At 28.9% G+C, this 72089-nt stretch overlaps 5 protein-coding genes and 1 long non-coding RNA gene across 10 annotated transcripts in view; 3 read left to right on the forward strand and 3 right to left on the reverse strand.

Moving 5' to 3' along the window:
* Positions 1-23665: 23665 nt before the first annotated feature.
* Positions 23666-49970, forward strand: LOC126896859 (RNA-binding protein 24-like). Of its 3 annotated transcripts, none has more exons than XM_050669991.1 (6): positions 23666-24303; positions 26589-26715; positions 34764-34821; positions 43178-43219; positions 45171-45415; positions 46087-49970. In XM_050669991.1, exons 1-6 carry the CDS (start codon positions 24034-24036, stop codon positions 46251-46253), a joined length of 909 nt encoding a protein of 302 aa, XP_050525948.1. In that variant the 5' UTR covers positions 23666-24033; the 3' UTR covers positions 46254-49970. The 3 variants fall into 3 exon arrangements, with proteins under 3 accessions (XP_050525948.1, XP_050525949.1, XP_050525950.1); XM_050669993.1 differs by lacking the exon at positions 23666-24303 and adding an exon at positions 25734-26486; XM_050669992.1 differs by lacking the exon at positions 43178-43219.
* Positions 49971-53691: 3721 nt separating this feature from the next.
* LOC126902045 (probable glutamine--tRNA ligase) lies at positions 53692-57721 on the reverse strand. The gene is made up of 4 exons (XM_050679071.1): positions 57457-57721; positions 56173-56343; positions 55236-56113; positions 53692-55161 (listed from the first exon to the last, which is right to left on the reverse strand). The coding sequence occupies exons 3-4, from the start codon at positions 56102-56104 to the stop codon at positions 53742-53744; spliced, it is 2289 nt and encodes a 762-aa protein (XP_050535028.1). The 5' UTR covers positions 56105-56113; positions 56173-56343; positions 57457-57721; the 3' UTR covers positions 53692-53741.
* A 112-nt stretch (positions 57722-57833) lies between these two features.
* Positions 57834-60096, forward strand: LOC126902055 (zinc finger protein 626-like). Of its 2 annotated transcripts, none has more exons than XM_050679079.1 (2): positions 57834-58200; positions 59150-60096. In XM_050679079.1, the coding sequence occupies exon 2, from the start codon at positions 59156-59158 to the stop codon at positions 59990-59992; it is 837 nt and encodes a 278-aa protein (XP_050535036.1). In that variant the 5' UTR covers positions 57834-58200; positions 59150-59155; the 3' UTR covers positions 59993-60096. The 2 variants fall into 2 exon arrangements, with proteins under 2 accessions (XP_050535036.1, XP_050535042.1); XM_050679085.1 differs by lacking the exon at positions 57834-58200 and adding an exon at positions 58284-58401.
* Positions 60097-63185: 3089 nt separating this feature from the next.
* On the reverse strand, positions 63186-65175 carry LOC126893612 (uncharacterized). Its single transcript, XR_007701221.1, has 3 exons — positions 64761-65175; positions 63800-63894; positions 63186-63533 (listed from the first exon to the last, which is right to left on the reverse strand). It is a non-coding gene; the product is annotated as an uncharacterized LOC126893612 (long non-coding RNA).
* LOC126893610 (trichohyalin-like) lies at positions 64122-68324 on the forward strand. The gene is made up of 5 exons (XM_050663981.1): positions 64122-64240; positions 64317-64400; positions 65169-65751; positions 67955-67992; positions 68139-68324. Exons 1-5 carry the CDS (start codon positions 64230-64232, stop codon positions 68218-68220), a joined length of 798 nt encoding a protein of 265 aa, XP_050519938.1. The 5' UTR covers positions 64122-64229; the 3' UTR covers positions 68221-68324.
* An 81-nt stretch (positions 68325-68405) lies between these two features.
* The window catches only part of LOC126893611 (uncharacterized), a 10942-nt gene continuing 7258 nt past the window's right edge, over positions 68406-72089 (reverse strand). For both annotated transcript variants that reach the window (XM_050663983.1, XM_050663982.1), the window contains 3 exons: positions 70752-70920; positions 69176-69409; positions 68406-68799 (listed from right to left, as the gene is read on the reverse strand). In XM_050663983.1, coding sequence (XP_050519940.1) covers positions 68777-68799; positions 69176-69409; positions 70752-70920 — 426 coding nt within the window. In that variant the 3' untranslated portion in view covers positions 68406-68776. The remainder of the gene's footprint in view (positions 68800-69175; positions 69410-70751; positions 70921-72089) is intronic.

The raw sequence follows: 72089 nt of genomic DNA on the forward strand, positions 1-72089 counted from the left end.
AAAAAACATTATCATTGAATGTTTTTTTAGGTTTATTTTAACTGATCTAAAATTATACATAAGATCCGTACTATTATCTGAAAATTAATGATAAATTGAAAAGAGAATAGAAATAATTTAAAAATTAGCTGAACATTAATTGACATACTTAATTGATAGAACTTAAGATTGCTCGCAGTTATTTAATCTATCCTTTTTATGTAATTTTTGATTTTAAATTTGACTAACTAATAATATCGTATCAGTTAAAATCGTAATATAATTGAAGATTTATTTATATAGCTTTGAGTTGAAATATTGTCGTGTTCAATAATTGCTTTATTAAATTTTTTTCTTCAATTTTCATTGAGGGATCTAAGTAAAAGTAATTTGGATTTTAATAAATATAGTTAATAAATGATATTTCCAGTTAATTTTAAAATAACCTAAAATTTTTGCGATTAAGTTTAAATATTGTGTAAATATAATGCATCAAATATTGCATTTTTCAATAAATATGCTTTTAGCAATTAGATATTCTTTAAAAAGAGGTAAAATACTTTTAGAATTCATTTTTGTCTATCAAAAATAATAAGGTCTACATATGGTAAAAAACTATCATAACTAAAGGGTGAATTTGTATGAATTTATACATTTTGTTTCAGCTATTTTAAAAGGCTTAAGTTTATGAAAATTTAATATTAGTGTATACAGTAACGTAAAAATATTTTTCGTTTAAGTGAGAATAAACCTGCCATTTTCGCCAACATTTTTACCCCAGTTAGATCACATTATCAAATTTTCAGCTCAGTTATCTACTCAGGTTTATGGTCGTCGCTGTATGTTCAATGCCTAAGCCGCCGTTAAGTGGTTTTTATCAGAAACTAAAAACGCTAGTAGTAAAAAGCCCGACAGTAACACGTAAAACATACATTTTTTAATAATTTCGAAATTATACATAAAAATTGATGAAAATTAGTTAGAATATAATTTAAATTGAAAATATGTAAAAAATATGTACATAAGTATAAAAGTCTTGTATTTAAGATGATATCATTTATTTATTTCTACCAATAAAATATTAAGAATTAATATTTGAAATCGTATATATTATTTTAAACTGTTTGTAATAGATTTTAAAACAATTTTTTTTTAAATTGTTGTTTTATAAATGATATATTTTTATTTGGTTGTTATATAATCATAAAAGTCCTATTTTTTTTTTTATAAAATACATATTATAAACATGCTATACATGTATTATACCTCTTAAAAGTAAAATATAGCATTTTTACATTACTAAATATAATAAGTAGAAAAATTCATTTATTGTTCCATAATAGGTAATATGAAATAACACGGTTTTAACTCTATTAACTTTATAAATTTACCGTAACATTAACTAAATTATAACAAAAATGATTAACTATAATAGATGATAATTTTTTGTATGTATATTTGGTTAACTTAGTAAACGATAAACTTAGTTATATAATACAAATTAAATTAACATTCATTCAATCCTTTTTTTAATGTTAACATTGTATAGCATTTTTTTTTATTTACCAATAGGCGAAAATTTAGTATAATTTTTAGAGGTATAGAAAATTTAAGTTTATTTAGCAGAAAGTCTTATACAGGGTGTTCACTAAGTCAGGAAACGGGTTTCTATTGTTCTCATTGTTTGTAACAATGAGAACAATAGAAACCCGTTTCCTGATTTACTGAACACCCTGTATATCATTATAATAAAAATAAATATGAGCATTATAATGTTCATATAGGTGTTCAGTAAGTAAGGAAACGGGTTTCTATTGTTCTCATTGTTTGTAACAATTTACCTGTTTCCTTACTTACTGAACACTTTGTAGAGCCTCAAAGCAAGTTACAATTAAATTGATCCTTTTTGAGTATGTATTTTATGAAATGTAAATAATGATTGACATATAATCATTCTAAATTTTATTAATATTCAAAAAAAAAATATATTTTCATACAAGAAATAATATAATAATATTAACTTACTGAGATAGTTGCTCAAATTTTTTTTTTAATTTATCCATTAACTTCTTAAAATCCTCTTCGTCGACCTACCGATAATAATTAAAATTTATTATAATTATGTATATTATCTGTTTAAATATAATTTAATTTATAAAACAAATATTTTTCGAAAAAAATAATGTAAGCCCATGAAAATAATTTGTTATGTTTGTACAGTTTTACCTGACGTGGTACTTCCGTTTTATCCTTTTCCTCGGCAATTGTTTGTTTTTTAATATCATTTAGCTTGTTCGTAGATATACCCTCTTCACGTATCTTAATTTTAACAGTAAATACAATAAAATTATAAAACAAAACAAAAAATATCACCTTTGCAATTCAAATGAAAGCCGTTAACTTACTAAAATTATAATCAAAATTGCTATTAACAAAATGCAATAACAAAACCAAGTTATTAAAAAAACTATCATACTGACAAGTGCGTAAAAAATCTATTTATATGATTATTATTCGTTTTAATTTTTATGTGAATACCGTTCTTTTTAAATTTTCAGCTGGTAATCTTTTTTAATAGTTTTCTAAAACATGAAACTATTATCTGTTAATTTTTGTTTCAGTTTTTTTAATGAATATTTTTGTTTGTATATTACCATAGATACATATTTATTTTCCTTGTAATGAATTTTATACAGTTTAATCATCACCTGTTTCTCATTTTTAACTTATATTATTTTGATAAAATATAAAATCTTAAAACTAGACATACCAATGTAAGCATTTGACTTTTTTAATATCAATGTTGATATATCTAGCATTAATGACAAAATCAGTACGAATTTTGTATTTAGATGCATTTCTGATGACCTTTATTATAACAATGACTTATTAGAGTAAAATTTAAAATTCTTCTTTATTATGTACATTTTAACTAGGTTGTTATTCGCAAATTTTCTCACATTAGGAAATATTATAAAATTTATATACTACAATAATGTAACTAGATTATTGTAATGATGTGGTCTAACCCCTTCAACTATACTCTTAGGTATACCCCTGGAAATAATGTAAAAAGAAAACACTAAGAATCTTAAAATTGTAAAAAATATATATTTTGTACTGTCACAATATGTTCCTTACGAGTATTGCCAATAAACATGTATTCATTTTTGTCTCATTTGTGTGCAGTGAAAAATAATTAAATACGTGTCTGAAGCAAATTTGTTATTCCTCGTTGTATATTTTAAGTATAAAACCCATTAAGTCAAAGTTTTGAGGAACTCATAGTTTTAGTATTATCCATTGGTATTTATAAATGTAACTAGTTGTGATGATATTTATTTTGTTTTCTAGTATCATTAGTTACAACTTGAACATCATTAAATCATACCATCAGTGACAATCAACATCGTTTAAATGGAAACTTAAGTGTAACAAATTTGTATTCAAAATGATCGTTGAAGACGTCTGTTTAATTACGATACCGGTCGTATCATTTAGGCATTTAAAAAGTCACATGATTTACTAGTTAAAAGTACAAAAGTAAGATTCAGTGAATAAACTTTGGGCGTAATTAGTGTCACAGTCTTATATATTGGTTGTACAAGAAAATCTCACGTCATTTGGAAATTTCCATTTCATATTAGAAACACATTAGATATAAACTCTATAGATTAGACTTCTCAAAAACGGATCGATGAGCTCTATTTAATACGTATCTGAAGTGGCTTAAATTCTTTACAATTTAAATACAGAAAGTGTTGCCCATCTTATTTCTGTTGTGTGTTTTTCCTGTACAGTTTGTGACTGTAAACCTAACATACTCTTAAGCTTTGATATAAAAACAGTACTCGTTTTACTATAATGGTTTTTTGAAAAATAATATATATATTTTTGAATAGCAAAGAAGAAACATTAAATTATACTTTTTTGTTTACTATGATTTTATTAATTCAAAAAGTTAATTGTGTAAAAAATAAACAATTTTTTAGTTAATAATTGTGTAATACGGGTGAATTTTTTTTTTTCACACGGTCGATATAATGTTGGACGTCCTGGAACTACTTGTAGGTATTGCTTCAGGGTGACCAACGTCGCGAGAAAACTCACACTACCATGTTGTGACGCAGCCCGAAATTAATCAAGAGCTGAGACACTACATGACGTGGCCTCCTCGGTTAACCGGATCCCAAAGTGGGATCCATTGCCCAGGCCGCACCATGTGGAGATGGGGATAGGACTGCTATGGGTTAGTTTAAAAAAACATACAAACAAACAGACACAAAACTCTGAAAAACGAAAGGATCTGGTTCTCAGGCTTTTACTGTTTTGCTAGGTCAGTCCTTTGCCAGGTGTCCCGTTCCTTTGTACGCGAAGCATTCCCCAGATCGGTCTGGCACCTTACAGGCACCCTGAACATGCCGTCGCTCCAGACATTTAAAGCAACGCGGCCCCTGCATTTGTCGTGTATTCGCTTGATAACGACACCTGGTGGGTTACTCGCCACCAACCGCTGGCACTGGGGCATCCGAATCCCCTGATGCAGTAACCTTTACTATATTACAATCCATTATTATAGGTAGACGTATTTTGAGTGGGCTGCTCTCGTAGCCTATCCCTCTGGCTAGTGAGCGACTAATTTCACTGGTTACCATCAGTCTCCGTTCACACCCAAACGCTACCGCTTATTCGTCCATAAAGGCTTATTTCGTGGCTAACCTGCATATCTGCAGACCGTTCCTCTATACGCAACCTGAGGACGTGCCCGATTCCCCAAGCTAAGGAAACTACGACGTTTCGTAGCCCCGTAGAGCCCGATCACACCGACACTGTAGCGCAGCGTAACGGGGGACAATCCTTGGCCTTTTTTTTTTTTCACAAGCGGCATATTGTGGGCCGCCCTGGAATTGCTGTTAGGCATTACTTCAAGGTGGCCCACGCCGTCTTAATAATTCATACCACCACGTTGTAAATCAGGCCGAAATTAATCAAGAGCTGATTCGCAACCTGGTGTGACCCCATCCCATTAGTCGGACCCCAGAGTGGGAACCGTTAGGGAAGGTTAGCAAAATAACTCACAAAACATAAAACACAAAAATAAGAACCTAAGGTACCGGCCTAAACCAGCGTCTTAGGTACTCCTGTGCCGAGCGGTGTGGCTGCTTCAGTCTCAGGCGTTCCGCTTCCTCCATTTTTTTTAAGAAGGATTCAACGAACGCCTGGACGAGCAACCACGTTTCCCGGCTAATCAACATCTGGTACACCATGGACCCGATTCGGAACGTGGACCCTAGTCAGGACTCCAAAGAGTCCCGCTCTTGGGCCCACGTCTCGCACCGGAAGAGGGTATGCAGAGCGCTGTCAACCTCTCCCGGGTGATCCGTACAGTGCTCGCACGTCGGTGCGGCTACTTTGCGAATACGGTGCAAGTACTCGTTAAAGCAGCTGTGACCGGACATCACTTAGGTGAGACGATAAGTCATCTCACTGTGAGTCCGGTCCATCCACAAGACCACATCGGTCTTGTCCAGGGCAAGGCTCATTCCACTCCCCCCTGCTGGATCCAGGCGGTGACTGCGCCGATCGCGCAGTTCGCACGAGATCCAGCCTCCTCGGACGAAGCACTGAACCTACCCGCCCATTATACAATTTCCCTCGAAGTCTACCACTTATTCGTCCACTTTAAAAGTGGCTTATATCACGGCTACTCTACATATCTGCAGGGTTAACAGCGAATGAGGGGCTCATTGTCTGCGACCGCTCATTCGTCAGTCCAAATGGACTGCTTATTTCGCGGCTAACCAACATATCTGCAGGCCGTTCCTTTATCCGCAACCTGAGGACGCGCCCGATTCCCCGAGCTAGGGAAACTACGACATTTCGTAGCCCCGTAGAGTCCGACCAACCGACTAGCGCAACGAAACAGGGTAATACGGGTAACTGTATCCATCAAACCTTGTGTATATTTTAACATTTTTTTATATGAAAGTTGATAAGCAGAAATAAACGTATAAGAAAAGCTTGACTTTAAGTAATATATTTTTTCTATTTTATTGATTATTGTAGTTAATTTATTTCTAATAAATTTATGAACAATCCTAAAAAAAAAAAATTCCAGTAGAGAGTTATTTAATTGAAAAACAATTATAATCAATCTTAATTTTATAACTGCGAACATAATTTCTATTATACTAATTAAACAACATATAGTATACATATTATTTACAAGTGATATATTATTTAATAACTTCGTAATTATTTCGCATTATGGGACACAAACGTATGTGTTTCATTAGTAGCAAAATGTATTTTCTTAATTAAATCTTCCCTTACCAAAAATAGCAACAATTATATATTCGTATCTCAAAATATTTCAATAAAATATCTGTCACTACGTTGGAATACATTTATGCCACTAATTGTTTAATGTGGAAAATAGTATTTCTTACTAAATTTAGTTACCATTTTAGTTTGAATAAAATTATATAAAAAATTTAGTCCAGTTAATATTTATTATTATTATTTACACCTTAATAGCTAAAATATTATTTTCTTATATAGTAATATTTGAAAAAATTAAATTTCATCCATGTCAGTTTTAAAATCATTGTTAAATGATAAATATATATAAGTTTTATTATATTTATATACTCAAATCAATAATCTTTACTTTTATTTTTCTGATTAGTAATGGTCGCATTACTCAGTGTACAGAAGAGATATCGTGAACATAGTTTTTTACTGAATCCTTTTACAGTCTTCTATTTCTTCTAAATCATGATTAAACTTTAACTTTGAAATTTGTATACTGAAAAATTCCTTTATTTCGAAACATTACCATTGTACAATGTCTGTTTAAACAATATTCAAACTGACATTATACATCGTATTAGAATGTTACAACAACATTATATTACTCCAAAGTAAATCAAACATCCCAGTGGAAATTATCTGACATTCTAAAGTTTATAGTACTGTCATTTAATATCAAAATGGAAACACAATACGCTCGATGCACAAAAGTAAAACCTCATTATACATTTTATTAAAAGGAAATGATGTTTATGAATGAAATTGAAGTGAGATTAACGATGGAATAACATAAACATGAACATTTCCATTTCATTTGTCTATTTCCTATGATTTTTCATTCGACTAGTAAACTAAGTTACATTATAAATTACGTTATATTGATTGACGCCAGACAGTAAGCTAATAAGCATCAAGAAATTCTGATGTTTAGATTTAAAAATTCTGTTTTATAAATAATACGAATGGTCATTTAGTATGGTTTTATGACATATCATTAGAAAAACAAGTGATAATTAATAATTATTATCAATAGCGTTCACATGATTTTTCATTGGACGTAGTGGAATAATACAAAAAAATAAAATAATAATAATCCTATTGTAGTATTATAATTCTATGGTTCTTACTTAGCATTTCTTTATTCATTCTTCAATTATATTATAAGCTTTTAACTACTACAGCACATTTCAACTGTATTGATTAATTCACATAAATACAAGTTATTTCAGGTTTAAATAACATTTAAATTGCATTTGTCATTTTCTAAAAGGTTTTGGGAATGAAAGTTTAATTTTCAGTGAAAGTTAGAAGCGCTTCAGATAGTAATCTAGAGATGGCAAGATTAAATCGCGGAGGTGATCCAGTGACGCATGACACAGCAGAAAAGTTTCGTTAACACTTAAGTCAAATGCCATTACTAAATTAAAAGTTGAACTAATTATATCAAAAGAAAATAACGAAATTGCTAGTTATTAGTTCGGAGACGCTCTTCAAAAAAGTAGCAATTTAAATGATATAATAAAATAAAATATCAAATGAGTTATTATTATAATGTTTGTTACTATAATTTTGCACGTTGGAAACAACCAGAATTTATGTTAGAGATGTAAATAGTGTACTCCTGATAGGCCGTGAAAAGTTACTGGACTTTTACTCTAATAAGTCACGGCAAACCTTTCCTGTTTTGGAGAAGTTTCCCAAACAAACAGTAGCGGCTTATTGAACTTTTCGGCATACATCTGAGAAAACTTTTAAGAATATGTTTTACTGCGTAAGAACAAGAAGCTCAATACGCCTAACACACTACTGAGGTATTGAATTTCGAAGTAGTAACCAATACCTGTACTAATTTTATGTTAAAAAAAAAAGAAATGTTTCATCAAACAGTAATTTTGACGATTACGACAGAAGCACAACGAATGCAGTACATTAATAATACTATACGTCGGTACACGTCTGAGCAAGAAGGTAATTACTGAAATATTTGTAAATTGCTTTTTTGGACTTCTTCGGACGATTCAGATACGCTGTCATGAAAATGATAGTATACGAATAAAATTCAAAGATGAAAGGGAATTTAAATGGTTATTGAATGAGTGAGAACACCCGTCAAGAAACCTTGAAGTGAATTTGTACTCGAGACACTTTTTACAGAGCAAGAGGTACTTGAGCGTAAACTTAAATAATATCAAGTGAACTGACCTGAAAACTTTTTGATTGAAAATTTGATTTTAATTCCAGTAGACTGTGTTAGTGTTTTTCGATTTCGAAAGTACACAAATTCATATTAAACGGAAATAAAAGTTTACAAAGTTTTTACAATTGATATGATTAGTTCTGACACGGAAAACGATATTAAGCGTACGTATGAATTTGTCAGCCCGAATACTTAGTTTGCTAAAGTACACTAATCCATATTTTACTGTGGTCGTTTTGGAAGGAATGGCTTTGTGTCGCGTATGTAACGATAATGAATTAAAGCCGTACGCATTATTACACAACGTTAATGCGAACAATACAGTAAGATATATTTGTGCCGCACGAGGTCTGTATCCTATTGTACGTCACAACACAGTCTATGCTCGACAATGCTTATTTTACGGATGACAATAAACAAATACAGCCGCGTGATCATTTATTCGTATTTGGTAGTATTGATTAAACGTGATGACTGCCAAAGGATTGAAGGGAAATTGAGAAGCCGTATTTGGTGAATGTACTAATAACTCGGCTGGTTTATAATATAAAGCCGCGATATCGATAACGGACATCCATCAAAGCAGACTCTCGTACGCCTTCCATTTCGCGGTAATTCGAGAAAGAGCAACCGCTATATAAAACTCTATGAATATGTTTATACAAACTCGCGGATTTATATACCTATACATTGACAAAGATTGATTGCACTTAACTAAGTAACTAACAGTTGAATTACATTTTTCGTACATTATTATCGAACAGTAGTTATTTGCGAATGTGTTTGTATTGGCAGTATGAAGCAACTGATGAATTGTGATTAAGTGTTATGGCTTTTATTTTTAATAAAAAATACACAACAAAAGTAAAGAAAAATTTAGTTTAGTTCTATAATAGTCGACCGATTCAATTCGTTGTATTATTGTTGGATGATTCGAGTATAAATCTCAAAAAACAGTTGTCACCTGTTTAAAAATAACAAGAATTACACATATGGCATTGCTTTAAAAATGAATTTTATTAAGAGAACCGTTTTTATAACTTTTTTAATGCAACCCAGTGTCTTCTTAAATATTGAGTTTTCATTTCCCAAAATTTTACCGTATGTAATTTACACGAAAACGAATACAATTAGATTATATTACAACTAAATTATATTCACGAAAAATGCCTTTTACTCATTTTTGCAATATTCAATCAATTTAAATATTATACAATACTCGCATCATAAAAAATGATTTCCTTATGTCATTTTAAGGGAAAATTAAAATTTTTAATGTAATAAAGGAATAATATATGAATAATAATTTAAAAAATATTATATTTGGATATTTCAAAGACAATTTTTACGATATATTTTCGTTATCTTATGAAACATTTAATTATTAGCTTAATTATTATTACGTTATATTTTATAACAGTTAAAATTTATAATATTAAAAATAATCAAAGGGTCTTTTAAAACGTAATCAATGAAAACGACAAAGTAAATACTTTTTATTAATTATAACTTGATACTATTTTTCATGAAATATTTCCATTTCCATTGAAAGGTAGATTTAAATGGCCCACAGAAATATCAACTTTGATGAATTCTTTCTGAAGCAATAACGATGTTATAGATATTTGAACTGCATTAATATCGGTGTACATCAAATGAAATTCAATTATTTATCTTTACAGTATTTTTTCCATTTTAATAACAAAAATATAATATAATCATGATTTTTAAAGCATTTGACAAAATGTTCTGCCAATTCAATAAAAAATTAATTTAAGAGTTGTGTTGGACATTGAGTATCATTGAAACAGAAATCAGAGCAATTATTAACTATTGATCAATGATTAATAGAAATGTCAGTATTCAATACTGTTCATTATAGAAATAGCTATTTTAATAATAATAAAAATTTGAATGACTTAAAATTATCAAACAAAAATAATACACATTTAAAATGTCGACAAAAGGTATTTTTTCTTATATTTTTATCCATTAAAAACGCTTACATTATTTATGATTCAACAATTAACATAAACTTTATAATGTATTACTATTTGTACTGTCAACCATTTTCTAATTTGAGTTGAAATGGTAATTGACATAATGCATTTCAATCGATTATCTATTATGGAAAATTTGTAAAACTCAATTAATTAGATAATATAATAAAAACTTTTAAGTTCAAAATAAAGCTGTAAACTCAAGTAATGTTTACTAATGATAAAAAGGTTGTTGTCCAATAATTTATACTATGATTTCAAAGAATTATTATGTTACTATGGCAAATTTATATCAACAATCATTTTAGCATTTATCATATTTATTTTTCATCGCAACACTTACAATGACACATTAGTTGTCATCATTATTATAAACAATTTAAAAGTAAATGTTTTATTTTATAATAGAAACGAATAATTAACTATATTTATAAAATATCTAATGTGTGCGAAAATATCAAATTATGACACGAAAGTAAAAACTATTATAATAACTCAATAAATGTCTTATTCGACCATCGATAAAACCAAGCAAAAGTTTCATTATCTTAACCATTTTAAATATTTTATTTCGATATTTATTGTAATTACGGTTAATTAAACCATTATTTGTTTCATTTATCTAACTCAACGATACGATTTTATTCAAAGCTCTTACACACGAACTGTTCATGAATAATGATTTTATTGTGTATGTGTTTACATTGATATAAAAATACTTAGTTTTTTAGAAGTTGGCTAGAATTTGTCTTTTGTAAAAATCTCACTGACTTTGAATTACGAATATAAAGCAACTTTGTATATTTTTTCACTATACAATTCCTTAGGAATTATTTGAAAAAAATACTACGGTATCTTATTTATACCATTCAAACTATCGAATTTTTGGCGCGAATCGATGAGTAAAAATTGTTTTTGCTATCCGAATCGTGTTAAGCTTTTATCAAATATTAAAGATCTAAAGTTATTAATCATGAACCGTAAAAGTCTTACGTAGCTCGTTTCTCAACGGTCAGACGTCAAAAGGCCCGTAGATACAAATGGCAGCAATTGTGCGGTTGAAAATTTGAATACGATGTCAGTTTTGTCACCAGTGGAATTCATTATTCTACGTACACATTATCATATTTATTCGGTAAACCCCTTAAGAAATGTCCCACATTGATGTTACGTAACGATAGACCGTTACGACATTATTTGTTATTAAATTGCTTTGCATGAATATTATAGTATCCTAAAGTTCAATTCAAACACAATTTCAAGTGTTTTTCCATCGGAAATATTTATACATGTTAAAATGTACCATAGGATGGGTTAATACTAATACTAATGCTAGTAGTTACTTCATACTGAAGTTGCGAAACTAAAAAATCAACCTCAACAACGTAATAGTTTCATAGATGTAAAAATTCAAATTACAAATACGGATCGTCTACTACACACGACTCTTTAATTACATTCAAATTCAAAATGTAATAATTTGTACAATATTTAATAAAAATATTTATTATACCACAGAATAATGTACATCTGTTAAAAATAAAATATTAAAATATAAATACCTAATAAATTTAAATGTAACGGAATATCAAAGTTTTTGCATTTACATGACTTCTCAATTTTTATGGTATAATTTTAAGCATTTTTATGGCTTCTCAAAGTTTTTACATTTTTATGGCTTCTTAATTTTAAGCATTTATAAGGTATCTCAATATTTTTACATTTTTATGGCTTCTCAATGTTTTTGCATTTACATGGCTTCTCAATTATTATGGCTTCATAATCTTAAGCACTTTTATGGCTTCTCAATGTTTTTGCATTTACATGGCTTCTCAATTTTTATGGCTTCATAATCTTAAGCACTTTTATGGCTTCTCAATTTTTATGGCTTCATAATCTTAAGCACTTTTATGGCTTCTCAATGTTTTTGCATTTACATGGCTTCTCAATTTTTATGGCTTCTCAATATTTTGATTTTTTTTTTCTGTAAATTGGTCTACAATAAATATTCTCTCCATGATTCTCTGTCTTGTGCTTTATCTTTGAGTTGTTTGTACGAATCGATCTTGCATCTTTGAATACTTGACTTATATAACTCGTTCTTGGCCTACCTTTCCGCGTTTCCTTTCTATCATACCTTCCAGTTAGAGTTCTTCTTGAGTTCTTCGTTGTGTCCTATCATATGCCAAAGGGTTGATCTTAAATTACTTGGCAATATTATTTTTTCATCGACTAAATCTTAAACTTCTTCGTTTGTCTTCATTTCCGTCTATTTTATTTTCCTCACCATCGCTAACACCACATTTCCAAAGCTTCTAGAGCGGTTTCCTGTTTTCTGTTTAATGTCCATGTTTCACTGCCGTATAATGCTATACTCCATATATACGTTTTAATTAAACGTTTTCTTGTTCTTAGATCTACATTCTTTGATGTTGGTAATTTACTCTTAAGCAGAAAAGCCTTTTTTGCTTGTCATATTCTACTTTTTATTTCCTTTTCTGATCTTCCATCATTGCTTATTATACTTCCCAAATATTTAAATTGATTTACTAGTTCTACTCTGTTTCCTTTAAGATATATATTGATGTGTGGTTCATTTAGTCTACTACATACCATAACTTTTGTTTTTTATGTATTCATATTTAATTTAAATGTTAAAAATGTCTTATCCATTTCGATGAGTACTTCCTATTATTATTATTATTATTAATTTTGCATTTTAAGAACTTATTTATACTAAACATTACCATAATTTCTTAAATTTTATTCTATTATATTTCTAATATCTTTATTTTCAATTTATGTAGCTACTTAAAAATTTATTTTATTTATTTAAATGCTTTCTTAAATTTTCTAATTTCAATCAAATGATCAAAGATTTTCAAACCTGCTATATAAGCTATAATATTTATTATTATATAGCTATATATATATATTTGCAAGCTATTTATTTTAAAAATACTAATAATTTGTTTTAAATAAGTAACTAATAAATTTGATTCTTTACAACTAAATTGATAATTGAAAACTTTTTATTAAATTATATGATGATGTATGAACATTTGTTCATATTTTATAATTATTAAACATCACAATTGTGAAGAACTGAAGTTCTATTAATTTAACAAAAGTTAAACATAAAAGTAAGACAACTTATAGCTAATTATAACTCTATCAACTAGCTAGAAGAAACCAGTAGTAAGATAAGTATTATCTTCATTAATGTCCTCTATATTTTCATTTAAGGTTTATGAGGATATGTGAAATGGTTAAATATGTTTACACTTTTATTTGCTACTATAGACTTTTCTTATCTATGGTAAGCTATTTATGTTTCCCAGTGAACAGACGTACTAAAAAATAATTTATTAGTGACAATTTGCGTCTTTGTAATATATGATTTACATTAAAGATGAACCAAAATACCTGCCAGTCTGTTGTAAAAAAGTAAAGACAATATTCAAATGCTATTTACTTAGAATTACTAAAAATTTTACAACTATTGTATATCTAATAAAAATGTCTGGACTTCAATAGTAAATTTTCTTTTAACTATAACTATCTTTTTGTAAAATTTAATTATTCACTAAAATACTTATAATTTCTGAAGATATCAACGATATCAAATTTATCATAAAAAAATTTAAATATAAAACTATTTTACTATGAAATTCGTATATTATTTCGAGAAATTTTAATATTATTTTTTATTATTTAATCAATAATTTTGATTAACCTCAAGAAATAGAACCGTGAAATATTCGATTCGATCGCATAAACTACAATAAAATAACCAATAATATTCTTACGACATAATAAATTCACCAAAGGCAAATCTATTTGATGTCGTCTAAGAAAATTATGATAAACTAATAAAAGTCTCGCTCTCTAAGAACAGCAATGTACAAAAACTTGCTATGAATATCAAAGCTATAATAAATGAGGCGCTGCATTTGACAGTAAAACTTTCACTGTATATGATGAATATATTTGGTTTTATATATTTTATGCACAATTGCCGGATTAGCTGTAGAAAATAAAGCAGTTTATGTTTAACAGCACTTCATCGGTATACACAGAAACACGACTAGGGAAACAAACGGCATGCGATCACCCAAAAACTTTTTTTCTGTGTAGTTTTTCAGTCAGTGACAGAAAGTGTGATATTCAGTTACAAACAAAACACATATCTCAATCTTAATTTGTATTTAATCGAAACAAACCTTGCGTTATTATAAAATAGAAACATATTATTCATTAAGTTTTCGTTAAATAAATATCATTTTTTTTAAATAAATTAAAATGATATTTTAAATATTTTATATGTATATTGATACAAATTTTGTTTTTTGTATTACAATTTGTGCTTAAATTTTTTATAAGTCAGTTTTAATTTTCATCGAAAACTTTGGTTTAAAGTGATTTTTATGGATCTAAATTTAGATAGTTTATGTTATAGTTATTAAACAACGACTTTGTCAAACCACCTGTTTAATTGCACAAGTGCTCGTAATCGTTTTTCTACTTGAATTTAGTATCTGAAAAATGCCAACGATTTACATAATACAAAAATATGAGAGATCATTAATTTCAAAAAAATAATTTATTTTGTAAAAAAATTAAGGAAATTTAAATAACATGTGACGGCATATTTTTAACTCAAACAAAATTCAATATTTAGTGGCGTTTCAGAAAAGTACTTTTTCGGTTTTGATAACTTTTAAATTCGCTTTTTACCATAAGACGATTAGACCACAGTTGATATTATTTTTCTGATCACGTATGTAGTTTTTATAACTTTCGAAACTTAAAGTACATTATTACCGGTATTTCGTTGAGTTTTTAAACTAAAAAACATGTTTAACCTTCAACTGTTGGTATTTTAATAATTCTAATTGTCAGGATTTATAAATAAAATTGTTATTTTTCTATTTTGATAGTATATAACATTTTTTTTATATAACTACAATTAATTTAACTTGACAAATATATATGCTTAATATTATTTGTAAAAAGAAAAAATTATTTATATATATAAGCGTAGAAGAAAAATGATTTATATAAACTTCTCATATGTGTGTTGTACTATTTACGCCCCCGACCGTCTGAGAATTTTCATTAAATTTGACGGTCACAGACATTTTTAAGCACATAACTAAAAGCATTAGTTTTATATTTACACCTTGGATTTTTTTTTTGAAATCAATCTATTTATACACGCACTGTTATTGAACAGTATTATTTATAAACCATTTCATCATACTTAGAGTTTTGTGGCACTCGATTTTACGAAGATAAAATCATTTTTTACACGAAATAAAACTGAATTGTTTACTTTAAACGTTTGGATTTGTTCAAACAATATGTTTTCACATGATTCAAATGTATAAATGAACAATGACAAGACTTCAGAACATCATGCACACCAATGGTTTCGTTTGGTAAACAATGCGAATTCGTCCGAATAAAATTATATAAAAAAAAAAACTAATTTTTTTATCTACATTTTACTTTGGCAGAAATCTTTTAATATTCTCCTCATTATTTATGCACTTGGCGTATACAGCACCGCCATGGAAGAGTACCTTCGATATTGTTGTTCGATATAGTTCATTTGGGTAGTTCGATGCTTTACGAGCTTGGTTAATACTCTTTAGGTAGATATTCTGAAAGTTTAGATGAACGTATTACCTAAAAGCTATATTGCGTGCGTTTATTCAAATTTGAAATTTCCGTCCTGTCTGTTTGAACAATAACAACAACGGCGTATTCGTATAACTCTGTGTTGACCCACAAAGTGGTGGTGGAAAAACCTCTTGGGATCAATTTTACACAGAACGGACGCCTGCCGTCGACTTAAAACTGCGTCTCGTGTCCTTATGCATTTTTTAATAATAATAATGCATGCTGACCGACGTAGTGGTTAAACATAGTGCATTGAATTTACGACCAGGCGGCGAACAAAGTACGGCAATATGACCAATTCTCTGTTCGTCTCCCTTACTTAGTACGCCGTTGTTCTACAAATAATAATATGTCACCGAGAATATCAAATAATAGTAATAAAACGCTGTTGAGTTTATGTGAGGACATTTACGTGGATGGTAGTCTGGACTCGTCTTTCTAACTATGACCTTTTTTGTTGCGCTCTAAATAGGTAGTAGATCATAAAATTATGTCTGTCTAATAGTAATAAAATACAATTTCATATATATATATATAGCACTTAATGTTTTATCATCGGTACACTGTAGAACTTATAATTTTTTACTAACATTTTCGACATTTTATGCATTTTTTAATTACTCATCAAAATTTTCATTCACATAACATCAACAAAAAAAAAACCCAGCACAGGGGGGTCGCGGCACAGTGGTGACGTGGCATAGTTGGATCAAGTATAATGATATCTGACAGTGATAAAAATCACTATCAAAAATAAACGCTTCGATGCAAATCTTTAGATAGTGTTTAATTTTAAAAAAATTGGGTGTTTTATTCCAAAAGCTACTTGATCTGCTGGTTCCTTATTAATATCTCGATTAAGATAAAGTATGTCGAATGAAAAAGGGTTTATTAAAAAATATTATTTCTCATAAAAAAATTGTGTGGATCCATAAACTTTTCAATAAGTTATAGCATTATAAAGTTAAATATAATATAAATAATAAAATCGAAAATTTTCACACAAAAATAGCATTCGGTAGCCGTTTTCACCATGAAGACAAGTCCAGAGGTCAAATTTTTTTTTTTCAAATTAAAGTATATTACATTAGCTTTAATTTAAGATATATATAAAAGTGTCAGACCTTCCGGAACATTTTCAAAAGTTATGTTGAAAAAGTAAATTTTTTGTGAAAAAGTAGTCATTTTAAATCACCCCCTGTGGGCAGGTTAAGTGTCAGATTTACAAAAAAAGTATACTAAATGATAAGTAAAGACATCAAGCATCTATATAAAAAAAATTTATATTGATATGTTCATTTTTGAAAAAGTTACGGCAGTTTTTAGTAAAAAAAATTGAAAAAATTTCGAAAATTAGCGATTTTTAAATTTGTAATTTTTTTGGAGGTTTCCCCCATTTACGGGGAACGAGGGAAATTTTTTCAATTTTGAAGGGTAATGTCTTCGACTAGATACGATTTGTGATCTTTTGACGTATCGTTGAAAGAAATCCGTTCGGTGAGAGCTGAGAAAAAGTGGTAACAGACACAAAAAAAAAAAAAAAAACACATCATAGTAAAGCTTTGCATCGAAGCTAAAATATTAAAACATTATTATTAAAGTTTTCAAATATTTTTAACTCGATTTTTAAAATATCTAAATAAGCCTAAATATTTGTTGCTAATTAATTTTAAGTAAAACTTGAAAATCTTAAGTAAAGTTATTTTCATATTACAATCCAAATGTTGCATCGATTTAACAAATTTTGTAATAAGAGACTCAAGATTTTGTTTATTCTTAATAATTTAAGTCTTTTTTAGAAGTAATTCAGTTAATACTTTTTATCTATACTTAAGAACAACGGCTTCAGACATAATGATCTTTTTAAAGATTGAAAATTACATAAATGTGCTCGTATTAATAAATTTATTAGACATTTTAAAACCTGCTACTTCTTCATGGTTGATTAAATATTTTTAAATGCTCAAGATTGACCACAAACCATTTCAGTTTTATCTCATGATGTACTAAAATTTCCAAAAATGTATGTTTACAAGTGTTGCTATTTGACGATGTACACCAATCTCAAAAACTTTTTGCTGTTCTCTATAATGTTAAAAATTTCAAGAGCCTAATAAAAACATTAATATAAATGTAAGCTATGAACTCTAAATAAAAAGTTTTCTTCAATTTACCAATGAACTGAAATGATTCTGTTAAACAAACGACAATATTAAACAATATTAACTGAATTATATATTTTATTTGTATTATACAAAAAAGTTCAACATAAAACGCATTACTTCTGATATGGTATTATTTTTTAATAATACCATAAGTAATTATAATTTTTTTTTCATAATAACTTCGCAAAATATATAAAAAATATGCTTGTATTTATTGATACAGTCAGTAAAGGCACCAATATAAACATCCAATCATACCAATATAAAAAATACTTAAAATAACAACAAAGCACAATAACAAAATTTTATACGAAATAATACTAAATATTAGTAATATGTTTCATAGTTTGTAAATCTAAAACAGAAATGTAACTCATAGAACGCAAACACAATTTTTAAATAAAAATTATTTATACTTTTACAAAAAAAATTATCAATTCAAAAATATTTTATTAAATAGTATTCACTTAGGTCCCATGTTACAATTTTTATATTAAGAATATCCACTAAATATTTTCTTTAGTCACATTGATCATATTATTCTGTAAAGAATATATTTTTGCGATAGAGAATTGTTTAATTTTATTAAATCTTAAAATTTAATTTAATTTATTGACCTATTGAATATTGATTTTATTTTTATAATAAATTACTGAATATACTAACTTCTTAATAAAAAAACCTAAAAGTATTCATTATTATTTCTTATCCGTCTGTCCTTTTATACGTCTATGCTAATTTGTTCATTTCTACAAAGAATTTCGGTATGATTTAAGGATACACACAAAAAATATTTTTTAAAAATATTAAAGACCTAAAATAAATAAAAAGTGCACATTATCCTCCAAAATCAATTTTTTAGAGAAAAATCTTTTAAAATTACACAAAACAATATTTCATTTAAACAATTAAAACCATCAAATAATAATTAAACATTTATTTCCAATTTGGTGATTAGTTTTCAATTTCAATAGATCTAAAAATAATTTTAATGTTTTGGTTGTATAGATGAAAGTTACTAAACGCCATACAAATATTTGAAGATAGAAAAAATATTATGAATTTGTTTACTATTTAATTTAATAAAAGTTAAGAACTTATCTAAAGCATTTTAATATTGTCATAAATAAAACTTATTGCCTTTATTATATACTTAAATAACATGATATTTTTCAATTAGACGTAAAAATAATTTGCGTTAATCAAAAAAATGATAAATTAATGAAATTATAACGAACTTTATATTGAACGTCATAAACAAAATATTTTTGTTAACTTCCAAAGCAATTTTGTGGATTTTTCATTATAAATTTTCATATCTATATAGATTCGTGTCATCTAATTTCAATGGTACCATAGCACTTATTAATAAATTTAAAAAAATTAATGTACTTTAATAAATATTCTTTGAAATTTGAATCGTCAAAAAATATTCAATTTTCACTATCATAAGTAATATTTACTTGATATTAAACGTTTTTAAATTACGGAAAACATAATACAACTTTTAATAATTATATTTGATTAAAAAATATACTTTTGACATAATTTTATTTGAAAAAGACATTTACAAATTATATTATATTTTATAAATTGTTTTTTTGTGTATCGGAATCATACGGAACTTTTAATATGTCTACAGTATAACTATTTCATTCAAATTCAATTCCAAATATTTCCTTCCACTCAAAATATTTCTTAATTGAAATATCGAGATAATTTTTATTTAATGATACTATATGACCGGAGTTCTTTATTCGAAATATACATTTATCTATTTTTTTAAAGCGATATATTGTTTGACAAATACCAAATTGCTTCGAATTTATTGCTTTACAAAAGCTCTACTATAATTTAATTAACTCTGTTGAAAGTTTTTAACACAGTAAGCATGCAGTTTCTCATTAGTTATATTTTTAAAAGTTCTACTACTTCGTACAATTTGTCGTTTAATTGATCATTAGATAATGTTATTTTTGTATTTGAAGGATGTAAGTACATTGAGAAGTAAAACAATGAACTATCTTCTTCAATACAAATATCATATACAGACTCTAAAATATCCTTTAATTAATGTGCGTAGTATAAACACGAACATAAATATAATTTACGAACTCTTATTAAAACATTTTCTCTGTGATAACAGCAAAAACATCAGAGATCAAGTCATTGACTTTAACTGGTCGTTTAACAACAGAAGTCTGTGTTATAAAAACATGTGTAACTTATATCCAATTATGCTAGCAATTTAAATTCATTTTTTCTATAAATTTGTTAAATTAATCGATTTAGTTCTATTAAATGAACTGTAACACAGAAAAGTATGATAAATTAAAATGTTAAATATAAAATCTATCACTTTTAATATAATGTTTAATTACTTAAGCTTTATTATAATTTTTCATTAAAAATTCACAACTCAGGACAAACATGATGTTTTTGGTATTTTTTATCATATTATTATTATTTGCATACGACATTAATCTAAGCATGTTGTTCAAAAACATGCATATTTGAAGTATCAATCAAAATTGTGCTTTTAAGGATACACATTTTTTTTCAAACACAAATATAATAAAGCTTTTAACTTAAATAATGTTTATGTGATGCAAAATTTAATGGTTAATAAATTTGTTATTTATCTTATTCTTCTAAAACATCATACGATTTTATTAATATAAATTTAAATAAATAATTCCTGTGCTTTTTCTGATTTGGCGATGTAAATGAACATTTGATTATACACTAAATTATTTTTTAATGTTTCAGTTCTTTAACATCTAATATGAAAAACTAAAATAATATTATAAAACTTAATGAATATAATATATTCATCCGATTACATAGTTTAAAATTTAAGATTTGTTCTGATAAAATAATTAATGATTCTCGAGTTAAAGTGATCGACAGAAATTATAAAACAAATTATAAATTATAAAAAACTATTCATTTTTGATTCTTTAGAATTAGCATATATTTCGAAGGGAATTTCACATAATCCTTAATATACTATATATATGTTTATGTAAATTTCATAAAACCTTTTTGGTAGCGTTTTCGTTTGACTAGTACCTTACAATGGATTATTTATAAAACAAAAGGTATTTATGAATCTCATAATTGAAAGTCTCATAGAGCTCAATAAATATATTTTTAATTAAAAAAAAATATTTAGTTCGGACGAGAAAGTTGTTAGACTATCGAATTTTTTTAATTTGCTGGACATTTTTTATTGAATTATATTTGTTTGTGAAACGTTGTTCGAAATTTATTTCACATTGAACATTATTAAAAATTAAAAACGAGTAAATTATTTGGAATGTTAAATATTTCATTCCGTGTACTTTTATACAAAACAAATAAACATTTTTCTTATTTTTTCGATTATATTTACAAGGTGAAAATGTCAACATATATTTTTTACAAAGAACTCACAATTTAATATTTTTTATAACGATAGTAAAGAATTTTCACAATGTTTTTTTATTGTTTCCATTACATCCTTTATTTTACATTATTGAAAATAAATTATTTAGCCATCTTCATGAACAATGTTTTGTTAATGATGCGTAATTCAATCATTGAATGACAATAAGATGTAAATTTTCCTTCGTATAGCTAAAAAATCTTTAGAATCTTTCTATGTGACAAACAGTTACACTACGTTTTGGTCTGTCTCGTTATAAATTATAATTATAAACAAAACGCGATTAATGAGATACATAGATTAAATTTAAAATCAGTTGTCACTTTTTTCTTTTTTTAATAAACCCGACTTTTAATTTTAAAAAATAAATAAAGCGACAAAAAAAAAAAAGGACGTCTAGTCAACAAAACATCTCGACTGTACACCATTGAAAAAATGTCAGACGTGAATAATATGATCGGTATATAACTGATATAAAATGATTTATTGAAAGGCTTTTTTTTTTTACAAACGCGATATTTGAAATGTGTTCTACTGGATCGGGTTATCCTGTGGCATACACATCACGTTTTTTAGTAGATTATCCGAACTAAGCAGAGTTATTAAAAACGAAATAAATTGTTGTCGTTTTAGTTGAATAAATGAACTGCCGTCTCTTCGCAATTATTATTATTTGGAGTGTCTGCGGTTTGCTTAGTAATATATTATTGTAATTGTTTTATTTTACTGTCAAAACCGCGCGTTGCCAGTAATTATTGTTGTTTGTTATAATGAAGACCCCTTGTGGTGCCGATGCACAGTGCTGGTAATAACAATAATTATTAATTAACACGCGCACCGGTGCCGCCGGCTGCTGTGCCGAGGACAGACCGAAAAACCGATATCGTACCAATTCGTTACTGCGCTTTTAATTGTTTAATCGGCAGTAACGGAACAAGATTACCATCACCATTCACCGGCGAAAACATCACGTCATCATTAACGAAAGCCCAGTAGCCAAGCAAACGGTTCATTGACGTGTCATAAAATATCCGGTTAAAACAACACCGGCTGCCGGCAACAACAGTCACCACCAGCAGAGAACGATCGCCTCCGGGAGTACTGCTCCGCTCGCCCATCGTCGATGTCACTGCTGTCAGCGTCTCTATATCAATTAACGTGCGTCGCGCACCGGCTTGGCGGTTGTTATTGTGTCAACCCGAGAAACCTGTAAACCGTAGAGGGTCGATTTCTAATTATTTATGTATTTCGACTAGTCTGGTTGCAGACCGTTTTACTAGCAGTCTGTCATCTCGTTGCCGGCAGGGAGATGATGTTGTTTGGTCAGTAGGCGAAATGGTACGCGAGCAATTGCTGACGACGCGATGACCGGTAGTTCGAATGAAGGGATGAGTTGTCAGGAGAGGGATTTTGCACTCGTGTGCCTGAACCGTTTCAAAGCGTCCATAACATTAATTTAAACCACCGTGGAGCTGTAGGTCGACGGAAAGGTTACACCCCGGCAGGCGACGGAAACTGCGGTAACGGTGCCGGCAGGGTTGATGGCGACGGAAGCCGCGGCGGTGGGGCATCGAGGTGGAGGGCTGATAACGTCGGTAAACGACGTGGTGTCGTTCGCCACCCCCGCGCCGCCAACGTTGTCGCGACGTACGGGTCGCCGTGACGCGCGCGCGCGCGCAAATCGCACACGTCGCAGCCCGCCGTCAGACACGCGCACGCAGTCGCTCCCCGGGGGCCCCCGGGTTGCTGGCGGTGGCAGCGTCCCGGTGTGGCGAGCGATAGTGGGGGTGACGGTTCAGGGGCCGAGAGGGAAGAGGAGGAGGAGCCGACACACCACGCCGCTTGCAACGCCACCGCCGCCGGAACAGCTGCACACGCCGAGGGGAACCGAACGAGCCTCGTACGCGAACTAAATTTAGACGACGGCCCCGCCGAGTTTCGTGGACGACCGACACCGACAACGACGGCATCGATGGCTACGCGCAGTCAGTGACGTTGCGGGGATCCCTTCTGTTCAGCGTCGGTTTTTAGTGTGCCGGCGGACTTCATTCGAAAACAAACAAAAGCGAAACACAAATCTGAACGGAACACACAATGTTCGGGTGCTAGTCGTATTATTTATCATTAGATAGCTTCGCGTGTTTTTAGAATTTGTTTTAGCCGACATATAGTTATTTTTTTATCGTATATTTAACGTTGTTGGAATAGTTTAATAAATCTGTCTCCGTCAAAATCATTTTTCCGTTCCGAAAAGTATAATATTTTACTATGTTGATGTCCGGCGCCATGACTAGTCCGGACACTAGCTTGTTGGGTACGGCCGAGGGTCTTGTAGGCAGTTTAGCGAGCTTGACGGCGGTGCCGGGCACCGGCGGCGGTCAACAAAAAGACACCACGTGGACAAAGCTGTTCGTAGGCGGACTGCCTTACCACACCACGGACAAGTCGCTAAGGGACCACTTTGCCGTTTACGGTGACATCGAAGAGGCCGTAGTCATCACGGACAGGCAGTCTGGCAAGAGTCGGGGATACGGATTCGTAAGTATCGACTGTTATTCCGACAGTAATTTTTTTATTGTTCGATCGCATCTAAACGGTTCGGGGCGGCAAACAGATGTTCTCCTCCTCCGACAATATTAAAAAACATATTGCGCTTACTGAAGGTTTCTCTTCGTTGTGTCTCCCGACTACGTTTAAGGAAAATTGTTATTTTTTTAAAATCGACGTTCTTAATTAGCCACCGCGAATCGTGTGCCACGACTTGATCGTTTAACTATAGAAATTCGTTACTCGGCTTACGCCGTTCGGACCTCAGTAACCCGCCAATTGTATTAGGCGCGTTATGGCTGTTTTACGTGGGGTTTGTACAAGCGGCACGAAAATTTTTATAAAACACAAGGGACATACAAACATGCGGCTGACGTTAGTGTAAATTCCGTTGAAACATGTGCACTATCGCCCGTATAACGTACACGTACATATCATGTGAACGAGTGTGTATATGTTATACTAATAATAATTATACACGCGGCGGTGGTCTCTTCAGGACAAGTCGACGGAACATTATGTGTACCGAACGGTATGACGTCAGTTCCTCGAGAACACAAAAACTGTACCTTTGTGTATATATCTATCATTTACAATCATAATTCCCTCGTGGGTTCGTCTCGGTGTCGTTTTTTTTTTTTTTAACCTCATTGCATAATCGCGCACAGAACGACCAATGACTAACTGAGAACGCACAGAATAATTATCAGTGCTCCATATCGTCAAAAAATAATAATGAGTGTAGACTTATTTTTTCCTCTCGGCCCGATGAATACGTACGCGGTATTATAAAATTTCCACTGAAAATGCGGTCGTTTTTTTATTTCTCCACGCCGTCGCCTTTTCTTATGTCGGTTAACGTTGTCGTCGAGACACCGTTTGCCCGAGTGCGTTACTGATAAGTTCCAACTTATAACAATGAATAACAAAACCCGGTCACGTCTGAAGAATTTATTTTTACCCTCACCGGAGATCAGCTGTTTGGCGCGCGCGGCAATTCATTTTCGCCACGACCGTCCGAAAACTTTAAGCTTTCCCGAAGTTTACGGACGTGTATTTATTTATGACTGTACGCACGCGGTGCCCAAACTGGCACATGTCGACGTGTGGGTTAACAACTTCATGTTTATTCGTAGCAAAAGCTCGCANCAACTTCATGTTTAATCGTAGCAAAAGCTCGCAAAACCATTAACGGAATTCGCGGTAATATTCATATTCCTAATGTCGTCTCGACACGAGTGCCACCGGCTGTTGTGTGAAGTAGTAATGCCGTGCGAAAGCAAAAAAGCGCAAACGCCACCAGGACTGGGGTGCAAAACGTATTTCGCTGGCAGTCGCAGTAAAAGGCTAAAACTACAACGACAAAAAGGCCTTGTTGTTGTTACGATTAATCGTTTTTTGCCGGTATAATTGCACACCGTGTTCTCGGCGCACAGTGTTTATCTTCACGATGTTTTACTTACGCCAAAACGATTATCAAAAAATATTAAATGTTATTACCGTACAGTTCCTACAACTTAAACATCTCATTTGTTCGAAACAATAATTACGGCACACGGTAACAGTCGCAATAATTATACTCGTGCAGCGGACGCACGGGAAACAACGCAGTCTATTATTCAATTTGTACAGGACCTCATACATTTCGAAACGTGTCTTTAAATTAGTCGCCATCGACACTGTTTTTCCGGCTCGAAATTGCATCTGGGCCCACCCTTTTGGCGCGTCATTTGTTTCCATTATACCTTTTTCATTTGGCCGGCCACCGCAACGAACACGCGGCAATGTTTGTTGGTAGGAAAACCCGTAAAACATCCAGTGGAAATATTCAACGCCGCCGCCGCCATTCAGCCTTCCAGACGCGTTTCAGACCTATATACACGTCCTGACAAACCGTAAGTCCCTCAGGACTCCGGTTGCTCCACACCGTGAGATGTTATATTGTCTCGAATCCATCTCGTGACTTCTTATTCTGCCGGGTATTCGGCGGCTCGTATGGGAATTGAGAATTCTATTCCAAGTTTATACGCTTTTGTTTGTTTGAATAATTTATTATTGTTTTGACACGCCGTTGTGTTGACCCTTCAGCCCGTACACGCATTAACGTTGCCATCATTCTTCTTTTTTTATGAAAACAACGTGTAGGGTTGATGAACATTGTTTTTAAAAACCGCGTACGTCGGTAAGCCGCTTACCGGATATTTTCGTCATCCGGAAAGCATGACCGGCTATTCAGAAACGTTATACTATAACGAGTTAAACGTTTTTGGTTCCAGGTGATTATGGGCGACCGTCCAGCTGCCGAGAGGGCGTGCAAAGAACCGAACCCGATCATCGACGGGCGGAAAGCCAACGTGAACTTGGCAATTTTGGGAGCAAAACCTCGTGGTAATTTACAGCCAGGTAAGTGATCGTATAAGACGAGTATTTTAACACCACAACGTCATCGCTATAAATACAACAAAAAATGTGTTCGTTTTATATGGTTGAAATGCGTAGGAAATAATTTGTTTGGAAAATCTACTTTAGCTCTTTTATCATGTTAATTATCGTCATTGTTCGAGAAACGATTAAATGGGTTTTTTTTTTGTAATAAAATAATACTGTCGTTACAATATCTATGGACACGGGCAGATAAAGAGCATTATAATTCAATATTAATTATGCCCGTACTGATAAAGACAAATCATTGGCGTGCACGCAAACTGACTATTTCTCAAAAGCATTATTCTAAAACGTCATTTATTTTCATTAAAATGTTACTTAAAACTATTAGTACATCCGCCGCTATTCCCTTAGTTGTTCTCGATGCACAATACAGTACTTTATAAAAAGACGAAAAGAAAATTATGCTTAAAAATAAGTTTGTTTTAGCGAAAAATGGGTTTTGGTCTCTAAGAGCTCTACAAAAACTTTTATGATACCGTGCCGCGTGTAAATTTATTATACATATATATATATACATGCACACACAATTTATTATACAGTTTGCTGTAAATATACAGGATTAATATACGATCTCCATGTAATCTAGTGAAATACAGCATAAAAATGTTAAAAATATATTTCATTATTTTACAAACGAATTCCAAACTGAAAGAAAAAAATATTAAAGAGCGATCCAGTCTCACGCAAATAATTCATTTAAACTTCAGTAAAATATCAAATTCGTAGATTTTTTTAAGCGTTTTTAAAACAATATTCTTGGTAAACACTAAACACGACGAAGTGTAAAATGTAGAAGGTTATTTCACCTATTCAAAAAAAAAAAAAAAAAACGGNGAAGGTTATTTCACCTATTCAAAAAAAAAAAAAAAAACGGCTGGAGGGACCCACCGTAACATATGGTTATCCTGTTGGTCTTGTATGCGAGTGTGTGCAGCAGTGGCACACCGGGTCGGTGGGGTATATCTATTAGTGTGCATGTGTGTGTGTATATAATGCACGGATACGAGGTCAATGACATGAAACCAACTGCCCCTGCTGCTCACGGGCCATGCCAAATTAAAACGGGGAACACTAACCCCGAGTTTTATTTTTGTACTCAATAATCATTCACAGTTGCACGTTCCTTACCGTGTATTTATACAATACATAAAATATATATATATATACATAAATACGTCATACGCTTTCCCCTCGGCCACTGCTGATACGGCACACACCCCAAACCGGATTTAACCGTACTGCAGTTTTTAATATATTTTTTTCACCCGTTTCATTCATCTAAAACTTGTTTCGTCCTACATAACATTGTCATAAACACATACGCGTCTATCTGCACATTTTCTAATACAATAATATATTATTATGTGCATAATAATATTACATCGCAGGGTTGAACGACTGGCACGTGTCCGTTCCGAAGCCGCCTAACGCCTGTGGTCGCGATACCTATTTTTCATGTATTGTATATGATACAAAACTATTCATACGACTCGTATCTGTTCCATTGTATTTGTTAACGCCAACTACACGTTACGATCCCTTTGCACGATATCTCCTACAACTTTTGGTCGTCGCCATTGGGTTTGCTCGACTTGGTCCTTTTTAGCTGTATACAATAACGTCCGTTTGTAATTAAGTAAGGTAATTCGCAGTTCAGTACCTTTTGCCGCGGCTAAAGCTTTATCTGCAGACTTTTGACCATTGCGTTATACTATGGGACGACGTGAGTTATAATGTGTACTTGGTCGAATTTGTTCTTAGAGCAATGCGTGTTGAGACTGTGTGTGTGTAATTACGTACTTTGTGGCCTATGTGTGTTGTTTTGATATCTGCTCGCGGTTCAAACTCAATTTTATTGCCTTCGTTTGTCTATTTGCACAACGGTAAGACCTGAATAAATATTGTTCAGTGAAGCACCTAGAAAAATAGTCTGAGTTTCGCTATAAAACTTCAGCTGGCTTTTGAAGAATGACGATTTAATTGTAAACTAAATTCATTGTGAACTTCCATACAATTACTGTTTGATTTCCACTCATCCAATTTACCAACACCTTTTTGCCCGCTGAGAGTGAAATTATTTCTAAATTCAAAACAAACAATCGATTTATAATTAATTATCAGTCGACGGCATAAAAGTAAAAATAATTAATTCAAGTTAAATTCCAAAATAATGCAACACGATCGGGTGCTTTTTGAATTACTTACCCGGGAAACGTTAATAAAAACTTTTGCTCAAAAGAAATTACCATTGGGGTTAGGTGGAAATCATTGAGGTACTTTTTATGATGCTCGTCTTAAAAAGAAAATCGTATGCTCATTGATAAACCAGTATTTGTATTATTTTTACTGTGTACATTTTTGCAATATTTTGAACACTTCGTCGTCATAAAGGAGCAATTTTATGTTTCATATAAATACTTCTTAGAGTATTTCGCAAACGTGTGCTGTGTTTTTTACAGGATAAAATTGTTGTCAGTAGTGTTATTTGCGTGCGAGAAACGAAACGGTAATAATGCTATTACTGTGTCGATAGATGGAAATTGTTTGTGAAAAATACTAAACATATATTTATGCACGTTGGTGTACGTGTACATATCACACAAATTGAAACCTCTAGAGGTAAAATGGAATTTAATATAAAAATACGGTTCGCCAAAAATCGATTCGTTCAAATTTAATTTAATAAAAGAAAATATGCCAATACCATTTGTGAATGCTTATGTGTCGCTTCAGTTGTAAATGACGTTTCTTTAGAAACTAATTAGTTTGTTAAGACAATTTAAAAAGATGCACTTTGCAGCATCAAAGTCATGAATTCTTTTTGATGTTCAAATAGTTTCTACGAATTCGTACGCTGTTTTATACATTTACTTAGAACAATCTAAGGGTTGAAAGTGTACCAATGGTTGTTAGAATGAGGTTTCCGTTTGATAATCGCCGGGGGGGCTTTAAAAATGCAGTCTCGTTTTGATCGTAAACACCCAAGCGTCAGAGTCGACCAGACCGATAAAATGGACGTGACCCCTCCACGCCCTCCATTAAAGCTCCTCTGTGTCCGCCGTCCTACTGCTCTACTATAGTAGTTACCCTTCAATGCCAGTCCCTCTCTGTCTCTTTCTCTTAGTTTAGTAACCACGGTAACAGCAAACACATTTGAACACAAAAACCTCGGAAAGCGCGTCCATCGCTTACATACATACATATCATGTGAGGATGAACTTGTAAAATGAATTCTTTTTTTATAACAAGCAAAATAAATTATCCATAATCTCAATTTTTATGATATTCTTCTATATCGCTGGACAGCAACGTACTGGCCTAAAATAATGCGTCATAGTTACTGAATGCACAACATGGAATACAAATAATGCAATTGTTTCAAAAACAATAAAATAGCATTTCAAAGAAAAGTCTCGAGGAAAAATCTAACAGTATGTGAAATCCAATAAACTTGGGTATTATCGTTGATTTTGTATTTCACATGTTATATTCATCGCCAACAATAATCATTTCTTATTGTTTGTGTCAATAAATGTCCCAGAGAAACTTTCATTATATTATTTGTAGATTTTCATTTGAAGACCTTTAAAATACGTTCCGTTTTCTTTTACTATCACATTTTTCAGTCGCTATTGTTTAATTAATATGGGTTTTAATAGACTAGTAGCAACACGATATTTAATCAATCGTTTACCCCAATTTCTTCAGTTTTTGATGATGTTTTTAAATTTTTTTTTTTTTGACATTGCATAGTTCAATTATTCACGTATTCAACCTGTTATTAATGAACAATGTCCAATTATGTTGAAACCATCATAATGCAATATCATTTTTCAACTATAATATCCATTATGTTTAATTTGATACTCAAACATCGTCAAACAGATTCTGTGGTTCGAGCTTTTGGGAAAAGATGCCCCTGGGAGAGATAAAGTTGTTTGATGGAAATGATTCCCAGACGTGTATTCTTCGTGTTACTAAAGATGCACCGAAGTGTGTCGAATTCATGTTTCTTCTAGAAAATGATATATTTACCGCGTAGAGTTATAGCACCCATTGCAAACCGTAAACACGCAAGTAATCCTACACCCGGCAAAGGTGGCATGACATTTTATTTTTCAACAACCCAGAAGAGAGGAAACTTTCAATTATTCGCGTGTCGCATTTTCCGTACAAATAACGCCAGAGAAGTGATACCTGCAACACGCGCGCACACTTAAAATGATTAAAATACTATTGCGATATGATACAACTGTAATGTATAAGCACATCTCGTTTTCAATTCACTTTTACCTCGTCTAACATTCGTTATGAATGAGCTTTTCTACCTAATCGTTTTTGTGTTTCCCACTTGTCATAGTCTTTCAAAATGTTCCATAGGCATCACTCTTCATTCATTACAATACACATTTATCCACGTCCCGCCACTGCACTGGAAGTACTCCTTGACGGGACGTCCATTATTTTTACTCCTCGAATTAAACCCGGCATACAATATAAATTATGTCAATGTTCGGGTTTGAAACGTGCGATAGTCGTAATACAGTTTGGTGGCGCGGGTTAGCGTTGAACTGATGGTAATTTGTAAAATATGTTTTAATAAGCGTCAAGTAGTTAACGTTTTCGTTCGTCTCGTGTGTCATGTTTGTAATAGAGTAATGAGAAATTATTCGAGATGAAATTATTTTCAGCGGTAACCTCAAATATTCTGCAATATCCTTTTGGGTTAAACGAACTGTGTCGTCCGAGACAAAAGTGTTTTATCCTCCCAAGTCAATTTAATGTGGACTTTTACAACCTTCCTACAGAATCTTAATAAAGTTTTAATAATTGATGATGATAAAAATGAATGATTTGTATTCGTTAAATGGATCATACACTAGCGTGTAACACGTTTTTAACGGACATCGAGAAGCTCAATAAGACCGATTTGCATTGCTAGCCAACGACGAATATTCATGTGCAAATTAACTCGCATTACAATTTATAATCAATAATTATGTAATGGGAACGACAGTTTAAAGTGAAGTCTTAAGGTCGCGGTAAAAAATTCTAACTAATCAGATAGTTTATTAACCATTTCATTACCTTTATGTCCATGTTTGTCCTACAAAAAATGTCTCAACTTAAAGGTTATAACTTATTAAATTATTATACAGTCATCTCTTGTATAATAGTAAATTTTTTTACATGCGTCGAACGCTTATTAACTCTTTTGACTCAACGGCGCTAATCATTCCTATTAACTTGTAATGTTTATTTTTTTTAATTCATATAATCACGATTAATTATGTTTACAATACCTATAGTCATAAACTCAGATTTATAAGATGTGTAACACGAGCTATAACAATTATAAACCTATTTGCTGTTGACTAAGTGTGTACTTGTAATTATTCCTAAAGACGCCATTATTATCTCAATCCTAAGGTATTGTCTAATTATGTTGCCAACGGTGCTATCTTCAGACCTATGGCATACATTAAGCCGACGGTAATCCATATGTACATTCATTAATTCTGAAATTCTAAAAGCGCAAACGTATAAAGCAACGCATTTCTGTCACTTAGATATTCACACTAAGACCTGGCAACCGCCGCAACAGCTAATGCCTGTTATCGAGTTTACACAGCTCTACTGTTCAGCACTGTTAGATAATCAAAATGAATCTTGCATTTGTTGTATAAAGGATAACAGCAATTATTAAGTAATCACAGACATGTAATACAATTAACTCTTTCGACAATATGGCCGGGCCATTAGTAAGAGAATATGTTGCAGGTTTAGCGGATTTTCATTCGACGAAAAAGGCCGACTGTTTGAAAACCTTGTACCTACGTCTAATTACAATATTTAAAACATTCAAAGCATGGCTTGTACTCTGACTGTTATTGTTGCTCGACAACATTTCCGTAACTATATTAATTTATGAAAAAATATTCGTCTGAAAACGTTTGTACAAGCCAAATTGGTTTTTAAAATGTTAAAAAAAGTCGACACAACGATCGTAGGTTTTTTAGTCACACCGCGTGTTCTATGGTCGGCTGCGTAATTATTTGCATTGGAGTATATCGACGTGTGTGTGTGCGTGCCAGTGAAGTCGATGTACAGTTTTGTTTTAATTTATTAATAGCGAAGGCCAAGGAGACGTACACACCGCGTACTAACCTAAGCAGACGTACATGTGCTGAACACACTGTGTACTCAAACAAATGCGCATATCGTTTAGGTACTACACATAATATCGTGTTATTTATTATTATTACTATCAGCTGAATGTAATTACCCGCGATTGTAGGCTCAAACAGTGGAGTAAAAGTATTTTATTATGCAAATTCACTGGAAAAATACTCTGACAGCTATTGACGGTCGAGCACGTCGACATTTATCAATTCCTTTGTAATTAAAGCCAATACAAATATTAAAACCGGAGAAAATACACCGTCAGAAAACGAGATATCAAAAAATCGAATATTGCGCACATTTCAAACACGTGTATATTTCGGGATTTGATATTTTCACGGCACTGTAACCCTTAAACTCTTGTAAACGAACGCCAAGATACGCATCCGCCGAGATATTTAAATATAGACTTGATTTTTTTTCTTTTTATTGGATGAAACACATTATAGGTAGGTGTCGGTTGTCATATGGACTAGCGTCATAGTTGATGGTTGTACTTTTACGGTGCGTTTCTTGAAATAAACTCTGGTCGAAAATAAATTGGACGATGATCAAAAAACTCAGGTGCACGCCCCGTTTGCTCTAACCGCCATTTCTGTTACAATTCTTAGTGCTTACACGACATTAAAGAAACCGCACATTCACATAAGCCCACGATAAATCCATTGTGTTGGAAGATCAATCGAAGTATCTTACGGAGTCGTCCCTGTTTACCAACACATTTCCAATGATTTTCAGTTCAAACAATTTCCTCGATTACGACGATATCTTCTTCCCGGTATTTCTAAATAACATTCGAAGAAAGAAGGCTTTAAAATATTATTCAGCGAAAAATAAACGTCCAAAGGGATTATTGGACCGTGTTCAGTGTGTCTCTGCGTGTGTCGTTATACAGCGTAATATTATTATTTGTAAGCACTTGTACCATGTCTTTAAGTCCCTAGAAATAACACAACAACGTCATTCCAGAATGACTCCGACAGAACGCTGGCTTCGTTATTTGTTGCTTCTAGGCTATTTTTATACACTAAACGCGGTGAATATTTTTTGTCGCAAACAACGACTTATAAGACGACATATTTTAACAGTATTCGAAATAGTATCTTTAGATATATTTTTTAGTAACTTAATACATATGTGCAACGCATTTAAAAGTGGTGATCTTTACCTAGTTATGTTGTAAGGACTTTGCTAAATGAAGTTCTAATAAAAGAAAATATGAATGATTCTTATGATATGTATCACATAAAAATACGCATTCCATTTTGTTTGAGGAAATTAAGGTCATATTAATGGTTTAACTTAACTTTATAGAATATATGCAGGAATAATCATAAGGATTTATGGGATTTTATTATTAAGTTAAAAATCTCTGAAAAATTATTATTGAGCTTCTCCATTAACAAAATAAATAGAACTTATCATATGACATTTTCGTGTTCATTTGTTGTAATCCTTGGTACTACTTAAATGAGAATAAACTTTTTTACTAGTTATAATCATTATTGCATAATTTTATATTTTATTTATATATTTATATATTCTTCAATCTTTATTCATAATAAATATATCTATACAAACAAGTTTATGAAGTAATATATATGATAATCTAATAGCAAAAGTCGTAGTATTGATAAGAGTTACTTGGCAAAAATAATCTGGTCATTTAAATAATAAGGCTTCATCGATGATGGCCGACTTGAATGTTTTAAAACTAACTAGCTATCCACACATATTAACAAACTAAAATTTATAATAATATTATTCACAAACGGCAATTGGCTTGTATATTAATATATTTTTATTTTTTTTTTTTACAGCATTTGCTTTCCCAAGTATAAGAGCTGGATATTCCGCTGTGATACCTAGTCAATTTGGGTAAGTTGATTTTTTTGATTAATTGCTTCTGCACAAAATTTATTATTTATTAATCAAATTCAAATAGATTTTATTTTATATTTAAAAAAATACATATCATTGGATGAGCGGTACTTTATGTAGAGATTATAAAAATGATTTATGTCAAAAAAGTAATTAGTCAAAATTCTTCAATATTTTATACATTTTCAAAATCTTTCTTCTTATTAATAGAGTCAAGTGACTAAAATCCAATAAAGAACAATTCTAATAGTAAAAGATAAGGCTCAGGATCAAATTATGATGCAACAATGATTTCAGGCACGCTATGTTATGTTAGTGGTCAAGTTTCAGTAGTTGAACTAGTTTTTTAAAAGGTTAAAAATAAAATATCATCAAAATAATCAATAAGGCTTAGGTTACATATTTTATAAACGAAGAATTTGGTCAGAGGTTATTATTTACAGGCTCGACAGTTGGGTTGTGGACTATTTACCGAATGATTAGGAGAGTAGCAGATATTCTGGATGAACAATCTCAGAAAAACTACAATTTAGTTACAAGTAAATTAAATAAAAAATGAGTTTCCGGTTTTGAAGAATTTTTGTTTTTTAGCGAGGCTTTAGCGTTTTTTTTTTTTTTTGCAGTTTCTAAAATAAAGTTTTAATAATTCATAAACAGTTCGATTTTTTTTACATTGAACGTGTGTTTGACGTGTGTGATATTATGTTTTATTTGTTGAAAACTAATTTACACGTTATGGTTTGTGGATTTGTGTAGTTAACACACGGTGATATTCGAAATGGTCCGGCTAACATGTTATAGTAAAAATAAGCGTAAAAAAATCAAATGAAATCGATTTTCCGCATAAAAACATTGAGTATTCGGTGTAGACTTTAAACATTAGACTCGAATAAGCATAAAGAATGCGAACGTTAAACATATTCTTTAAAAAATCCTTATGCTTCTTCAATGAAAGTCGACCTCATGCAACGTATGTAAAGTTAAAAATCTAGAACTTCTACGTGGAGTATTAACTAAATGCAATAAATTACCAGCATGTCCAACTTTTATCAGTTTTGAAGTTTTTTAGAACTAGAAAAAAAAAATAGTTATTTTGATTTCACTAATGCACATGTTTCCACCGCGTGCATTTATGTTTAGCAGTCGCTTTACAGTCACTCTAACGTGTTGGGTATTTTTAGTTTTGTTCAAAGAGTATCGGAAAACTTGCAACTGGGTCAGATACAACGTATAGAACTACTACTACTAAATGAAAAAAAAGAAAGAAAGAAAACAATAGAGCACGCACGCTATTGAGGTTTTACAGTTTTATATTTGAATCGTCACCCCAAGTATCATTGAAAACTTTTCTCCAACCCCTCTTCTTTATTCTTCAGTACACGTTCTGTAAATTGTAGAGTCTCATCGAACATTGAAGAGTCTTTCGTCGAACGTAGATGGTTATCGATATTATAATTATAGTGCCAATAGTTGTTACTTATTATTATAATTATCATTATTCAACGTGGTAATCACTATAAAGTGCTCTATTTAAGAGTGCTCGGTAGTTAGAGCGTTTTTGTTTTTTATATCATGTTGACAGCAATATAAATTAAATCTAAAAAAAAAACAAATTAAAAGCTTAATCCCGCTAAAGAAATCTGTAACACGTTTTCAATTACAACACCCCGACGGCACTCTTTTTCAGTATCTTAAGTCGTTTAATTGAGATTTCCTCATCTCTCGACGATAAATCATATAAACATAATCCGGCTCCATTTCCGAATTTTGTGAACAATCTTTGTAGAGATCAACTCAATCTCTAAAAATTTGGCAGCAATAGCCTTTCCTTAAATCTTCAACGATCTATGAAGTTTCTTAGTTTTCATGCAAAAAGCCGTTTGAATAAAAGCTCGCGTGGTTTTACAATAATAAAACTATGTTGATAAGTATACAAAACGTTCTGTTCAACTTCAGCTACACTATTTTCTTTAGATTCCACAAACATGCGTTAATTCATTGCGTGTTTATAATTATTGTCATTTGTTTATTAGCCTTTCGTGCAACGTTAAAAAACTTAACACATTCAAAGTGTGATCGTGTTTTACTAGAAAGTACTTAGTTCTTTAGCTACTTTCATTATCTTTTCAAGTATTACACTAATTTTAATTACATTACTCGAAAACGTTAGTTAAATGTAAGTATTAAATTCAAATAATTGATTTGGATACGTTATTTAATTACAGTAACATGAATGTAGTTATTTTATAAACAATTATTAATAGATTATTATTATTCTATTTTCATTAAATCCGTGAAAAGTAAGCCTAGGTTTAAATCTGAAAAACTAAATAAAATCTATTACACAAAACAATAAACTTTTAAGTCATACCTAATTTTTTTATTTCATGTAAATAAAAATAAATTGATTAAATGTCACTGAACAATTTTTCATTGCAATGAGCTGTATGACCCTTAACGCTATCTGAATACTATTTGATCGTCAATATATTTTGTTTAAAGTCTTGTTGTTGCAAAATAATATTAACTAAGGTCAATTAATTAAAAATCGAAACTTTATACGGCCGTATATTAGTTTTGGCTATTATTAAAATTCCATTCTCATGTTTAATTAACACTAAAAGGTTTGCCACTCGCCAATATCGTAAAATAACGGGGTAATATTGTTGATTTGCCGGAAATTATAATGTATGGAAGACTGTGTTTTTCATAAGCTTGGAATTTCCGATCAATAAATATTATTTGTAACTAAAACAAACAAAAAAATTCAATTCATTAGTTTCAGAAAATGAAGAACTATGTGCACATAAAAATCGAATAAATATTCTTTTGTATTGAATCGGATCAATACTTGAACTGATACATAGTCTTCTTAATTTCAACTACAAATATAATCTTAATCTTTTATCCTGTATAGCAATCGAGGAGAATTCGTTTAAAAGTTATCCCTGCCGCCAAATCGTCTGTTGTCATTAAAAGTTTTACCGACTATATACTAAAATATATGTATTTGTTGTGCAGTTTGTGATTCAACGACCAGTAAATAAATCTGTAAATATTTTTTCTATCTATACGTGATTTTTATATCTAATTGTTAGATGTTCAATATACCGAGATAGTAAAAGAACTTTCTTTCCATTGCTCCATTGATCGAATAATTTACATTGTCCACCGTAATCGTTATTATAAAATTTGTCGTCATTTAATTGCTCAGAATTCACCAATGTAGTTAACGATGTAATTTAATTACTAAATTAAAACACGAGTTTAATTCCAAAAGAGTTACAGTGGTGTTTTGCCCTGTAATTATTTTGATAATTTTTCTCTCTCGAATTTTACTACGGTTTTCGTTTGAATTGAAAGCGAAACAAGAGCAACAATTATTGCAGCCGAAGCTTCAAGTTATACTAGTGCGGTTTTATACATACGCCCACTCCACCATGTGATGCTCAAGTGGTAGAAGGAAATAAAAAAATAAAAAGCACTGGGCACAACCGGAATATGTCGTCGTCGTATGCACACGAAACGTGTCAATACACTACTCCACCCTATGCTTTCGCCCTTCTTTCTTGGTCGCTCCCTCCGACCCAATTGCCTAAAAAAAATGCCAAGCTATGCACAAACGAGAGAAAGAGAAAAAAATAATGGAATAAAGAAGAAAAAGTGAAGGGGAAGATATAAATATATATATATATATATATGTATGTATACAAAAACCATTGCGCTTCACGTGCGATGAGGCAGAGGGGGTCGCTCGCGCGATGAGTCATTCGACCGTGTTTTGAGTCATCCTCGCTACCCAACCCCGTTTCTCCTACCACACCACTCTCTGACTCTCGGTCACCATCGATCAGTGTGTGTGTGTGTGTGTGTGTGTGTATGCTCGGCTCGGTGCAACCCCATTTTCCGTTTTACACACCTCCCGCCACCACCTCACCACCTTGTCATAAACACTTTCGCTCGAATCCCGGGGCCCTTTGCCCGGGACGCACGTTCACCGCCACCGCTGCAAAAGCCTATTTCTCTCCCGTTCTCTCTTTTTTCTCCGTCCGCATCATCGCCGGGCTTTTGTGTGAGTGCACGGCATCTATCTCGCTCTGTCCAACAACGTTCTGTCTCTCACTCTTACATTTCACCCTCCATCTGCAACTTGCCATCTCCGTCCACAGTATATTGTATACTACGTCGCGTAAAATGAAAGCTGGATGCAACGAGGGTTTGCTTTGTGAAGAGGTGAGTGAGGAATGGATAGCTGAGTTTAATTTAAACGCGCCAAACCACTGCAGGTGTTTATTGTGATGAAAATCGCACGCTTCTCATATCAGCTGTGTAATTAAATAATAAATGTTAACGTCTAAAACATGTGACAAAATATATACGTCACTTTTTTTTTTTTCAAAATCTGTTGGTTATGTAGAGTGTAACATAAAATAAATAGTTCAATTAGTCGAACGCGCGAACGGAATACCTTTACACGATGCGGTTGCAAATCTCTTTAATATTTTATTTCTTGTTACAAATTTACACATTCACTTTTATTGCGTTTCCCAAAGCTCTAATCAACGTTGAAAGTAACGATCGACAAATAACCTGTTAGTAATATTGACTGGGTATCCAATTGCGTCCTTCTCTGGAAAACTTGAATTTTTTTCGAACGTCAATAGCAACGGCGTTGACGAGAGATGAAAGGACTGTACCCTGAAACTCTCCCCAAGGCCCTTCTCACTCAAACAAAACAATTCTCAAAAGTAATTTGAAAAATTTACGAACTGTGAATCTGACAGAATGCTCCTTTCACATGCCTCCTGCTGTTTTGCCAACAATAACTAATAACACTGTTGATTAGAAATAGCTTTGTAGTACCCAATCATACATAATTATTTTCGTTTAAAAATACTGTTTCAATACATTCTTTCATGACAATTTCAGAAATCACAATTTCAATGTTTTACTCATAATAATTATTAAATCCGTCAACAGTATGGAGTGTTGGACAAATGATTTAAAGAAAATTATAAGTTATTTTTACATAAAAATTATATTTAAATCTTTTGATATTTTATGGAATAATTTTTTAAAACCATCCACATTTAAAAAGTATTAATAATCAGTAAAAAGGATAAGTCATTATCACTCATTTTAATGTTTCAAAGTTATTTGTTATATTTATTTCTTCCGCTTATAATTTTATTTGGTTTAAAGTTTCAACTATTTTGTTGGAAAAAAATGTTTTAGTCTCATAAATTGTAAAACTGAATTCATGCTAAAAATTTGATTCTATTTATGAAATCGCTCGTATAAGGTTAGCAAATATTTGCTTCTATCTTGTAAATCGTAGTCTGCTACAAAAACACTTGATATATAAAATGAGACAATTTGAAAAATAACATGTTTTTCTTGTATAGAAATTTTATTTCTATTTACTCTCAAATGCAAACATAATTGTTTAAATAACATATTATAAAACTGCTCGTGTTAATATGTATACTATAAATTACACATTTACAGCTCTATTATTTAATTCGTTTATTTCGATAAAAGTCAATTTTACATTAAACGAAACATTATTTTCATAATTACTTCATTTAAGTTTATCAGAAATTTCAAATTTTATTCAATTCAAGATTAGATATGTAACTTTTAATGAAATACATTTTAATTTGTACAACTCTTTAGGTGGTTTTTAAAATTTTCAAGTCTTATAACTTATGATAAGTCTTATCATCAATGAAAATCTAAAAATATTAAATTAGTGTCAAAGGAATTTTATATTGCGTCTGTTTTTGACTTTTTAAAAATTTTCTACATTTATTATACTCATTCTTCTGAAATTTAGTATTTTCATTATAAGTAGTTGTATTAGTATAGTAGTTTGAAAGAAAAGGATATTTTGAAAAGACGATTTTTTTATAATGCGCAAAATTTTGTTTTTAAGTATAACTGGTGTTAATGATATTCTTTGGAAAAAAAAATTAATTCACAGAACATACTAAAAATACTCTGTTTGATGATGCATATTATAAAATGTGAATAATATCTATTTGTAGCTAGTTTAAAAAATAAAATAACATACAATAAAACCTAAAAAATACCATTTGGTAATGAAATCTTATTTTTGAAATGCAATAAATAGTTTTTGTGATGAATAAAATTATCAAATAATTCATGTGATAAAATAATACGTATTTTATAAAAAATAAAAGTCTATTGTTTAGGCTTTTATTGTTGTTTTTATAGGATATATTTAGTTGAGTATTAAAAGTAAAAAAAAAAGTAGTTGTGTAGTGTTAAGCAATAGAATAATTGCCGTGTTTTTATCGAGTTTATAGTTGTTTAGGAGCATATTTAAAAAAATGTTGAAGTACTAAAAGTTTGATTGAAAAGTGTGTCATCTCCAATTAAGTAGTCACACATTCCTTTAATTTTTTACACGTCGGATTTTCAGATACTCAGACAACTATGTGTCTTACATGTACTGTATGTAAATGACAATGATAACGCAAAAACACTAAAACTCTTGATGTTTTGCGAAGATGACGTTTATGATGATGTTTACGGCCATCACGGCAGAGATCAACCCGGCAAAAACGTATATAATAATACCAATACATATTACACGCGCATATTTATATAAATGTTATTAAAAAACACATATATAAACTATGTGCGTTTCGTGTGGTTTTATTTGGTTTTTTTTTTATTCTTTGTTTGCCATGTTTGTTTTTGCCACCAAGTGTTGATGACAATTGCACGTGTGGAAATACATTATAATACAATAATATGTTGCATAGATGTTCTAAAGGCCGGGCAGTTTTCTGTTGTTCGTTAATCGAAATTTTATAATTTTATTATATCTTATAAAACTTATTTAAATAATAATTATAGAGCGAAAATCATCTACTAATAACTTATCATTCATCACATAAACAAATATGAAATTAAACGTCATCGCCCATTTAAAAGATACTTTTTCGTAATAACATATGATGTAAAAATAAAAATGCATCGTCTTAATTAAATTTACTTGACTGACATATCATCACGTGCTTAACATTTGTAGGGTTAATTTTTTATTATTTCGATATTTATGTAAACCATCTAATTCATACTACTAAATAATGCATCTTAATGGTGTAATATATGTTCTTTAAACTGTATTATAAAATATTATGCGTGTTTTGGTGAGAGCTTTTTGTAGGCTTTTGGTGTACTAAATAACTTACTGGTATTATGTTTCATATAAAAATACATTAATTTTATAATCACGAAACAAACAATAAATAATTTTAGCATATTAAATTTTAGAATTACGTTGCATATTATACATTCAGTGATAGTACATAATTGTATTAGGCATCTAATAGTTTAATTTACTTCCAGTTTTGTGTGCAGGGTTTTTTTTTTTGTTTGCTGTGTTTTTACATACATTTATTTTTTGTTTTAGAAATGGAGCATTGATTGACAACTATGCTTTGTTTTTTTTATTATTGTTTAATATAAAAACACAAATAATTTAGTACTCCAAAACAAAATGGGTATTTTTTTACGTCACTTTAAATAATGCCTGGCCTTTTTTTAATTCATATAATCCATAAATTTGGATGCGACCGTGTTATAGGTTAATTTTATTAAAACTTTAGTAAAATAACTTATTTGTAATATATTTTATTTATTATTAATATTATTAAACTTAACACAGTAAACGTATTCTCAACTTGAAATGTGTTATTTAGTGCCTATTTTGTGTAGATGTATGATTAGTTGTATTTGATAAATTACTCTAATTAATAGAAATGTTATTAATTAATGGAAAACGTATTAGCGCCGTTCCCGATGTTTGTTCCCGTTCCTAAGTGTAAATTTAATTTAAAAACAGTTAAATAAGTAATATGCATAATGTTTGTAGTATAATAACATGTTATGCGTTAAATTATAGTTTAGAATAACGCATAAGGCGTAGGGGAAAATGGCATGGAATACCTCTTACATTGGGTATACGTCTGAGTACAGAACAAAGTATCTATAGGCAAATATATTGATCAGTAAAGTATAAAAAAGTGTACAATATCAATCAAATTTTTATACAAATGACGACAATCAATGACTCCTTCCACCGCCACTATTGCTATCACACGAATATATGTGATAAATAATAAATTATGCCTAAATAACATGAAAAAAAAAAGAAATGTTCACTTTCCCTGTACGTCATAGTCCTTTTTTCTTTACTCTCACTCGAGAGTTGCCGTTACATATCTATTAACTGTAAAACAAGAGCACCTTTTGTATCTCTAGTATAATATAAAATTAAACGTTAATGATTATTAATTAAATGTATTGTCTACTTTAACAGGATACCATCGCCGTACGGGATATGCTCGAATGGTATAAAATGGTGAATATTTAAAAACATAAAACATTTTAGTATTATAATTTATTATTATTAATCATTTATTCGCAAGCTTTTGCGGTCTCCTTGTAAAATTTGGGTTTGAAATTCTCCTCCCGTCGCTTGGGGCACATATTGTTTTTTCTTGATACCGCTTGCATATAGCAGAAAGTACGTTCAGGATTCAGACATCCTAACTTGCGTAAAAGGAAAGAACGCTCTAATTTATGATGGCACGTAAACCAAGTGCACCATCGCCTCTATCGTTTATCCCTTGACACAATTTCAAATAAATTGGCTTTGGTAAACTAGACATAGGTCTCAGTTGACCTATTAATACACTTCTCATTGAAAACTTATCCGAAGCGTCATTATACCCTTACCTTTCGCTTTTTTCATTAAGAACGTGTGCACTTTCATCTAGTCATGCAGATGATTCAACCAACGTGAACTTTAAATGCGTTGCTTTTTTTTTTTGCTCAATCGCTTTTAAAATTATGCTACTCTCTCTCGGGAAATATTTATTTATTTATCTCTTCCGGTATGGAAAACCCGTCAGCCCTTGGTATTTACATCCTGTTGAATTATACGCTATGCCATGGACCCAAACGCATTTTTTTAACTATACAAACGACATTTATATAACAATAAATCTCTAATTATTTCCTACTATTTGACTTTTTTGCTTCACACGATAACCGCTAATAAAAATTAGGTTAAATTTATACACAAATGCAATAAACGCGCATTGACACATTTTTTTTTTTACAATCGGTTATGCTGAATTTGAGTTGAACGATTAAGTTATGGAAATATCACAGTTTCTATTGAAAAGCACTTTGGTACAATTTTAAAATATTACCCAAAGAATTTTATTCTACAAACTATTCATTGATGAATGCTAAATTTTAAAACGGAACAGAATTTTTGCGTCGCATTTCAATGTGAATAGAGAATAATAAAAATGTTCTGTCATATCTGGCATTATAACATTTTCATCATTGTTAAACTTTTATATGAAATTAAAATCCTTGTCGAACATTTTAATTAACCCCCACATGTCAGGAAGTCTCTCCGACAATAATGATCAGACCGTAACGAGGAACTCATTGCCATTTATAGTGTATATACGCAAACAGAATCTAAGACTACACGTGAATTGAGAATTTTATAAAATGTTCATTTGTCGTTCTTTTGTCCGATATTAGGAACTACAAAATAACAAGCATAGATTTCAAAATAAAAATATGGATATCCTAAAAAAAAAAGTCATTAAAATAATTTTTTAGTGTAGGTGTGCACTACATTTGGACATATGTCCAGTGACCGAAAATGCAAAAGTATCGAATTCCCCTGGGTGGAGGGGGTTGGACACGGTGACTATTTTAGTAATAACTTGATTCACTTAAAGCATATGGGTAATGATGTATATTAATGAGTTTATAAATTAATAAAATATCATATTTAAATTACAATCGTACGCACAGAAAATGAAGGCGGTCAGCGTAAAATTTAAATTGTACAACACATTTTGGCAAAAATTGTTTTCTTCAAATAGATTATCATCGTTATTCACTGTCTTCTGCTACTGCTCAATATATCTTAATTTACTTTCAAAATAAAGAGACTCGTTTATTCCATTTATTTAATTTTAATTAGTGTACTATCATTCAACAGCATTATTAGAATTACATCTAATATTATTTACTATCATAATTATTTGTTAAATTCGTATCATTCAATGCGTATTACAACATGCCAATTTTCTCTACCGAATATTTTTAATTTTTGTAATTTTACATTTTATGATTATGTGAACTTGGGGTTTTCTGACTAAAAGATTAATGGTGTATGCATAATAATTTTGTGTTTGATCAAAAATAAATAGTTGATTTAAAATCTAGTATTCAAGCATACGACACGCGTTCAAAACAAATAACAACCATTATTGTTTCAGGGTGCAGCCAAGTTACCTGTACCAGAGTCAAGCAGCCAGTGCGGCATATTTGGGAGGTGGTGGCGTTATGCCATTAGCTCCTACGCATGCCGCTGCGATGGCCGCAGCCACGTCGCAGTTCTACGAGTACCAAAACGCGGCAGCAGCAGCCGCCGCAGCAGCAGCTCTTTCATCCTATCCGTCGCAGTACGCTGCAGCAGCCGCAGCGGCCGCATCCTTCGATCCTTACACAACGGCAGCCGCAGGTAACGAGTCATATACTTATCTTATACTACTACATCTTCTTCTTAGTATGCGCCTTCTCCAGATTATATAAGATACCCGCACCAGAAAGAGTAGAGTTCTAGTTTTGGGTTCAACAACCCTCTCACACGTTTCAAATTTCTCTTTGGTTTAATTTTACAAAATCGATACTTTCCGGTTTTCTCAAAAACTGAATCTCATACTTCCTGCAGTGTACAAATGACAACACAGTCTTATTCTTTTATTATGAACATCCGCTTAAAAATATAATAGTCAAACATCTGATAAATTGTTTGTAAATCGAGAGACAAATTATTACGCTCTATCGCAATATGTTTTTTTTGCGCTTTGCTTATTTGTATAATCCAATATTCATTTCTTACTATAAAAATATATTATTTTAATAAACTATATATATTATATTTATACCTTAATTTTACCTCCTACTTTCTAAGAGCACCAGTGCAATTGAACTACTTGAAAAATTCAAACATAATTGTATTCAAGTAGTATAACCTCTCAAAATTTCTGATAATATTAAGTGTCTAGGGATTGCATACAAAATGTTTAAAGCTTGTTTTGCACTTTGCCAGCACCCTCTGTCCCTATCTAAAGATCCCCCAAGTTTCCACATACTTATCTAATTTGTCTATGTTTTATGCATCTGTTACAGCTGGTGCCGCCAACTACGTGACTCCATACTCTTATGCGGCGCTGCCCAGCAGTACAGCCGGTCTGCCAACAGCGGCAAATTCGGCCACCGCATTCACAGGACTGTCGCCTTACACAGCAGCTGCAGCTCAACAAGCGGCATCGCTGCAAGAAGCTAGACTACAGTAGCATTGTCAACTTAAAACCCGCGCCCTCCGTCCTAGATTACGAATTTTTCAAAGTCAGGGACCTCGGTAGTGTCATAACAAAACAATTGATAATTTTATAAAAAATACAAAAAAAATATTATATATATATATTACATAAATTACATTATTAACTATGAATCTACAATAAGAAAAACTTTACTTAGGAATAAACCATTAGGTATATTATAAATATTATTAAAATTTCAAAAAATAAAAACGTTGTTATTATGTAACGGACTGGCGTTAAATGTACCAAAAAAATAATAAATCTGTTGAAAATAAACCTATTAGTCTAGTATATTTTTAAATGTTAGGGAATAATGAATATAGTACTATGTAGTGTTTTATATTATAATAATAATTCTTACGTGGTCTGGGCCCGGCACAGGCGTACGGATATCGGAAACGGACGCGTGGGAAACACTTACGTGAAAGGGTTTACCACGACTCGCGTACATCCGGATCCGATTTTTTTCAAGGGTATCGATTAATATACGACAAGACATAACAATTATACTCCGTACTATAAACGAATACTTCATTTTATTTACCGGGCATTTGCATGTATTAGGTATATTGATTTTCAATCCCCACCAAAACCTGTTCAAATTAAACTAGCCATGTAAACCATTTCGGGCCGTCAATTTGGATCATACATATGATTGTTATTGTCATATTATTACACAAAATATAACATAGTATATTTTAACCAATTACACGATTTTATTAACTTTACCAACTAAAGTTTAAAATATAAAAATGTGAAATTGGGTCATCGCCGTGCAATTGCATCGCAAACGCGCATATTATTATTTTGTTTAGTTCAATTCTATTATAAATATATATACATTTATATATACATTATTATTTCTTATTTACAATTATTTATTTTATTTATGTATACAAGTTTTGTTTATTTGATGTTTTAGATTTAAATTTAAAAATGATAATGTCATTATAGCATCAAACTTAGGTAATTATTTTTTTGGGAAAGTTAAACAATATTATTTTACCAGCATCAGGAAATTTATTCATATAATATATGTATACATTAATGTGTGCCAAAACGTGCATATTGGACAGTATCATTGTGATATTTTGTTAAATTTTCATCAGTAACTAACCCAAAGTTAAGTGCAAATCTCCATCAATATTGTACGTTTAAAAACAAAAATCGTTTATCTATTAATATTAGTTGATTAATAAGTTGACTGAAAAAAAAAACACTTTTATAAAAAAATGTACCCATATTAAATGATAAAAGAGATGTCTTAAAAAAAGCTCAAATATTTTTTTATAGGCACACAGCTTATTAACTGGTAGATTTAATGGTAGAATATTTTACCATTGTTTAATTGTATACAAAGTCTTTAATTAATATTCGTAATATCTACTTTCATCCGCAATTATTATTATCATTTATAATATATAAACATATGATTATTTATAAATGAGTAAATAAAATTATACTAATAATATAATAATATTATGAAACTATTGATATGCCTAGTCTTATTATAACGTCATTATTATTACTATTATTACTATTATTATTATTATTATTATTATTATTTCATTTATTTCGTTTTAATTCATAGGTATAGTGTAATATTAAATTATAAAGAATTTATATCATAATTTTAATTGAAAATACAGCCACATCTCTAGTCATATGTACAATAAGATAATTAATCAATTTTAGTTTTAAGACAAAAATACTGAGAATGTATTTATAGTTAACTTAAATATTAATATTATTATTACTATTATCATTATTATTATTATTATTATTATTACGTAACTATATAAATTTATAATGTATTGTATTTATACATATATTTATATTATTATTAAATAGGTTTATTTTATACAATATGTTTAATTACTGTTAAGGTGATATTTACGTCAAACTGTTTAATTACAAGCACAAGGTAATGTAATCAATTTGAAAACAAATTAATTACAAAAAATTTTCTTCTCCATTTATATAATGTTCATGTATATATATATATTTATATTAATATATTATATATATATATATATATATATATATAGTAATATTATCTAGTTAAATAAAGGCACCCATTTTCAAATATCAAAAGATATTACCCCTCCAAATAAAAAATATATAACATATATCTTTATCATTAAATAAGTTAAAGAGCTTAAACATTAAAATACAGGTATATTTTTCTTCTAATCCGTTAAATTATAGGTTAATTATAAAATTGTTCAAACACTCTTATAAAATCCAGACACCTTGTAAAACATTTATTATTTTTCATAATTAGAATCTGAAAAACGGGATTATTTAAAAAAAAAAGCTATTACACAATTTTGTCCGTGTATACATGTATAATGACTTTAAAATGATCTAATTTTTATAAACAAATAAGACTGATGTTTGTTTTTTACATTTTAAAACCCGTTTATTATAATATAAAGAGTCAATGAGTGGTTTTTTTAGCTTTTAGATGGTCGTCATCGTCGTTGTTAATTATTATTGGATTGAATTAAAAGTAGTTCCATTTTTATTAGTAGGTGTATAGTATTTTTCTAAAAGTGGGGTATATAATCGAATTTGTTTTAGCGGATATAAATACCATTCAAACAATTTTCACTGATACACAACTTTAAACAAATTATTATTTTATAATAATTTATTTTTAATTATTCTTTTTGCATAATTTATTTGTCACTCATGCATATTCTACAATAAAAACTATATAAACGCACCTAGTTACGAATGTAATATCTGTACTAATTAGAACACAGACACTGCACTTCCCCTACATAAAATCCGAAATGAGCACATTATATAAAGTATTAATATGGAATAAAAATAAAAATAATATTAAATAAAATCTCTTAATGTACAAAATAATAGTAAAGATATTACGATATTATGTTCAATCTGGTGTGCCTTGTATAAACTACATTAAAGTGAAGAAAAAAATTTTAAAAATAGATGTATTTTTGATATAAATATATATATAGACATAATGAAATGTTAAAAATTAAATATTGACGTTCATTTATATTTAATTCAATTGTTATCAATTTGTTACCTATACTAATAAATTCTTAAGATAATCCACAGATGTAAAATGTATTTAACACTATTTTTCGAATATTGTATATAATATAAAACATATAAACCGATCCAATGCGCTGGATAAAATACATGTTTTAATATGTACTTAAATTTTTTTTAATTAAAAAACAGAACGATGTATGGACATATCGATGTTGATTAAATATTTGTTTTAATACTTTTTTTTTTGTAACTTTTATAAATATTATAATTTAAAACGTAATTTAATTTCACATATATATTATTATTATATAAATTAAATACATTTTGTATAAATATTTGATTAATTTTATTATAGTAAGATTTTTATTGGCGATATGTTGCCAACGGTGAAGCTAGTCATATGGGAAATATTCTGGTGCACCATGTAAATTTATTTTAATGTAACGTCCAACGTTATACAAATAATATGAATATATTTATATGAATATTATAAAATTATTTAATGAATATTAGTAATGTAAGCTTATAAAACGTGGTGATCAATATCATCACATTAGTATATAAAAATAAAAAAATTCGATGGAATTTTAGTCAATATTAATGATTAACTTTAAGATATAGTTGTACAATAAAAATTTAATTAAATAAAAATGATTAAAAATCAAATACGTTTTTCTTGATAAAATGTTTTTTACTCTTTTTTAAAATTTAAGAAAATCAATTGACAAACGCACTAATGTGGTAAATGCACTTTTAGTTAAAAATAACATTTAAAACAAACTAATTTTTATCGAACTAATAAGTTTCATAAAAATACATACCATGCATGTTTGTTTATTAGTAAATAGCAATTATTATTTTATGATTTTTCTTTTTCAATTTCGATAAAATATATTATTCACTGTTCACAGTACTTATTATATATCTCCATAATCTTATATTACATCTATATATGTTATAATTTTTCCAACCTTTCTGTGTAGACAACTGTTTACAACTAAACCAAAATTTTCTACATAATGAATCACTAGTCTAATCAGCAAATAAATTTTATTTTAGGGTTTAAAAAAAGTTTTAGCTATAAAATCATTGAAAATTTTAAGATTTATAAAAGAATTTGAAAAAACTTCTATCTAGTGTGGACTGAAAATTCAAAGGCAATACTATTTAGCAACTCTAAATCATAAAAAATAGTTTAAAAAAATCTGATTTTTTAAAATTATACTAATAAGTATACCAGGTCTAAATTATACGTTTTTTAAAATGTTTATAAAGAAATCGATCTGTTATTACCTCACTTGTTTATTTTTTATCCAAATATTTGTAATCCATAATTGATGATTCATTTCAGAAATATTTGAGTACTTTAAATTTAGTAGTCACAAAAAATATTAGGTTCCAAAAATTCTATAACAATATGTAATGAAATAATTTTTTTTCATCGCTTGAGGGTTATAAAATCTGAACTATAATTTTCTTAATGAGAACTCCTATTTTTAACTTAATAATATAATAGAAAAAAAATTTTCTTTTTTAACCAATCATCAACTGTTCATATGTTACATATATCAGTTAAGTGATTTTAAAAACAGATGTATAGTACACTTTGAATGATAAAAGATGGTCTTTATAATATCAAGTAAGGTTTTAAATTTTAACGAACTATAGTAAAAATTTTAAGCCATAACTTCCCCAATATACTTGGACGTTATAGTTAGCTTCAGATTAAGAATTACTTTCGATTTCGCTCCTATTTTTTTCAATAACAAATTGTCTTTATTAAACATGTTAATTTTATATAATTTAAGATTAGTATAAGTATGGTTCCTTTCTATTCATTGTAGCACAACTCCTTTCAATTAATGGAAAGTAATCATTCTATTTAAGAGAATTTTCAAAATCCACATCAAATTTGATAAATACTATCCTTGTGGTAATTATTATTAATGATATCTTGTTTATACTGACTTACAAAATAATCACAGGTTTTTAATATATTTTCATGTGAAGAGGAATTTATTGTTACACTAGGTATCTTTGATTAACAAAAACACCAACAGTATTTGTATAAGCATTCAATAGCATATATTGAACTTCGTTGTATACTAACCATATTAGAATATTTAGATTCGGTGGCAAATTCATAAATAGTAAATGAGAAAAGAATCAGATCAAAAATTGTTCAAGATTTAAGAATTGTACATAATTTAATATTGTTTAATTTTATATATGAAAATGAGTGTCTTATTCTTAATGAATCATCTTACAGTACAAAAATGGCTCCACAGCTAAGTTACTAATTAATTTTTATAATTGTTTATTGACAATTAATATTGTTAAGTATTTAATAATCAATATTATAAACAAGCAATATTTATTCATTATTATTGTATTTGAAATGACTAAAATAAACTTTATAAATGTTTTAAGTTCCGAGTCCTATTTATAACTAAGATTATAAGTGTTGTTTTATTTTAGGTATATTTTGATAGTGGTATCGCAGCACAGTGTAGACGTAACATAATAGGGATAAGTATAGATGATATCTGACAGAGATTAAAATATCTATCCTAAGAAATGCCTTGATGCAAATCTACAGAATATTTGGTAAAATGTCGCTTACGCCAATTACTTTGAAAACGTCTGATGTTATAGCTTTCGAAATTTAAAAAGAAATTTTAATTATCTATAGACGCAATTTGGTTTCATCGATACAATTATTTTTGTTTATATATATATATTATATATAAACATTATTTAATAAACTCTTTAATATTTTTTTGATTGTTGCCTAGTAGAAAAAAAAACAAATATTACTTATCATTTTCAAACGGTAAATATTTGGCAATGGGAGATGATTTAATTAATGAAATGGATACATTGTGTGACTTTTTGGAAAACGACGAATATTTTATAGTCGATACCCAAGATTTCAAAGTTCATAGATCATCGGGATATTGTTGCCGCGATCCAGCAAGGCGTCGACGTCAATCCGTTCAACGAGAAAGTGCTTGTAAGCCGACTGAGAACTGCTGCCTAAAATGTTTAGGCGCAGAAACCTATAGAAATAATCGCGATAAGCTGCTACATCAGGAATGTAAAGAAAAAAAATCAGAGCTGAAACCAATTTTCAATTATTGCTGTGCGACAGAAATGTATACGAGGAAACGGCCAGCCATAGAATCTCACGATCAAGCACTACTTTCATTCCCTCGGTCATGCTGCACACCTAAGTGTTTTAAGACATCTGTTCAAAAATATTTTGAAAAAGTTACAAAATGGTTCTGGGATACAAAATGGTACTTTATTATCACATCATTGGGTATTATTACCGGTTTGTTTTTGGAATACCATTTTTCCTTATTCGAGTTCGTCTTAGAAGACAACTGCGGTTGTGTCGAAGAAAGAATATGCAATTAAAAAAATTCCGAAAAAACACTACTAACTATTAATACTTACTACTGATTTTTACATAAAATCTGAATTATTTTAATGACCAAAATTAATTTACTATGAAATGTTTACAAAACTAAGTTCAAAAATTATTAATACGGTTTTTATTCTGTTATACCAGAATGATAATGTAGAATAACACCATATTATTAAATCAGTCTAGATAATTTTTTATAATTTATTTAAAGATCAACTAAGTTGAATAATTCTCACGAATCGGTCTGTCAAAAAATTATGATAAAAATAATTTGTTTTTTCATTTGCAGTACAACAATAATAAAAAATAATTTTAGACTATTTGTTTTTAGCGTTACATTATAAATTACTAAAATGAATTATCGGTCTATTCTGAAAAGTGAAATAACATAAGTTCCAAAGTTAAAAAAAATAATTAAATAATAATTTATTATATAGGCTTTTTTAGATATTTGATATATTTTGAAAAAATGTATTCAATGAAAGCCTTTGTATATTATTTGTTAAGATAAAAAATTAGCCAGTACAGCACATAACAATAAACTATTTCTTTGAGCTATTATGTATTTAAATCAATTAAAATACAATCTAAAGAAATGTAAAATAAAACATCTACTTTGAAAAATATTAATTATTATCACTAATATGATTAGTAAATTCTATCTAATTTTCTAAATTTTGGTAAAAATTAAGCTTCTAGAATAGTTTAAATCTTAGTAATTATTTAAATGTGATAACTTTTTTTTAATCAAAAAGTAATCAGGGTGTAATAAGCTATTTGTAGTCCCTAGGCGCAAGTACTTATTATTATAGTACTTAATAGTTAATATGGTTCTGAATGTATAAGTGTAATTTTAATAGCTACAATATTATCATAATGACACTTGAAAATATATGTATTTCAACCAAAAAACTTATAATTACAAACAAAATAAAAAATATATATTGCATATAACTTAAACGTATATATTTTATTGGCATAATAAATAATCACACATAACATTATTTAGTTGTGCTATCTTTCAAAACAATAGTTCTATTGAAGACTAACTCAGTGTCTGTTGAGTCATAATCAACACAATAGTAACCCAATCTTTCAAATTGATAAGTTTTAAGTATTGGAGACTTAAGTAAATGATTATCTGCAAATGCAGTAACAATTTTTAATGAATTTGGGTTAATATCACTTAAGTAACCATTAGGAACTTGACTAGAATCCTCTGGATTTTTGTGCATGAACAATCTACTATACAATTTAACTTTGACTTCTATTGGATTTGAAACCCAATGAATAAACGCTTTTGGTTTTTGAGTTTCTTCAACTAGTGTAGCCTTCACTCGAATTTCTACAATCGATGTATCTAATTTTATTACTTCAATTACTTTGACTACAATACCAGCATATCTTAATCCTACTGTTTGACTAATAGTCAAACGTCTATAATCTTTTTCTCCATTTTCACAAAAATCACTGGATTCAATATATATAACTGATGAAAATTCAATATTATGACATCCTTTATCTGGATCACTTGGATAATCAGGTACACTAATTACATTTGATTTTTTAAGTTCATTAAAATTGATAATTATAATTTTAATAGGTTCCTGAACAACCATAGTTCTAGACGCTGTGATATTTAAGAAATCTTGTACTTCAGATTCAAGCATTTGTGGATCAACAATTGTTTGTGCTCCAGTCACTCCCATCCGTGCACAAAATGAATTAATAGACTGAGCTGGAAAACCTCTTCGGCGCAATGCACTTAATGTATATAAACGAGGGTCATCCCAATCATTAATAATTTTATTTTCAATAAGTTTAGCAATTTTTCTTTTAGAAACAACAGTGTAATTCATATTGAGTCTACCATATTCCCACTGCACTGGACAATAAAGATCTAATGAATTACAAAGCCAATAGTAAGCAGATCTACGGCTCTGAAATTCTTTTGTACACAGAGAATGAGTAATATTTTCTATAGAATCACAAAGACAATGAGTATAATCATAAGTAGGATAAATACACCACTTGTCTTTTGTCCTATGATGTGGTAGAAACTTAATACGATATGCAACAGGATCTTGTTTGCCTTCTTCAAGTGTGACTTTCATCCTTAAAGTTGCTTCACCTTCATCAAAAACTCCATTTTTCATATCATTTAATAAAGCTAAATTTTCTTCAATTGGGCGATTACGCCAAGGAGATGGGGGAGGGTTGAATCCTTGCATGTCCTGTTGTTTTTGATGACAAACATAAGCTAGTCCTTTTTTAGTTAATTCAATGGCCCATGCATACAACTGATCAAAATAATCAGATGAATGAGTAATTTTGATTGGGTGATAACCTAGCCATTCTACCATGTCTTTGATTCCAATAAAAAATTTCTCTTCTTCTTTCTCTGGATTAGTGTCATCATACCTAAATACATAAATATTATTATAACACAATAAAAGAACAAGATAAATTAATAAAAGTTTAACCATTAACATTACCTAAGAATACATTCTCCTTTGGAAGCTTTAGCAAATCCAAAGTTAATATTAATTGCTTTGGCATGTCCAATATGTAAAATTCCATTAGGTTCAGGAGGAAACCTAGTAATTACTTTTCCATGAGTTTCTTTAAGATGTTTTGCCAATAGTTTTTCTGTATTTGGAGTAATAACATAGCCATTGGTTTTGAAGTTTTCTCCAGGTTTATGAAAATCTACTTTACTTACTACTTCTTCAATAGACATTGGTGTATAAATCAAGGATTTTTTTTCAATATCAGGTTTAGTATCTTTCATTTTTTTCTGTTTTTGTACAGGAGCTAAATCAGCTTCAGTTTTAGCTCCCAAAAGTTCTAATACTTGAATATCTACTTCATTTTTCACAGTTTTACCATCAGCCCAGGGAAGTTGTTTTCTCACTTCTTGCATGAGACCACCAATGTTAAACTTATACCTTTTTTCTAACAACTCATTTTTGCTTTGCGTTATAATAGATTTAACTGTTTGCTCTATTTGTTCAGGGGTAACAACAATACCAATACCACATGTTTTTTCAAAATCTGGTAAATTAATTTCAGTTTCAGAAATTGACGAACGTAAATATTCTAATGCACAATCTATTCTTTGAATAGTATCTAGTTTATCATTAGATATGTATGAAACCATTAAAGATAAGTGTTTGGAATCTTGATTTTTTATCTTTGATGCAAAATGATAAAGTAAAATTCCATACTCAACTATAGATTTCCCTGTTTTTAAAAATTCATTGATCACATTTTTCAAATTTAAACTCAAATTTTTATTTTTAATGGTCTCTTTGGCTTTAGCTTCTGAAAGGCCAATAGTTAAAAAGAGCTCCATGTCAGACATTTTCAATACCTAGAAAAGTTGAGAGTTTAAATCATTTATATTTTAGAAAATTAAATTTTATAACTTACTAGTTTTTATAATAAGTTTCTGTATATCTTTTGTTCTAAGCAATGCACTAGAAACAATTCCAATTGGAGTATGTAAATCTTCAACAGCAATATGATTGTATTCTCCAGTTGTACCAATTAATGTTGCTTCTACTGTTGAGTTATCATATAATAAAATAGAACAATGTTTACCTATTAAAATGAAAAAAAATATTGAAATAAAACTATATTTTTTCCATAGAAAGTTGCATCACCTAATTTCATATTAGAGGGTAATACAAGATATTCAATTAAATTGCACGCTTATATATTTATATAAATGTATAAATATATTTTTTCTGTTTCTAAATTCATGAACATCAGTGAAATCAGATGATTAACAATATTTATATATAAATCAGCAGGAATTGTATATTAATACGTCATATTTTTTTTTTTTGCTTTATAAGAAAACATGGTAAGTAAGCTACAAATCCATTTCATAACAATATTAATAAAAATATTAAGTTTAATAGTTAATATGATGGGTATTTGGGCATATATGTCATAAAGTTGATTTTTTAGAGTTATTAATGCATATTATTACCCATAAATACAAGGAAAACTATTTTCAAAGAGAAAAAATTATTAGACAAATGGGTAGATACTAGAATTATTCAAATGTTTTAAAGTTTAATAATTTACATTTTAATAGTATTACTTTTAATAAAAAATATTTTAATTATTAATAAATACTTATTTTTTAATAAAAAATAAATTAAATAAACAAAAAAATTAATTTATAAGATAACTAAAAATTAGATGTATTAATTTATATTTTTGTTTTTTATTTGTATTAAAAATAATATGAGTTTTCCATTTTTATTTGTTTATAGTTTTTTACTTAAATTACATAGTTTATAATGAAAACTAAATTATACATTTTAAACATTTAAATAAATATTCTTTTATTTTTAAATTTTTAGTCAAAAGCGTCAGGATAATGAGTTTTATGGATTTAAGTACTTCACCAGTCTAAAAATTAGCCGTCAAAATTTTATACAAAAATAATTTTACAGTGGGAAATTCAACGTTTTCCCCCCTAAATAGACCACAGTACGCCAACGCTTTAATGCATATTTTAATGTATGAATTTATGAACACAACAAATCAGTAATATTGCACAAGAAAATTTTATATGCTTAATGAGCGATTAAAAATCAAGTTGTTTCAGAATCCATTTAACAAATATTTGAATGTTTCGTAGGTTCTACAATTATTAAATATAATAATAATACTAACACTTGAATTCCTTTACAAACATACCTTCAAAATTTGAAATTACTTCAAGGAATCGTTCTCTTAAAAAACTAGCATCGATTTGCTCTTGACTGCTCATGTAGGTTGCAATTTATAAATATATTTTTCACGTCAACGGCAATAGAATAAGATGATAATTATGATTACAAAATTTAGCTTATGTATGCAAATAATATAAAATTACGCGTATGCAGTAATAAAATTCATCACACATGCAACTCCACCCCACAAATCACGTTCAAATTTTCAGATTATGTTTTGACGGTCGACCAGTCGGCACTTGCAATCGGCTGCGTAGGTATACGTTTGAAGCTAGAAACATTTATAAATAATAAATAAATATTCATAAAATGTTTAAAAATATAAATAATATGTTTATTGTTCAATACTTTGTTTCGATTGATTACTCCCAACTTAAAAACATAATATATTGATTAATTACTATTTCCAGTCAATTATTTTATTTCCTATTTTCATAACCGTCTCCTTGTAATATTTTGTATTAAAAATGTCTCTAACATGTATACCTCGCCCATATCAACAACAACATATACATTGTATTTGTATAATATACTTTTTGTGATTCTACCCAAGTTCTCAATTCTATTATTCATATAAAAAGCGCTTACACTTGGTTTACCATTATAATTAATGCTTGTTTGTAATTATCTTAATTAATAATTTTACTGTAACTTATAGGATATAGTTTAATAGTCTGTAAGTTATTGTTTCGCTAAAAAATTAATAAAAGTAAGTGTAGATTTTTAATTGTTTTCTTTATAAATAACCTTGTAAACTAAAGTTTATGTTTTAATTAAATACGTATTACACAACATAATATAGTATTATAAAAGTTACAATTAAAGTTGTCATTCTATGGTATTATTTAGGAGATTTTTGAAGTATCTTCTATTGTCTTCCATGCTCACTTAATTTGGATAGTTTTTTAAGGTACAAAAGAATAAATCATTGTCAATTTTATTGTAATAACAGTTTAGTATTAAATATTTAGGTGTATTTTAATATTATATGAATTTATTTTATTCACTAATTCCATTACTTCAATGTGTGTGTTACATTTGACTGTTATATTAAATGAATGTTCATATCTTGTAAGTTTACTTAATAAAAAAAACTTAAGTCAGAAAAACCATTTTTATTTAAAATAAATATTTTAATTGATAAAGGTAAGAATATAATAATATGTTATTTTAATGTCTAATTTAACAGAGAAGTCAATTTAATTTATATAAACTTAGTATACTCTGGGCCATAATAGAAAGACACTTATGGCCAAATGGTAAAATATAAGGCTCCTATCTTGCCTTATTGCTACTCAGTTACATTTTCTTATTGTTTAATAATTATTGTACTGGCAAATTATTTTGTTTCATACGAATTCTTTTATCAAATTTTTTAGTATTTTATATTCCTTACATAATATAATATTGAGCGCTCAGAAGCCGAGCTAATTAACTCCACTTTATTTCAAGTTATTCACTTTTTTAATAATATTAATAATAACAGCATGGTTAGATTAAAAAATTTATATGAAAAAAGTGGATTTATTGGCTTAGCCTCTCATATTAAAAGCTAATTTTTTTTCTTTGAGTACTAATTCCACTTATCAATATTTAACCTTATAAACTTTTTATCTATCTTATTTGTTTTTAAACCTAAGAATATTTAATTATTTTAGGTAACAATGGGTGATGTCACTGCAGCAAGTGCTCCTACTGATGACTTAAATAACTCTGGATCATCTTGTTCATCATCTTCATCAGATTCTGATGGGGAATCTAGTAGTTCATGTTCTAGTTCTAGCTCATCTTCATGTTCAGAAACTCCAAATAAAAAGTGTGATGCTGATTGTACTGGATGTGATGAAGATAATACACCAATAAATGGTCAATTAGATTGGCTAGTTTGTCAATTATGTCTACACAAAGTTAAAACTCCATTACAGTTGAAACAACACATGCGCATGCATACTGAACATAAAGTACATCGCTGTGCCATTTGCAATAAATCATTCGAACAAGCTACTCGCCTTGAAAAACATATAGCTATACATTGTGGTACAGATTCTCGTTATGAATGTGCACTGTGTGGAAAAGTATACAAACTTCGCACACAAATTGTTAGTCATATTGCAGCCCACAAAAAACAAAATGCTGGCCGGCGTATATCTTACACTTGTCCTATTTGTACAAAAAAATTTTCAAATAAGTCAAAACTCAGAGAACATGTATCTGGGCATGAAAATGGTACTTTGCACTCATGTGATGTTTGTGGACGAACTTTCAAGTTGAATTCCTATTTAGTTGTACACAAAAGAACACATGAAATGAATGTTTCCTATACTGGAGATAAGCCATTTACATGTGCATTGTGTAGCAAGTCTTTTTTGAGCAAAAGTAATTTAGACTTGCATATGCTTGTACATAACTATGTTAAAAAAGCTTCATATAGTTGTGAAATCTGTGGGAAAATATTCATGCGCAAGTATAATTATGATGCTCATATAAATATTCACCAATAGTTAGTAAGTTTAGTGTTAAATTTTAGTTAAATAACTTGGGTTTTTAATAGCACTCTTTTGTAGTAAACTGAAACTGTGTTTATTATAGTGGGTTTTACATTTACTGTACAATTTACAGTAATATTTTAAGTGTTATTATTAAACATGCCTTTATTTGATAAAATTTTAAGACCCTTATAAATTCTGAATGATTTAAAAAATGTTAATCGAATAACTTTGTCATAAAATGCCTTTTAATTTGATATTTCTTTGAATTTTTTTATTAATTTATTTTTTAAGGTCATATATTTTTATCTTTGTTACTACTCTAGCTCTATATTCTTAATCTAAATTAAATTTGGTGTTCTATTTATTTTTTTACTATTAATGTGGGCCCTGAATATTTATTTACCTCTATTTAAATGTATTGTATGTATCTATAACTAATTTATTAGGTATCTAGCAAGTAAAATTATTGTTTTGAAACCATTATTAATATTTTGCACTTAAAAAATTAAAAACTAAATATTTTTTTCAGATAAATTTAAATTATAGACTTAATTATTAGAAATATCATTGTTTTGTTGTTATTTTTTTTTTTTTATTATGTATTTATAAGTGAATAATATATATTAAGGGTACTTTATTTATACTTAAAAATATAAAACTTTTCTAATTTTAATGTTAAGAAATATCCTAAATGTATGTAAAATCAAACATGCGGGTATAATCAAGAAATAATTTTTCTTGTTTTGAGCATTTATGTTTAGTGTAAGACAATCATCAACTTCAAGTTTCTTTTTTAGTAAATTCTCATTTCAAAATGATATCTTATAAAAGAAAACAATATTATAATTTATACTATTTGATGAATATATAACAATATTTTATGACTACATTTTTTATCTAAATTTTAGATAAATATGTTTTAATTTGAATTGTTCCTTTATTTTTACTGTAGTAAATGTTCTTATTTAAAATTTCATTCCAATATATAATTATATTATCCATCAGCTTAAATATTTTTTGAGCTTTGAATTACATGAATAAGTTATTTTTTGAATACATTTGGAACACAACTTATAAAATGTTTATACATTCATAAATTATTTTTCATTAATCAAACTATTTAAAAAATATTTCATTATTTTATTGTTTACTGAAATTTTATACAAATTGATAAATTTCATTTTTGCTAATTTTAAAATTTAAGATGATCAAGCTCAATAACAAATTAATATAATCTGAAAATATTTTTAATTTTAATGTTTTCACACAATATAATATAGATTATACTAAAAAAGAACTTTCATTAATTACACTACTCAATAGTAAAATTAATTTTTTATATATTCATACTGAATTTAAAACAATTAAAAATAAAAACCTACAAAAATTAACATTTAAAGTAATTTGATATATTATTTCACCGATTTTAAGTTATGATTATATAGTCTAAGTACTATATGTCATCATCATAGTATAATTATTCTTTAATAGAATACACCATACATTTAGAACAAACTTAAGGAATTTAAGATTTTTTTTAATTTTGTGTTAAATTAATTGCATTATAAGTAAATCTATTATATAATATTGATGTACAAATCATGAAGTTATTTATTATATTTAATTTTTATATTATTGAAATAATTATTTTCAAATTTAATTACTTTAAAAAATATGCTTTTGTTAATTTTATTCCTATGCTCTTTTATCTATTCTCGATAGCATTATTGTTAATATTATTTGAACTTGTAAAAATTAAAAAATATTTGTACAAGATAAGTAGTATGTAGTAATTATTATTATGCTTTATGCTTATATTATCATCACTATTTAATTATACTATAAATACGTAAGAAAAATGAGTGTATTATTTAAAATTCATGTAAAAGATTTTTCTTTTAACCTTAGCTATTTGTTTTCTCTTAAAATAATGATTTTTTTTTTTTTGTTATCTCCATTTATTTGTTAAAAAGTAATTTTTTTGGTCCATCCCTTATATCTTATAGGGGTGTCAACTTTATTGTTTTAAATAGCAACATCCTCATTTCACTTCTAGTTTTTTTTTTTTTTAATACTTCTAAAGTTTTTGACTAAAAGTTGTTGTTGACTTAATTTTCTTAATTAGATCACTTTTTATTTTATAAGTTACACAAATATGTAACTACCTAAAAATTATTATTTTAAGAAAAATCGAATGACTAGTGTCTAAAGAAACACCTTGTACATTCCTTCAAATAAAACATAAAATATGATTTTTTCTTTTTTTATAAATCTACTAATATATAGAATGATTCAAGGTGATTTGACAAATCTAATAACTTTTGATCTAGTAAATATTTTGCGTTATTCTTTTTAAAGTAATTTTTATATTTTTAAACTACATTGAAATTATTTTGTTTATAATTATTATTTCTTTTTAATTTCAAAATAGTCATGTTGAGCTCTTTTTTTAAAAAAATTTTGAAGGTTCAATTTTGGGTCAAGTATTTTTGATGTTACAATAATTTTATTACATAGAGTCAGTATGTATCACGAGAAAGTGGCGTTTTTATTGGAGTGAGACAGTTATTACATTTTTAATTTTAACTATAATTTTTTCCATTAACAACTTTTATAAAATATCTAAATTTATGCTTCTATACCTTGAATCATTCTATATATTAGTAGATTTATAAAAAAAGAAAAAATCATATTTTATGTTTTATTTGAAGGAATGTACAAGGTGTTTCTTTAGACACTAGTCATTCGATTTTTTGTTACCATAAAAAAAATTTATAATTAAAAAGTAATTTTTCTTAACCTTAAACAACCCTGATAGGTACTTTTTTCACCTAATTAAATTTGTTATATCCTAAAGAATATAATCACATTGTAATGTTTATAAAATATTGTAAAAAATATCATTAAATTCAAAGATAAATAATTAAGTATTTTCCACTGTAAGCACAACATTTTACACATAGCATTTTTGTTATATTAGATTTTTTTATCTCAATTTTTCTATAATTTTCAAATTTCAATAGATTTTAAAAAAATTGCCGAGTATTTTTCTTTAAATTCTAGGAAATATTCAGTCATTTTAATCTCTATCTCCAATTGAAATAAAAAATAAGTTCTAAAAAATGTATGATTCTCTGATTTATCCAGATCTAGAAGTAAATTGTTTAAAGCTTTTATAATAAAAAAAAAATAGACATTTAACTATTTCTTCGTCGATTCTTGGAAAGAATTTAAATAAAATTAAACTTTCATGACATAATATTAAATGTATTTGATGAATCATAAAAATATAAAACACATTATATTGAAAAATACTTCAAAAGAGAGTTTTGAGAAATAAAAATAAAAATCATTAAAACTTAAACAAAGGTGTACTGGTTAAAGAGACTACAGGAAGATTGCCCCCTGGGCCGCTGTGTCAAGAGCGACGAGGATAGCTATAAATAGCTAAACCCGATTTGTAAAATGAATTTTTTATTTGTGCTCATCATTTCCTTTTTTGGAGCTAGCAGAGTCGTCACAATTTTTGAGTTCCTTGACATCCTTGCCGCCCCTGCATTTATTAATGTAGATCAATTAAAATAAATTAACAAAAACTTTTTTTCTTCTCTCGTGTTTATAGAAAGTGTTCAGTAAGTAAGGAAACAGGTCAATTCTTATAAACAATGAAACCCGTTTCCTTATTTACTGAACACTCTATATAATACATAGAACAATTTTCTAACATGTAAGTGTATAAAATATATATTTAAAATCTTAATATAACGATAAGTATGTTGAAATTGTTAAAAAAAATATTTTTAATATGACGAAACTTACATTGAAGTCTTATTACTTGAACTCATATAAATAGCTCACGGTTTGACGTCACATTTTACTATCAAGTTTTTCCAGCTTGTGTGAAATCACTAAAACTTTCATTCATGCGTTCTTAATTCGTCATCAGGTAATAGTAATGAATGAGTGCAACACACTTGCACATGATAATAGTAAAAAAAACAAAAAGTTTTAACCTAAAATCTAATTTTACACTCTGTTCGCGTGTGTTTTATTTAGATAAGAATATTTTTCGAAAACAAATAACTTAAAATAAATTATGGTGGTTAAAACACAGACCAATGGTTCGGAAAGCATGTTTATATAGGCCCCGTAAAATATAACTCGTACGGACGAATTCTGTATAAAAGCTCTGAGAGTAAAAATTTTAGCTCTATTGTAAATTTTGTCAACTATCGAGAGCATATACTCAATGATGTATAAGTAAGTATATAAAAATGAAATTAATAATTAGTAAGTTTACACTTTTGACATAATTTGGACAATGTTATTTTTACAGGACTTTATCATTCACTGTTGGAATTTTACTTCTTCTGTTTTTTTCTTTTTCAACATGTGACGTTTGTACTAAGACTAAAAATGTGTAAGTTGATTTATATTAAATTATTTTTAAGCAAATACATTTTTGATGAGTATTGGTTATTATCAACTCAACAGAAAATAACCAGTACTGTAGTAAAATAGAATAATTTTTGGTATATATTATGTAAAATAACTTGTGAACGTAATCTAGTTAACAAAAAGTAAAATAAAAATAATTTTATACTACTATAAATTAATTCTATAAGGCAATAGTCTATGATAAATGAACTTATTGTAAAGACATGCTAGAAAATAATCATTTTTATTCTAACAACAAAACGAAATTTATGAATACATTTATAACAGGCAGAGGCAAACGGTTAAAACAAATTTAAAAACTGTAGTAGTATAAATTACTTACCAAAATAATAAAATTATTTTTAGCGGCGAGGAATACTTCTTTGGAAGTAATAAAACTAATATTAAATGGTGAACTTGGTCAAGAACATATTTTTTCTTTGTTTTTTCCCGGTGATAGTGGTCAAAACCAGTTTAATATAAATAAAAAACGTTCTTATACACTCGGGTGGTTAAGGTTTATTATATTGAGTTCGGGCGGAACAAAAGAGGCAATAATCTTGTGAAACTCCGTAGTACGTAAACGTTCAATGGATCGTCTTGTTGCATATTCTTTTGCGTTTACAAAATATTGAGAAGCCTAAGCCGATATTTTTCAAAAAAATTTATTTTTTATGTTTTAAAACAACTGATAATTCTCAACAAAGATTCAAATAGTGTATACGTTTACAATGCCTACATATTTTTTCAGAAATTTTTACAGTGAGTTTGCGCCATCCTTGTCTCAAGAAAAATCAGTTGTTATGACACGAAACGGCTCAAACACATATGAAGACGAATTGACAAGTTACTACGTTAAAGATACGTACAGAACTGGTAATTTGAGAGTCAGAGTTGAAAGTCGCAGGATACGAATTGGCGACGACAAAGAAGGATCAATCAGGTTAATTACCAGGACAGAAGATAATAATAGACGAGAAAGGTTAAGGAGATCGGTTTCTTTACCAAACTTTCACCGTCAAAAAGCCGTTGAAGAGTTTCGAGTAAACAGAATAGATTTGGACTTTCAACGGAGGACACAACATCTGAAAGAAAGCAGAAAAGTTAGAAACGTAATGATCGAAAATATATTCGAAAAGAACCGAAGAACTGATAGACGTTCAGAAAGAAGAGAGGAAAGTAGACTGGACGACGGACGACGAAAGGAAAGTAGATTGGACAACACACAACGAGAAAGACGAGAAAACAATAGATTGGTTGATGAACGAAGAGAACGACAATTGAATAGGAATGTCGAAGAAAGGAAAAGAGAAGTCTCAGTAAATCAAAAAACGGTATGAATTTATTTTTTAATCTTGTTATAAATGTTAAAATTTTAAAAGCTATTGGTTGTGCCAGAGAGGACGGAATCGAACTCCAGTACCTACACGCTGAGGCACAACTAACTGAACTGAGTGGCCGCCTAATTATACTTCCTAATTATAGTTAGGATGTATTTTATAAAATACATTTTAATTTACAAAATTATTTATTAAAATAAATTTTATTTTTTATTTAAACGCTTTCGGGTTAAACCCAATCGAAAACTTCAACATTATTATTACATATTTAAAAGTCATATTATGCTCATCATATTTAATTAGAGAAGAAATGATATTTTTGTCACTGCATTATTTTGATCGTGGGCCCACTCTTCCTTCTCCGGCATTACTAAAAATTGAATCTAATCTAAAAATATTATTATTTACAAAAATGATATATAGTTGAATTTATAAATTAAGAATAAAAATGGAACTATTCTATAATTTAAAATTATTTCGATAGTCATGTTTAGAAAAAAACTAGATACATTATTTTAAAAATTTTAATTTTCAAAAAGACCTTTCAATGTATTTCTTAATGAGAAAGTTTTTGTTTTAAACACTGTAAGACATGATCCAAAAATTCCCATACGTCAATATGATATTTTTAATATATACGTTAATTTTACACCCAAGTACTGTAATTTTGACATAATATTGTAAATTCATACACAAATAAATATTATTGATCACTATTATCAAAAAAATTTTGTTACATTTTATGCCTTTAAAACTTTTAGTACATGTATATGAAATTTCGGACATATTTCGAAATGAAGTTAAAAAGGTATTGATTTTACTATGATGTGTTTTTATTTATTTACCTGTATATATTCTTGTGTCTATGACTTAGTGTGGTTAATTTCTATTAGACCAATTTTGTTGTAATTTCATTACATAAAAAGAACTCGAATCATATTTAATTGAAAACAACACACTCAAAAATTGAAAAAATTCCCTTATTTCTTTTTTCATTTACAAAAATATTCAAAATATTAAAATCTTTGGAAACAAGTTTTGATTTTTTTTTTCAGTTTAAAAACTAGAATTATATTAGTTATAAAAAAAAATTTAATACATTTTTTTTTCATCCATTTTTGAAAATGTTCTGCAAGACTGCACACTTTAATCCTATATAAGATTAAATAATATATTTTTGAATCATTATATATAGTATAATGTACTGCCCAAATACACGAGCATTGATTCTTATTTTTTCATTGTCTTTATCCAAACTGTATGAGGTTAGTCACACACGAGTCAAGATTATTAGTAATCAAGCATTTAAAAAAATTATTTGGCTCAATTACGAAACACCAAACTTTGTAAAAATTTACCATAGGTATACCAACCAAACAATATTTTGTTTTAGGGGAGGAGTGTTCTAGTTCTACATAACTAAATACCTAATCAATATACAGTATTTAGTATTAAAAAAAAAAACCACAAATATCTATTTATCAATGATATAATCGGGATAACTTAAACAAACTTTTTAAATTCTAGTAATTATTTTCGAAAACTAAAGATTAAAATTTTTTTTTTAATTTTCTTATTTTTTTTCACTATATTTTCTTTAAATACATTGACATCAAATTATTTTATGTTAGTGACTGTCAAACGTTAATATGTAATGGTTTTTACATTACATAGTCCCCACTATGCTGGGTCTTATTGGCACAGTAATTACTAAAGCTCAAATTTTAATACATTTGCAATTTTTTCAGAGTTATCATAAACAATGTTAAATTTTAAATTTGATTTATGTAATGGAAAGTTGAAAAATGAAATTTTAATTTATAATTATTATACTCGTTAAAAATATATAAAAATAAAAAATAATTTTTTTAGAGCAGTTTCTTTTTTTGGTATTTTTAAGAGATTTTTAATAATTTATTGATATTTTCAGTTTCATTTTTTAGAGCATTTTTATTTTGGACAATTTTAGAAGTTCTTAAGAATTTTTTTCATTGTTATTAGGGCATTTAAATCTGGGCTTTAGTAATTACATATATTGGTCTATAAAAAAATTAATTGTCTCTATCTTATAATTTTAATTTTTATCATTTCAATAATTACAAAGTAATATAAAACATCAATATATTTTATAAATTTAAATAAATCATTATGTATAAAAATAAACTTGTTTAGTATAAGTCTTCTGTTTTGTTTATAGAACTCTATTTCTTATAAAGAAGAACAGACGTCATCTTGGTAAGATTTTTTTAACATTATACATATGTTCAAAAAGTAAGGAAACAGGTCAATTGTTACAAACAATGACAACGGTAGAACTCCGTTTCCTTACTTACTGAACACATATGTTTCGTATTAATTATTAAATCTAAACATTTTTTTAGGCCATTTTCTAATTTTGTCCAGTCAGCCATTGGAGTATTAGGTCTTTACTATTTCGGCCTTCATAATAAAAGTATCAAATGAAAAACAATCCAAATAAAATATTTTAGAATTGAATATTAATACTTATATAACTATATGTTATAATCATTTATTAATGTAATAAAATTATCTAGTGTAAAATAAAATTCTTCTTTTTTTATATATATTTTTTTCTCTGAACCTGAATGTAATATATAAATTATGTATAAGGTCTATGATAAATCCTGAGTTTATGCATAACCATACAACCATATAACCACGGTTATGGTCTTCTTTAAAAAGGGTCTTTCGTGTATATTACCGAAATCAAATTTATTAACGTTGTTAAGAGTTATGCAAAAAAAACATAACTATCCGAGGATTATCAAAAAAGTTACTCATAACAAAATATTATATTTAAAAATCTTATTGTAGATATGTATTTACAATAGATAAGATATATTTTTGGACCTACCATTTCAATTTTAAGACATTACAATATTCTGTCTTTTTTTTCATTAGCTTAGGAGAAAAATATTCAGTTTTTTCATATGTATTTGTAAAATTATAATTGTAATTTAGTTTGCTAATATTCTGGGTAAAACTTTTTATAGAAAATCTATAAAACCGCATCAAATACATCTGAAACAAGAATAAACAAGAATAAGTATAAATTATATAAATACTAAAAAAAAATGTTGACATAAAACCTCAAACTTTATTTTAAACCTTGGAACCTATAATTTATCTTAATTTGGAAACAGCAACAAAATGAAAAACTTCAAATTCGATAAAAATAGAAATGTTACCAATGGGTGGCTTCATTTCTAGAAATTCATATCCTATAATTTAATTTAAAATAATGTGTATATAATATGAACAAAAAACATATTGTGTTTATACAGATTGTTATGTAAAATAAAGAAAGAATATCCATAAAAATAATGAAATATATAGTTGATGTAAATTGACTAGATGTATTATGTTTTATAATTAATAAAACACAATTTAATATTACCGCTCCATGACAATTTTCGATTCCTCTTAAAATTTGCATCTTTAATAATTTCATTCGCGTGATTGCTGATCATTTTTTCACTACAATTTTTTAACATTTTTCGAAATTGATGTCTAGTTATCCGACCTTTTACATTAATTTTATCGAAAACTTTCTTAAGTTCTTCTAAAATCTTTCTACTTTTTTTTATGTAAAAAACTGTTTTGATAAATTGTCCAAAATCCAAAGTTTTTCCTATAACAATAATATAGCGCACCTCAATAATATATCATTATTACACACGGTCACTCCTGTGATTTTTCCAAACAAAAACAATTATATTCCCATAAGTCGGCAACCTCTCTCATTTTTTAATATTTTAAATTTAAATTGTTTAAATTTACGTAAATTATTTTTACCCATTACTTTTACCAGTTTTGTTTCACTGAAAAATTTGGCGTTAGAATGGAGTGACTTCAACGACAAGGCATTGCCTTTAATAGATGATGATGACCTTTACCAGTACCTCACCTAACCTATACTAAATTGAACCTAACCAAACCACCATTATACTGAAAACTGTTCACGATTATTATCATAGATTTACTGTACAAATATTTCGTACTTGATTTCACTTGATTAATAACATAATATTGTGCAAATAAAAATTCAAACTATGTTTTTAATACAAGTAAAACTTTGTGTTTAAAAAATAACTCATTTGGTCCAAACAACGCGTCTAAGTTGTGGGGCCCGTGTTGTGGGCTACTGCATCCCCGACCTTAGGACGACCCTGTTTTTTACATAAAATTAACTCTGAAATACTCGAGTATGAATATTATTACATTAGATATTAAAAGTATTATTAACAAAATTTTAATTTAAATTTTAAAGATAATATAAAATCAACCGTTACCTTTTATAAAGTATTATTAGTTTTTATAATTATATTCAAGACAATCTTAAAATATACAGTTTATATTTTGTATCACCAATCAGTGTTAAGTATACTTTAGATATAACCAAACCTCACCTGATTTTAATTTAAAGTAACATTCAACGGCAAAAATTGAAAAAAAATCTCTTTAATTTTAGGAATTGAGAAAAGTATCACAAAATTAGGCAGCCGTTGAAAATAAGAAATATTAAAATTTAATTAAGTTTAGTATTTTAAAATTATATTAATTTTGCCACTGTCCATGACAAATAACAAGGTGACAATAATAATATAACTATTTTCTAAAATTGATTGGATAATTCGTTTCATATTTTGTTGAAATGCATTTTTTTTAGTAACAATAAAAATATTGCAAAAAAAAATGTTTTCTACTTACATCAATGCATAGAGCTAAACCAAAATAAAAATTCTGAATACAACATTGCCATCAACTAATCTTTATTTTTTAATCCTGTCGTCATTAGTAAATATTTTTAATTTGTAGTTTTAGTGAAATAGTTCATTTATCATTACTTAATTTTGTTAAAATATTGGAATAAGTATATTTTTTTATAGTTGTTATAAATTATTTCAAAAATCTCACTTAAATAAATTCTAATAAATACATTATAATGTTTAAAAAATAAAATATTTTTATACCATTATCATCTCGTCTACCAAATAAACCATCATAATCACTTTGGGTTGGCGAAATCCCTAAGTACCTCCATACAGCTTCATTATTTCTTTCAATAAAATCTTTACCATTTGAAAACATTTCAAATATTGCCATATATTCATCGAGTTCGGATGTTAATAAATAATGATCCTACCAAAATTAATTAAATTAACATAGATAAATTACTAAACAGTCACAAACTGTTCTTAGGGAGACCGAGTTAAATTATAAAAGCCAATTCTCGATCCATAAACAAATACAATAATTATAACACAATATTATAATATTTATACTGATAAAATTTATTTAAATTTCAGGTAAAAAATGTCTACATTTATTTTATCATTAAATTATTTCCGAAAAAAAACTACTTTTCATTATACATTCTTTGTTTTTTTTTTTTTTGCTTTATTAATACATACACAATCTATACACAAACGGCACAATACGAGTATTAGCTAAGATAAACAAGAATGAAATATTGAATGAAAAAGCCACTCACCGATGACACTTTCGTCTTTTAATTATTTTGTTTTGTCCTTATACGCATATTTATATTTTTTTTTTTTTTTTTTTTTTNGGTTACCAGGGATGGTTAATGAAGATAGATTTTTTATGAGCTCATTTGGATGAGAGCTAAGGCGTAGGTGGAAACGTTTATAATAATTTTTTGCCTCTTCTTAAATTGTTTTCATACGTAGATCTTTATGCAGAGAGTGATTTGACACATATGGTGGACAATTGGTAATTTTTCTTAGTATTTTATTTTGGAACCGTTGAATTTTATTTAGGTTAGAAATTTTTGCGTTGCCCCATAGCTGTAAGCCGTACGTCCAGATTGGCTTTAGGAGAGATATGTAAAGGAGTAGTTTAATATTTAGGTTTAAGTGTTTGTTGTTGACGATTAGGGTTTTGAGTATTTGTAAGCGGGAGTTTAATTGTGATGTTTTGGCTTTGATGTGTTGAGCCCGAGTATTGCGGCGATCAATAGTTAGCCCGAGGTATTTAACGTTTGGAGATGAGGGAATCCGAGTGCCAAAAATTGATATCTCTGGACATGGTGCTAATTTAAGTGTGAATGTAGTATGTACTGATTTGGCTTGGTTTATTTTAAATCGCCACTTTTTGTACCAATCTTCCATAAGTGAGAGATGATTTAGTAGGTTTTTGGAGGCTATAATATGATCTGGACTGGATGATATTATGACTTTATCATCCGCATAGTCTGCTACTAAAGTGTTGGGTGTGGTCGGTTGGTCGGATGTATAAATATTGTAAAGAATTGGGGAGAGTATTCTTTGTAGATTTATAACATTATA

The sequence above is a fragment of the Daktulosphaira vitifoliae genome, unplaced genomic scaffold (assembly GCF_025091365.1).
Source record: "Daktulosphaira vitifoliae isolate Bord-2020 unplaced genomic scaffold, ASM2509136v1 Scaffold_1, whole genome shotgun sequence".
Taxonomy (NCBI): domain Eukaryota; kingdom Metazoa; phylum Arthropoda; class Insecta; order Hemiptera; family Phylloxeridae; genus Daktulosphaira; species Daktulosphaira vitifoliae.

Excerpts from the sequence above, each read along its gene's own strand:
- LOC126893610 (XM_050663981.1), top strand. Across the intron at positions 64,401-65,168 it reads TGTACTAAGACTAAAAATGT|AAATTTTTACAGTGAGTTTG; the intron begins GTAAGTTGATTT and ends ATATTTTTTCAG. Across the intron at positions 65,752-67,954 it reads TCTCAGTAAATCAAAAAACG|AACTCTATTTCTTATAAAGA; the intron begins GTATGAATTTAT and ends TTTTGTTTATAG.
- LOC126902055 (XM_050679079.1), top strand. The coding sequence starts at position 59,156 with ATGGGTGATGTCACTGCAGCAAGTGCTCCTACTGATGACTTAAATAAC.
- LOC126896859 (XM_050669991.1), top strand. The coding sequence starts at position 24,034 with ATGTTGATGTCCGGCGCCATGACTAGTCCGGACACTAGCTTGTTGGGT. Across the intron at positions 24,304-26,588 it reads AGAGTCGGGGATACGGATTC|GTGATTATGGGCGACCGTCC; the intron begins GTAAGTATCGAC and ends TTTTGGTTCCAG. Across the intron at positions 45,416-46,086 it reads TTACACAACGGCAGCCGCAG|CTGGTGCCGCCAACTACGTG; the intron begins GTAACGAGTCAT and ends CATCTGTTACAG.
- LOC126902045 (XM_050679071.1), bottom strand. The coding sequence starts at position 56,104 with ATGTCTGACATGGAGCTCTTTTTAACTATTGGCCTTTCAGAAGCTAAA. Across the intron at positions 55,162-55,235 it reads AAAGGAGAATGTATTCTTAG|GTATGATGACACTAATCCAG; the intron begins GTAATGTTAATG and ends TTATGTATTTAG.